Genomic DNA, 60,948 nt, shown 5'->3' with positions numbered 1-60,948 from the left:
ATAGTGGTCCCAAAACTCACCTCTGTGAAACTCCACTCGTCGCTCGTAAAAAGAAAACCCTTTATCCCCACTCTCTGCCTTCTGCCAATCCTTTGTCCATGCCAGTCCCTTGCTCCGAACACTATTGACTATTATTTTCTTTAGCAGTCTTCTATGTGGCACCTTGTCAAAGGCCTTCCCGAAATCCAAATACATCTCATCCGCTGGTTCTCCTTTGTCTAACTAATTCCTCAAAGAATTCTAACAGATTTGTCAAACATGATCTCCCCTTGAGGATATTGTGCTGACTCAGTCCTATTTTACCATGCATGTCCAAGTACTACAATTTCATCATCAATACTGTACTCTAAAATCTTACAAACAACTGATGTCAGGCTAACAAGCCTATAATTTCCTATCTTCTCAGAATTGATTAAACTAATTCACATACCATGAAGTCAGACTGACTGGTTTATAGGTATGTGGCCTATCTCTTGCATTTTTTATAAATAATGGTGTAAAATTCACAGACTTTCAATTCCCTGGTATTTTTCCTGTGTTCAATGAGGATTGAAAAATGAAGTGAGAAATGAGCAGGTTGAAGGGGCCAAGTGGCCTACTTCTGATCCTAAATCATGTATTTGTATGTAAATCAATCATCTATATAAATGAAAATCAATTAATCAATCAATTATCTGAGCTATTGCTGGGTATAACTAACATGGACTTTGTATCAATCTTTGGAGGCAGACACACTGAGTGGTCCTAGATGGAATTCATAGAAACTGAAGGGCTGAATTGGGTTGCTTTTCAGGTTTGCCTCCTCTCCCAGCCCGTATGTAGGTAGATGTTTGGGAAGGAGGAGAAGGAAAAGGGGAAGGGTGGTGTGTGTCTACACTCTCTCTTATAAACACAAACTCTCTCTCCATCCTGCCCACACTCTCGCTGCCTCCTCCACACATTTGTATTTTTTACTATTCTCCTTCTTTCACACTCACACACTCATATCCTCACTTATTCAGTCACATTCCATCATACACCCTTCAACTTTCATCCCATAATCTCATAGCTTCCCTCATGCTCACACTCCCTCACAAATACAATCACCCTTCCTTCCTTGCATTCCTTCCTTCCATTTCACGCTTCACACTTCATAGTCATAGCATCCCTAACGTGTGGAAGCAGGCTATTCAGCTTATTGAGTTCACACCACCTCTCCAATGAACAACCCATCCAGACGCACCCTCTACCCAATCCCTGTTTCCCTGCATGCCCATGGCTAATCCATCTAGTCTGCACATCCCTGGACACTATGGGCAATTTAGCACAGCCAATCCACCTAACCCACACACCTTTGGACTGTGGGAGAAAACCAGAGCACCCGGAGGAAATCCATGCATATGTGGGTAAAATTACACAGACAGTTGCCCAAGCCTGGAATTGAACTGGGTCCCTGGCATTGTGAGGCAGTAGAGCTAACCACTGAGTCACCATGCCACCCATATATCCACCCTTTACTCACACATCCTATTACAAATTTGTATAACCTCCCTCACTTTTCCACAAACAGACATTCATTCTCCCAGTATCTGACACACTCACACACACACTTTCTCTCCCTTCCACCCTCCTTCCCTTACATATACACAATCACAGAATCAGAAGTGTTCTGTTGCAGGAGAGGCCATTTGGCCCATTACATAGCACTAGTACTTAAAATGAGCATTATTACCCATAGCCAATTTCCTCCTGTATACACATACCTAAGACATTATTTCTTCTTAATATTCATTCAATGCCATATTGAATGTCTCACTTGAACCTGCTTCTATCACAGCTCCCTTCATGCCAAAACCTTCAGTATTCTGTGTGAAAAAGATTTTACTTGAATCACATTTTCACTTTTTGCAAATCAGTTTAAAGAACAGTTTCTCCCTATCTACTCTATCAAGCCCATTGTTTTCAGCGCACACACTCCCTCTCTTCCTCCTTCCCACAAAATCCCTCTCTGCCTCCCTTCCAAATTCTCACTCTGTCCACTTCTCCCACATGCTCATTCACTCACCCTACCTGACACATACACTCTCTCCCTCACATGTACACATGCTCTCGCTCCCTCACCCTCACTCACATGCACACTTGCTCCCTCCATCACTCTCTTACATGCACTCTCCCTCCCTCACTCTTTCACACTCATTCACACTCATACACACTTACCCACACAATCTCACATGTACATATATTTTCCATTCATCATGCTCATACATGTGCACACATTCTTTCTCCCTCACTCTTATGTACTGTCTTGGATTCTCAGTGCTTTCCATCAAACCATCCCTTTTAAATCTTTTCCCCTCACATTGACAGCCCCTTTACCTCATTTTCCCCAGCAAAAACAAAATACCTGTGGCATGTTAAGTAAAAATCTGTGGAAATATAAACTATGACCACGAATAAAATTATATAACAGACCAGCAGTCTAGCATTTAGAATTTTATAGCTGCATTACATACAGACTTTACTTCTGAGTGAAAATGGATATTAATTTGCTATAGAGCTGAGCTCAATGCCTCTTTCCATTAGATTACTGACTTATAGTGTGGAAACAGGCCCTGCGGCCCAACAAGTCCACCCTGACCCGCCGAAGCGCAACCCACCCAGACCCGTTCCCCTACATTTACCCCTTCACCTAACGCTACGGGCAATTTAGCATGGCCAATTCACTTAACCTGCACATTTTTGGACTGTGGGAGGAAACCGGAGCATCCAGAAGAAACCCACGCACATACAGGGAGAATGTGCAAACTCCACACAGTCAGTCGCCTGAGGCGGGAATTGAACCCGGATCTCTGGCGCTGTGAGGCAGCAGTGCTAACCACTGTGCCACCATGCCACCCAAATTAGAGTTGTTGGCCATTTCAACAAGGTTTTGTCTGAGAAGTTGCTAAAATATAAGCTGATGAAGATCTGCTAATGGTGTCAATCAGAACATGTGAAACCAAGGTTTGTTTGTTTGGTTCTTAACACACTTTTCTTATATTGATGAGGAACTTTTTGAATGGTTCACAGGAGGATTATCAACTTGTTGAACTACATTAGGAATGCTCCTCTGTGGCCAGTAAGTATGGAGAAGGTTTGAAAGTGAGCAAAGTGAGCAACTATGAACAGCATCTCCTTAAGCAATCAGATGTAAAAATTTGAAAATTAACAGTACAAGGAATGACTAATCAATGTAAATTAGAATGGGTGAATTCAATTTCAATTCAAACAGAAAAGTAAGTAAAGAGATGAAAAGAAAGGTTGATTAGCAAGAGAGGAGAAACAAAAAGGAGAAGTAAATATTTTAAAATCATCAAAGAATTGTTGAAACCCGAAGAAATTAAGCTTCACACTTACGAGAGTTAGTTTTCACGAGTTCATTGGTAGTAATTCACAATTAGCACAATGTTGAAAGAGTGCCCAATATTTTATCCAACATGCTTGAACACTTTCTGGCTCTAAAAGAAACTGTTTGGTGTCAGTTCATGCCAACTCTAATTTTCTGCTATGTGCTTAGTTTGACTTTCTCATAGAAATGCAGCAAATGCACCCTACTCAATACTTCATACTGATGAGCTATTGATAGTTAGCAATCCTCACCTGAGGTTACTGCACCATTACTGTATGATAGCAAATGTGATACCCTCATGGATATTTTGACAAATTCTGATTTTATTAATTGGTCTTCCTGTTACTATTTAAATTATTTTATGAAAAGAATAGCTAAACAAAAACAACAGGTTTAATTCAGGTAAAGTAGAAATACAGCATCATATTGGAAATACAAAAATGAGGTGAAAGATTCAAATTGAAAAGTAAATACATTCTAATTCAAATGAAAACCAGGGAATAGGACAAAACCAAAAGCAGAAAACTGCTAGAGAAAATAATAGATTAAATGAGAAAACTGAGGTTGAGAAAAAAAAACCTAAAATGCAACAAAATCTTTGCAGTGGTCTTGGAATTGATAGCAGGGCTTTTACAATGAAACATTTTATAAATATGTGTATATTAATTATTACTGATACTATATAACATATTTTTCACTTAGGAGTTAATAACGTAAGGCTATAATACCATTGAAAACTTAGCAAGCATTTAAGCAAACAGAGCTTTTCCTATTTGTCACAAGTGATTTTGCAAAGGGAAAATGTTTAAACACTAGTACAACTATCTATTTTTCTGTTATAAGCATTGAATTTACTTTTCCAATCTGACATATAAGAGTTCCATCGATGGAATTCCTGCTTCCACCGTTGGTCTGCTTCATCCATGTATGCTGAAAAACAAAATGCCATTTATGAATTTATCCTTTTAAATGGCAGTTCCTACTAAGGAAATTAAGTTAATATACTAAATTAATACTGAACTGGGATTTAAACATTTACACTCTGGAAAAATTATACACTCAAGTTTTAATAGAACAAGATATTTCAATCTAAGCAGCTTTATTGTCACAAATCACACTGTTTTAATTTTTAAGTCTGCAGTATTTCCCACTGGTGTTATCACATAGGCAAAAAGCTCCGTGTTCTAAATTTATTTCTGAACAGCAAAGGGATATGCCTCTCCAATATGGAATTTATCCTTTTTTGGTTGCATTAAATCACTTACATAAATATCACATTAACACACAAGATTCCTGGCACATTTCCAATCATTATTCTATAAAAAGGAAATAAAACAAAGCAAAACAAATATTAACTTTATCTGCTTCACTCTTTATCACAAGTTCATATCCCACTTCAAGTCAGCAAAAGATACAGAGCTAATCAGAGCTGTAGAAACTGATATTTGGGCTAACCATTAATGAATGATTTTTTCAGAATGTACAGCAACATTCAGCTTGTAATTACAGCAAAAGCTCAAACAGTGAAACACTACACAAAAAGCCAAATGTGGACAGCCTATTGTTGAGGTGATATGATTAGACAGTTTAAGTTGAGTTCCATTCATAATTTTTCCATAATCAAACAAAAAGAATGCTCAACAAATATCTTTCTTTATCCTACACTTAGGTACTAGGATCAGTTGCAGTGTGTGGTAATCAGCAACATTTCTTTTCATTCTGAAAATGAAATGATAGGGAATCTTATTTAATTTGCTCTGCAGTGGCAATGTCATGACATTGTATCATAAGTATTATTGATGTATTAAAACTTAAAAATATAAATTTTGTAGTTTAAAGAGAATTACGGAGAAAAAAAGCTGTAGATATAATATAATTATATCTGACAAATTCTCAAGTGGTACCCTGGAATTTCAGACCTGTAGAGTGTGAGGGAAACTTTAGACAGAGCGAGAGACAATGAAGCGAATGACTCTCTCTCACCTCTCAGCTGAAAGGGACCTCTTGCAGACATTTTTGTGTGTTTTGCCCTTCCAGAAATATACATAAAATGGGGTTCAAACCCAACTGCAACTCTGATCTCTGTGTACCCGTGGGAGAACATGTGCTGGTAGTGAACTGAGAAATCCATGTAACTGGCCTAGATTTGAATGCTAGAATGTTATGAAGGTCACAGCAATGAACTACTCACTAGTCAACAATTCATTGCAAGTAAAATGACTCTGTTGCTCCGAATGAGACAAGGAAGTTAGCTTGGCTGAGGGATGGGTAGGACAGGCAGCTTAATGTTCCAGGATACATATGCTACAGGAAGGATAGAAAGGGAGGCAAGAGACGAAGGAGAAGGGCATTTTTGATAAGGGATAGCATTACAGCTGTGCTGAGGGAGGATATTCCCAGAAATACATCCAAGGAAGTTAGGTTTGGGTAGAACTGAGAAATAAGAAAGGGATGATAACCTTATTGGGATTGTATTATAGATCCCCTAATAGTCAGAGAGAAATTGAGAAATCAACTTGTAAGGAGATCTCAGCTATCTGTAAGAATAATAGGGTGGTTAAAGTAGGGAATTTTAAATTTCCAAACATAGACTGGGATTGCCATAGTGTTAAAGGTTTAGATGGAGAGGAATTTGTTAAGTGCGTACAAGACAATTTTCTGATTCAGTATGTGGATGTACCTACGAGAGAAGGTGCAAAACTTGACCTACTCTTGGGAAATAAGGCAGGGCAGGTGACTGAGGTGTCAGTGGGGGAGCACTTTGGGGCCAGCAACCATAATTCTATTAGATTTAAAATAGTGATGGAAAACGATAGACCAGATCTAAAAGTTGAAGTTTAGAAAGGCCAATTTTGACGGTATTAGGCAAGAACATTTGAAAGCTGATTGAGGGCAGATGTTTGCAGGTAAAGGGACTGCTGGAAAATGGGAAGCCTTCAGAAATGAGATAACGAGAATCCAGAGAAAGTAGATTCCTGTTAGGGTGAAAGGAAAGGCTGGTAGGTATCGGGAGTGCTGGATGACTAAAGAAATTGAGCGTTTGGTGAAGAAAAAGAAGGAAGCATATGTAAGGTATAGAGAAGATACATTGAGTGAATCCTTAGAAGAGTATAAAGGAAGTAGGAGTATACTTAACAGGAAAATCAGGAGGACAAAAAGGGGACATGAGATATTTTTGGAAAATAGAATTAAGGAGAATCCAAAGGGCTTTTACAAATATATTAAGGACAAAAAGGTAACTCGGGAGAGAATAGGGCCCCTCAAAGATCAGCAAGGTGGCCGTTGTGTGAAGCCGCAGAAAATGGAGGAGATACTAAATGAGTATTTTGCATCAGTATTTACTGTGGACAAGGATATGGAAGATATAGAATGTAGAGAAATAGATGGTGACATCTTGCAAAATGTCCAGATTACAGAGGAGAAAGTGCTGGAGGTCTTGAAACGCATAAAAGTGGATAAATCCCCAGAACCTGAGCAGATGTACCCGAGAACTGTGTGGGAAGCTAGAGAAGTGATTGCAGGGCCTCTTGCTGAGATATTTGTATCATCAACAGTCACAGGTGAGGTGCCGGAAGACTGGAAGTTGGCAAACATAGTGCCACTGTTTAAGAAGGGTGGTAAGGACAAGCCAAGGAACTACAGACCAGTGAGCCTGACCTCGATGGTGGGCAAGTTGTTGGAGGGAATCCTGAGGGTCAGGATGTACATGTATTTGGAAAGGCAAGGACTGATTAGGGATAGTCAACATGGCTTTGTGTGTGGGAAGTCATGTCTCACTAATTTGGTTGAGTTTTTTGAAGAAGTAACAAAGAGGATTGATGAGGTCAGAGCAATAGATGTGATCTATATGGACTTCAGTAAGGCGTTCGACAAGGGTCCCCATGGGAGACTGATTAGCAAGGTTAGATGTCATAGAATACAGGGAGAACTAGCCATTTGGATACAGAACTGACTCAAAGGTAGAAGACAGAGGGTGGTGGTGGAGGGTTTTTTTTCAGACTGGAGGTCTGTGACCAGTGGAGTGCCACAAGGATCGGTGCTGGGTCCTCTACTTTTTATCATTTACATAAATGATTTGGATGCGAGCATAAGAGGTACAGTTAGTAAGTTTGCATATAACACCAAAATTGGAGGTGTAGCGGACAGCGAAGAGGGTTACCTCAGATTACAATAGGATCTTGACCAGATGGACTAATAGGCTGAGAAGTGGCAGATGGAGTTTAATTCAGATAAATGTGAGGTGCTGCATTTTGAGAAAGCAAATCTTAGCAGGACTTATACACTTAGGGAGTGTTGCTGAACAAAGAGACCTTGGAGTGCAGGTTCATAGCTCTTTGAAAGTGGAGTCGCAGGTAGATAGGATAGTTAAGAAGGCATTTGATATGCTTTCCTTTATTGGTCAGAGTATTGAGTACAGGAGTTGGGAGGTCATGTTGCGGCTGTACACTACATTGGTTAGGCCACTGTTGGAATATTGCAGTAAATTCTGGTCTCCTTCCTATTGGAAAGATGTTGTGAAACTTGAAAGGGTTCAGAAAAGATTTACAAGGATGTTGCCGGGGTGATGGATTTGAGCTATAGGGAGAGGCTGAACAGGCTGGGGCTGTTTTCCCTGGAGCGTTGGAGGCTGAGGGGTGACCTTATAGAGTTTTACAAAATTATGAGGGGCGTGGATAGGGTAAATAGGCAAAGTCTTTTCACTGGGGTCGGGGAGTCCAGAACTAGAGGGCATAGGTTTAGGGTGAGAGGGGAAAGACATAAAAGAGACCTAAGGGGCAACGTTTCCACACAGAGGGTGGTACGTGTATGGAATGAGCTGCCAGAGGAAGTGGTGGAGGCTAGTACAATTGCAACATTTAAGAGGCATTTGGATGGGTATACGAATAGAAAGGGTTTGGAGAGATATGGGCCGGGTGCTGGCAGGTGGGACTAGATTGGGTTGGGATATCTGGTTGGCATGGACGGGTGGGACCGAAGGGTCTGTTTCCATGCTGTACACCTCTATGACTCTAGTCAAGCCAGTCAAAAGGAATCAAGGCAACAGGAGGACGACTCTCTTTCTATGGCTACTGCCAGCCAACCACCATCAAAAGGAAACAAAACAAAAGGATCGAATGACAAAGCCAAACATTTTTAAATTGACTGTCCAACTACCTATATTCCACTACCTACTCTTCATGAACCACCCAGAGAAACTATGTTTATATCTTGTAACTTTTATTCTTTTTGGACTCACTTCTTCTACTTAATCTGTGTGTATGCTTGCAATGTTGTTAATTCATATCCTGTTTGCAAACTAATAAATTCACTCTTATATTTACTCAACAAAGCTCGGTTAAATTGGCTACTTTTAGAACATTAATTCATTCGATCTGGGAGAAAGACATCCACAGGTGAGGGATCCTTCTTTAAATTAACTTTGTTGCAACCAACCAAAGGGGTAGATGAACAAAGAAGGGGAGCTAACTCATACCTGATCATCAATAAGTTTAATCATTTGAGCTATCTATTTTGAACTGTATTAACTTGAGGAACCTCACTTGGGCTCTTGTCAAAATATGGTCATGGTCTGATACCATTAAAATTCTAGCCTTGGAAACTGAGTTATGAATCATCCTGAATGCATTACAGACTCAAAATTTGGCTCCTGCTATCAAGTTGAAGCCCACATTATGACAACCTTTAAATCATGTTGCTACAGGAGGTGATTACACCAAAGGGAATTAATGGTTCCAAAATTGGCATCTTAGTTGGCCTCAGTAAAATAGAAGCAAAGCCTACAACAAGGAATGCAAAGGCTGGAATAGAGGTTGAAGAAGCCCCTTTCAAAATTCACAAGTGGAATAGAAAAATTTACCTTTTCCCAATATAATGCAAATTTAGTAAAACTAATAATAACTTCAGCAATTCCCAATTAGCTAGCTTGCATTCATAACCTTGAAGTAGGTTTGTTCATTTTTGAAGTGATTAATCCTTAATTCTTGAAAATATGTTCAATTTTATGCAACATACTTATGAATTAACTTCTAATCTTAACAGGTACAACATTCTATGCTTTATTTCATTTTTGTTGATGGAAGTCTCAGACCTTGTATAAAACCCTTCCATTAAATTTTTAATTGTTTTCCTTAAGCATAGATTGGTTGAACAGTGTATTTGAAATTAATAGGCATTTTATCATTTAATTTACTGGTGTTCTATGGTACTGAGCTGATGGGAAAATAGTACCTACAATAGATGGATAATGTTGGTCTCAAGGAAACTTAAAGATAAGCAACAAATGCTGGTCTCATTGCTGACGCTCATTCTATGAATAAAAAAGTTTTGTTATGTATCATTTATACCTGTTCTTTGAAGTAGTTTAGGAAGAAATTGATTCCAAAAGGCACACTGCTGAGCACGGTGTTTCACATAAATACTTGGTGCTTCAGTGTTTAAAGTTATGTATTGTTGTCCTAACTGCGTATATTCAGGCCACTCCACTCCTTGCATTTTGGATTCGTTTGGGTTACTTTGAAATAATAATATAAAAATATTAATATTTAACTCTGTTACAAAAAAAAGCAATAGCTTGACAGTAGGAAGAACCTATTTCAGAATTCTTTAACCACAGCTAGTAATTGCCAAAACATTAGCAAAACAGCTAGTTGTGTCTAAAAACCGAAAGAACTGCGGATGCTGTAAATCAGAAACTAAAACAGAAGCTATTGGAAAAGCTTAGCAGGTGCAGCATGTGTGAAGAGAAATCAAAATTAACATTTTGGGTTCTGAGGAAGGGTCACCTGACCTGAAACGTTAATTTTGATTTCTCTGCACACATGCTGCCAGATCGGTTGAGCTTTTTCCAGCAACTTCGATCTTTGTGTAGTTATAGAGTCATAAACAGTGTTTGTTGATTTTTCAAAAAGCAGAAGTATTAAGTGCATTCACACTTTTAGGACTGTTAGTGAATTTACTTGTAAGCAGATCCCATCTGCATTTGATCCTCCTTTGTGTGCAAGGGATTTATCTGGCTATGTGTACAATTCAACAATGCCAATCTTTACATTTTGTACTTTTAAGTATCACATGCATTAACCCATGACATTATCATTACAGACTGAATTTACCAACATGCCTTGATAAGGAGTATCAACAAGCTAAGATGGTAAGGTCACAAGAAAATAAAAGGCAAAAGAAGTGAAATATAACGATGGTCATAGTGAATAGCACTGAGGGTCACTGCAGAATAAGTAAAATAAACTCTTACATTTAAATTTAGATAGCCCCTGTAACTGAGTTACCAATCATTTCTGGTGAAGAGCAACACAGCGTTCATTTGTGATTATTCGTTATTGGAAGTGTCAAAGACACACGTACAATATCTCAATCACAGAGTCGATATTAAAGGTTTAAGGTAACCACAATGTTCTTATTTAAAGCAACATTAACTAATATTTGACTGCTGAATTATTTCACAAAATAAGAAATTCTTATTTCAGAACAAAAGGTCAGTGCTGATCCTCAGTAAATACAACTTTAAAATCCCTTGGGCCTAAATCCTTTAAGGCTGCAAAAAGGATGTAAAAGAAAGGAAAGTTTGCACAGCCAACGTGAATATTTTTCTGTGAAGCCAGAACCAGAAATAATATTTTAGGTTGAACTTTTTCTCTTTCACAGATGCCACCAGTTCTGCTGAGCAATGCCAACATTTTTATTTTTGTTTCAAATTCTCGGCACCAGCAGTACTTTTAGTTTTGTACAAGTATTTTCCTGATACTTTCAGCAATAGTATCTTGCTGTTGCTAAGGAAAAAAAAATGCTACAATAAAGTATTAAGTATAGCGTTAATGTAGAGAAGGAGATGCGACATAGGCCTTCACAAATTATTAAAAGGACAGTATCCTGACATTTCCTTGTATAGATGACTATTAACCAAAAACATACGAATAGGATAGTGAAGAAGGCATTTGATATGCTTTCCTTTATTGGTCAGAGTATTGAGTACAGGAGTTGGGAGGTCATGTTGCGGCTATACAGGACATTGGTTAGGCCACTGTTGGAATATTGAGTGCAATTCTGGTCTCCTACCTATTGGAAAGATGTTGTGGAACTTGAAAGGGTTCAGAAAAGATTTACAAGGATGTTGCCAGGATTGGAGGATCTGAGCTACAGGGTGAGGCTAAACAGGCTGGGGCTGTTTTCCCTGGAGCGTTGGAGGCTGAGGAGTGACCTTATAGAAGTTTACAAAATTATGAAGGGCATGGATAGGATAAATGGACAAAGTCTTTTCCGTCAGGTCAGGGAGTCCAGAACTAGAGGGCATATGTTTAGGGTGAGAGGGGAAAGATATAAAAGAGACCTAAGGGACAACCTTTTCATGCAGAGGGTGAACATGTATGGAATGAGCTGCCAGAGGAAGTGGTGGAGGCTGATGCAATTGCAACATTTAAGAGGCATTTGGATGGGTATATGAATAGGAAGGGTTTGGAGGGATATGGGCTGGGTGCTGGCAGGTGGGACGAGATTGGGTTGGGATATCTGGTTGGCATGGACGGGTGGGACCGAAGGGTCTGTTTCCATGCTGTACATCTCTATGACTCTAAATAAGTTGGACAATAAATTAGTCGCAACAGTACTGTGTATTTGTTGTAGTGGCCCATGACTAAGTTGACAAAATGGCCGCTTGGGGTATTTAGCTAATACAAGATGGCTGAAAGGGTTTAATAGTTACATATAAATGCTTACAGCTAGACTTGTGGTCTCCATGTAGATATACTGAATGAGATTCTCCATAGGAAGAAACAATAGGGAAGTTAATCAGGTTCTGTAAATAGGCAATTCTAAACATATAAGCATTTTAGTAAGGGGCATTTTTGTAAGGCTTGATTTAGTGATTTAGCTTGATTGAGTAAAAAGTAGAAGGAAAAGTCTAATCCTATGGTATTTTGAACTGCTTAGGTAATTGTAGAATTAGAAAGGTGAACAACAAACTGGTGTGAAAAGATTAGTTGCATTCCTTGAGCAAATGTTTACAGGCAATAAAGAGGCATTATTAGGGAAGATACAGTAATAAATGGTAGAAACATGACCTCCAAAAACACCCATTACCACAGGATGAGGGCGGCAGGGTTCTGGGAAGGTCAAGACCGGTAGAGATAAACAATTGAAACTTCAGTACAGATGTAGATAATTCAAACAAATTGTTACATCCAAAGATTAAGCGAAGAGTGACAAAGACAGATTACAAAATACAGAACAAAGCTGTCGGGGGTCCTCTAGTTGTTTGTGGAATCCAAACAAGCTTCATTTAGTGGCTTGGTACTGAATTTCACCTGCATCAGTGGAGTTCAAACAGATGCTTTTCATTAAGAAAAGATAATTAGTAACGAAAGTGTTCAGAGTGGAAATAGTAAAGCTTTATTTAAAAGTGAAACTTTAGTTTAAAATCTACTTATAGCACGTAAGTAGCAGGGGTCATAAACTGTAGTTGGAAGTCATAGGGACTGTTATTTGATCTCTCCAGCTTAAGTGAGAGAGGAATTGTTCTTCATGTTCAGCTGTGTCACATTAACTTTATATAAGAGTTATTTCAAAGAATTTAAAACAATTGGTAGAAATTAATATCTTTTCTAATCTGCCGAAAATCAGTTAGTATGGAATTTGGAAGAGTTCTTAGAGAAAAGCAACTACTGGGTTATTGGTAAATAATGCAGTGTAGCTGGCAAATGTCTAGGAAGGGATAACACTGTCTGGTGCATTATAAGATCCTGAAGAGAGATGAAGAAGGTATCTGGTTAACATCATGAGAATATGGAGGACATAGTGCTATCCACAGAGTTTGGATTTAGTGGTGCTAGAAGAGCACAGCAGTTCAGGCAGCATCCGAGGAGCAAACCAAATCATCTGCCGACATTTCCGCCACCTCCAAAATGACCCCACCACCAGGGATATATTTCCCTCCCCACCCTTTTCCGCCTTCCGCGAAGACCGTTCCTTCTGTGACTACCTGTTCAGGACCACACCCCCCTACAACCCCCCCCCATCCTGGCACCTTCCCCTGCCACCGCAGGAATTGTAAAACCTGCACCCACACCACCTCCCTCACCTCCATCCAAGGCCCTAAAGGAGCCTTCCACATTCAAAGTTTTACCTGCACATCCACCAATATCATTTATTGTATCTGCTACTCCCGATGCGGTCTCCTCTACATTGGGGAGACAGGACGCCTCCTAGCAGAGCGCTTTAGGGAACATCTCCGGGACACCCGCACCAATCAACCACACCGCCCTGTGGCCCAACATTTCAACTCCCCCTCCCACTCTGCCGAGGACATGGAGGTCCTGGGCCTCCTTCACCGCCGCTCCCTCACCACCAGACGCCTGGAGGAAGAACACCTCATCTTCCGCCTCGGAACACTTCAACCCCAGGGCATCAATGTGGACTTCAACAGTTTCCTCATTTCCCCTTCCCCCACCTCACCCTAGTTCCAAACTTCCAGCTCAGCACTGTCCCCATGACTTGTCCTACCTGCCTATCTTCCTTTCCACCTATCCACTCCACCCTCCTCCCTGACCTATCACCTTCATCCCCTTCCCCACTCACCTATTGTACTCTATGCTACTTTCTCCCCACTCCCACCCTCCTCAAGCTTATCTCTTCACGTTTCAGGTTCTCTGCCTTTATTCCTGGTGAAGGGCTTTTGCCCAAAACGTTGATTTTGCTGCTCCTCGGATGCTGCCTGAACTGCTGTGCTCTTCTAGCACCACTAAATCCAAACTAAAGGGCTTTTGCTGCAGAAAAATTAAGGTGGGGCAGAGACACACAATGCTGCACAGATGGTGACTGCATGTATCATGAGTATCTCATTTCTGGGTCAAACATGATACTCAGGTTGTCAATATTCTGTCATGGCTCAGACAGTTGCCAGAAAAAGGGATGGTATTGATGGTAAAGGAGGGAGTTTGCATAAGGAAGGAAGACAATTGCTTCAGTCTTTCAAATAAATAATTGGAGATTTCTGCTTAGTCATTAACTCAGGCTGGATAAATAGTCTCACAATTTGGAAAAAGTAGAGGGGTTTAGTGAAGCAGTGGTGAGAGAGAATGAGTATCATCTGCATATACCCGGAAACAGGGAAGTTTTAGATGAAGTGGTGGAGGTTGGTACAATTACAACATTTAAAAGGCACCTGGATGTGTATATGAATAGGAAGGGTTTGGAGGGATATGGGCTGGGTGCTGGCAGGTGGGACTAGATTAGGTTGGGATATCTAGTCAGCATGGATGAGTTGGACCAAAGGGTCTGTTTCTGTGCTGTACATCTCTATGATTCTGTGTCATCAAGGGGCAGCCTATAGATAATGGGAGGTAACGTTGGGAAGAAAAAGGATTTAGGTGATTCTCTGCGAAGAATGGAATAAAGTCCATGTAATTTCACTTAGCTCTATGATTGTGTTCTGTTACAAATTAATACTAAAACAATCACAAAGACAAAAGGTCAATGCATAAGCTATGATGGAAAATGCAACAATTGAAACAACATTGTACTTATGAATGAAAAATATATTCACAGCTTACACAGGCTGATTGCTTACCCAGTTTTTGCAAAATTTGCCCAGTAGTGCATCATTTTCCTGCTGAGTGTCTGCTCTGCGGTTGTGTAATTGAGCCTTTCAGCAAGAGGAATTCCAAACACAAATTCAATCTCATAGCCATGCATAACTCCCATCCACCCAGGCCAATCTGCATTTGATGCACGATGGTCAAACAAATAAACGTAGGCAGTATTTCCACATTCAGCAAACTTATTAACAAAATCCATTAGTGGACATACAAAATTGTAGTCTCCAGCCAGATCAACTAAAGCATCACGATTTTTTGTTGCATTGTTTTCATCTGTCCAATCTGTATATTGAAAAACAACAGCCTCGAGTCCAATATCACCAGCTTCAGGAAAAGACATCCTTGCACCGTGCAGGAATTCTTCACGAGTAATGAGACTTTCTGCATCTTTCTTGAAACCAGGAACCTCGTACACCAAAAAGAAGCTCCCCTCATGTTTGTTCACACCTGTTAAGATTTGGATTTGTTTAAAGTTTCCCATTTGGATTAATTCTTCTGGCAGGCCAGTGAGAAAATCACCATCAACTACAGGTAAAAAAACATATCCAGGCAAAAGGCTATCTGTTAAGATTGCAATACTCTTTTCTATTATCTCTTGGGGATGTTTACCATGAAGACAACTCACTAACTCTGTTTCATTATTGTCAGGACATTCAAGGCGGCTGGCCAAAACTGTTGCCCTACGTTTTGCCTCAGCATCTTTTAAGACAGCCCAAGGAGCATTTGAAGAACCACTTTGCATTATGGCTCTCGTAAAGAGAGAATGGCTTTTTGGTGAAAGGATATGCAGATGTACTGAAGCTGCACCTGCACTCTCTCCAAACAAGGTCACACTTTTGGGGTTCCCTCCAAATGCTGCTATATTTTCTTGAATCCACTCAAGGGCTAAACGTTGATCAAATAATCCCATATTCCCAGGAACACTGTGGCTACCAGGTAAAGCTAGGAAACCCAAAGCACCTAACCTATAGTTCATAGAAACTACAATTACATTTTCAACGTAAGAAAGATATCTCCCATCATACACTGCCAGGGAAGAGGTGCCTGAAGCAAAGCCTCCACCAAAAATCCATACCATGACAGCTGCCTTATTTGGTCTTGGTGATGGAACCCATACATTAACATAGAGACAATCCTCACTAAGTTTTGTGTTAGGGTTCCACATTTCCTCCCAAGAGAAACCAGAGGAAGAGTTGTTTACATACTGGTAACATGTGTTTGGATATTTGTTTGCAATCCACAACCCAGACCAGGGATGTCGAGGTTCCGGTTTTGTAAATCGAAGTTCATTGATAGGAGGTTCTGCATATGGTATACCCAGAAAAGCAGTGACTGAACCAGAAAGGACATTTATTGGAATTCCTTTTACTTTTCCTTGACTAGTTGTGACCACCAACTCTTCTTCGCTTGGTGTACCACTGAGAAGCTCAAGTGTCAGAAGAACCCACAACACTAATGTGTGGCATGTTAAAAAGCTTGGTTTCCTTTTGAGTCTCATGATTGATTGTATGCAGGTCTAAAAACGAAATTAAAAAAGTGAAAACAACAAGATTACATTAATCTTATTCTTAAAAAGCATCCAAAATATAAATTTTGTTGCGATAAAATATACTTTTAAATTAACTGCATCCATTCATTATTACCTAATGTTAATAATTCAGCATTTGTAAATGTTAATTCTAGAGGAGGTTATTGTGCAGCATGTAACAGATCAATTTGACAACATTGTGATCATTGGTATATTTGTATTAAAATGTAGAAGTTTTAGAATATGTAACAGATAACAATACAGTGACGGAATCGGATAAATGCAACTGAGAGGGTGATAGTTCACATAAGCATACTTTTGGGTAACCCAATATGTTAAAAAAGTATAAAATTTCCCATGTTTTTGGCTAACGCCTTTTCAACAGCTTGAAAATCTCCCAATGAAGCTCCAGCACTCAGAGATCATACCTAATGTTGATTTTCCCTGTGCACTTTTCCTCTTCACATCAAAAGCTCCATTTAACTAATTTGATTGAATTTTGCCATAGATTAGCCAAGACTAAGGGTTAACAACTACCATCTCTCTTCAACCCACATACCCCCAAACCAAGTGCACACATGATATTTCTGGAGATTAACCAGCTGAAAAGTATGCAGCCTACAAGTTGCAAGAAGACTTAGCAATTTTTATGCTTTTCTACATTCTACAGTGCCCACTCATTAAGATATTCATTAGCAGAATTACCTAGAGTCTAGTGGAAAAAATCCAAAATTCCTAGGACAAATCTACTTGCTTTCATTAACAATACCAACAAAATCTTTCTTTAACTTGGAAAAGAAGATTATCACGACTGTTGAGACTTATTTCAAATTAGATGATTAGATGATTCAAATTAGATAATGAAGAAATTCAATATAACAAGGTGTCAAATTACAAAATATACAAATGCAAAGTCTATTGTTTCCCCAGCTACTTCAGTAAACCCCTAGAATTGATTCAATCTACTTGAAGACATGATCTAATTATTTATAGGAACCTATACAGCATGATTGAGTGCTCGTCAAATAGTAGAAATGCCATTTTACACATTTTTCCATTCTGAGCGATGATCATCCTAAACTCTGCCCAAAGACAAACCCATATGGTCTGTAACCAGAATTGATTAAAAAAAATCAACTGATAAATTTTCACACCTTAGCACAAAAAGGGCAAGCTGTTTTCATCCTGAACAAAGACACAGACTAGTGACCCAGCCAGAGAGAGATAGACAGACTGAAACAGTTGTTGTCATAAAAAACAGAGGATAAGACTTTAGCACAGATCGTCCCTACTGTTATTAAACTTACGAATGGACCTCTCAAGTGTTAATTTTGATCTCTCTCTTTGCAACTTCTCTGCGGCTGTCAAAAAGTATTCGGCGACCTTGATGCATTTTGAAAGGTATGGTCTGCCTGTATAACATGCAAGACAACACTTTTCACTGTATCTCAAGTCAACAATAAATCAATGAAGATTGTTTCTGTGTTAGCTACCAAACAGGATAATGGCTGAACTGGTTTTCTATTTAAGATATGAGAATCGTGGAGATTCAAGATAAAAAGAGTCACTGATGTGGACTTTGCTGCTAGATGTCAGTTGGAGTACACAGATGACAGGGTGGTACTTTGAAGCAACACTTGTACTTACATGACAGGGAAAAGGGAGCCTGTTATCAAGTCAGCAGGATGTTTGAACTGACCTTTCATGGTAACATATCTGCTGGGATGATGTTGTGCATATTTTGTTAGTTAATGGGAAAGTAGTTTTATACTTTATAATCATTTTAGTCCATTTCCTTTTCGTAAATATCTTAAAACTTGAAATGCAATTCTTGAACTGCCATGCAATTCTTTCCATCTGTCACTAGAAAATGCACTATTTAAAAAAAACTGACCTCTATCATAGAATTATAAATGGCGGAAGCAGACCATTCAGCCTATTAAGTCTGCACCAACCCTCCGACCAGCATCCCACCCAGACCCAGTCGCCTAACCCTGCATTTCCTATGGCTAATCCACCTCACCTAAACATCCCTGGACACGATGGTCAATTTAACATGATCAATCCACTTAATCTGTACATCTTTGGACTGTGGGAGGAAACCAAAGTACCTGTTTGAAACACATGCAGACACAGGAAGAACATGCAAACTCCCAAGGCAGTCACCCAAGGCTAGAATCCGACTTGGATCCCTGGCACTGTGAGGCAGCAGTGCTAACCACTGAACCACCATGCCACCCTTATGGTAGACATATGTAAAAACCACAAGATCACAAAGTTTACAATTCATACTAGTATGGTCACAATATCTTATTCTGAAAACATTTATGGAAATGTGTTTTATATTTTGTACCACCTGTCATTTATTTGTATGCTTTTGGAAGTGTAGGTTGGGTGTGGGATGACATGAGTCACTGGACTGGACGACTTTCCATGCTTTCAGTATTCCTTCACCCTTGTACTAATCTGTCCTGGGTTTACTATTTTTTTTAAAAAGATGATCACTTTGGTGATTTATACTGCTATTTCAGCCTTTCCAATTGACTTTGGATAATGTGGATATGAGCTTGTTGTCCTGCATTTCTTAATCATTGAAGTAATATTTGAACTCTTGTGAATTTATGGTCATTGACGCTCATTACAATATCTGGAATATGCTTTGCTTTCAGTCATTCTACAACCTACATGTGTTTGATGTCATCTAGTCTAACTTGCAATAAAGTAGTCAATGGTGACAAGAAAATCAGTTCCTGTGAGAATAATCTATTCCAGACTTCTCTATGATCTTTCTGGGATGTCATGCATCACAACACTTGTTTAGTTTGAAATTCATTGCATGTACTTCATTGGCTGAAATCCTTAACTCACTACTCATATTTGACAAATACAGGCACTTCTCTTGTCTTTCTTAAGATTAGACTCAAGTTCTTGATAGTTAATGGTAATATGCTCAACATCTTTGCTCACTTCCTTATGGATACGGACTCTTATTTTATAGTATCTTGTAAAAACTTGGACTATCACTCATAAGAAACTGAGACTATGATTTTTCTATGTTTTCTTTTTTGCAGAGGTAGACATTTTCAATAAATTTAGCTGAAACAGCTTTGAACCTCCCCATATATGTCTGAATATAATCAATCCTTAACAAAAAAAAGGGGAAAAGGCAAGTTAAAGATAAAAGTTACAAAGATTTCAAGTTACTGAGGCCCAATAATCAAAATTGTTTAGGAAAAGTAGAAAGGTCTGTTCTTACATAATGCAAGCTGATCTCCAGCTGGGCGTGGACAAGGAGTGATAGTTATTCTGACATTGTGGGTACTTGTCCCATGTTAGTTACTTGAAAAGACTCAAATAATTAATTTATACAGGTGAAATTACCAGAACCTTGAAATCAGTTATATCAACAAATGCTCAGAGTCAATAGGGTGATTTCTCATCTGGTGGTGGGTCTCGTCAGATGGCAGTGCTCACCAGGCATCACCAGCCCTGAATATGTCCATTCCCATCATCAGGATAGATCTAGCAGAGTTGGTGACACAGTAGTATATAGTCAGTTAGGAGTTGCCCTCGGAATCCTCAACATTGATTTCAGATCCCATGAAATCTCAAGGCATCAGGTGAAACCTGTGCAAGGAAACATCCTGCTGATCACCATGGTCACCAACTCACACCTTAATGAGTACGGATGAATCAGTACTCATCCAAATTGAACACCACTTAAAGGAAGCACCCAGGGTGGCAAGCACATCAAATGTACCCTGGACAAGAGCCTTCACTGGTCACCAGAGTGCCTCAGCACCAACACTACTCACCAAGCTACTCGAGTCCGAATGGACACAGCTACAAGATGGAGTCAGAGGCAAGTGTGCAGGAACCAACAAAAGGAAATTATATTTGATCTCTGAATAGGAAGAGTTTGGTGGGATATGGGCTGGGTGCTGGCAGGTGGGACTAGATTGGGTTGAGATATCTGGTCGGCATTAACGGGTTGGACTGAAGGGATTTTTTCCGTGCTGTACATCTCTCTGACTCTACCTCATCCTCATTGATCTGCTCATGACAATATCAGTAAGAGTGACTACTCCACGGATCTTGTGGAGACACCCCTCACATTGAGAATACCCTTTATAATGTTGTATCGCATAATAACCACACTAACTGAGATAGACTTTGAACAGATCTAGTAGTTAAAGACTGGACTTCACTAAGGCCATCATTAGCAGCTGAGTTATAATTGAACACAGTCTGCAACCTCATAGCCTCGCATATCCCTACTCTACCATTCCCATCAGGGGATCAACCCTAGTTCGATGAAGATTGCCAAAAGGCATGCCAGGAGCAGTATCTGGCATACAAAAAAAATGAGGTATCACTTGTTGAAACTAGAACATTAGTATACAAAAGAAGATGGTTGTGGTTGTTGAAGGTCAGTCAGCTCAGCTGTAGGACACCTCTGCAGGAATTCCGCAGGGTAGTGTCCTAGGCCCAACCATCTTCAACTACTTCATCAATGACCTTCCCTTCATCATAAAGTCAGAAGTGGGAATGATCATCCATGATTGCACAATATTCAGCACCATTCTCAACTTCTCAGATATCGAAGTAGCCTATATTTAAATGCAGCAGGACATGGAATATTCCCAATTTTGGGCTAACAAATGGCGAGTAACACTTGTGCCATACATGTGCTAGGCTAACACCATCTCTAACAAGAGATAATCTAATCATTGCCCCTTGACATTCAATGCGAGTACCATCACTGAATCCACCGCTATTAACATTCTCTGGTTACCAATGGCCAGAAATTCAAGAATTATCTATATGAATACTGTGACTACAAAAGTAGGTCAGTGCTAAACATTTTGGAATGAGTAACTCAGCTCCTGACTTCCCAAAGCCGAGACACAATCTTGCCCGGATTAATGCTGTTTAACAACAGAAGATTGATAGTATCCAGGATAAGGGATGGGCAATAAAATGCTAACCCAGCCAATGATGCCCACATCCTACGAATGTATTAAACAAACTTAGTTCATGAATCCAATAAATTATTGATCACTTTCCTATTGGCTGGTATCACTAATGCAACTCTCAGCTAGTCAGGATCTCTGCAAAATCCTTTCGCCTTCAGTATATAATCTACATATTTAACTTCAGTCATCCTCAATTATCTTTTCTTGTTCAGCTTCAGGTTCATTTGGCAAACTCTTTCCGGCAGGTGTTGACTTGGTTTGCGATTGCTTCTTCCAATGTATCTTCAGATCCACAGACTAGCAGGTTATTTGTGGTAGCTTATATTTAGTGAAGATCACAATATTCTTCTGGAGCAGTGGAAATACCAAATGGTATTCGGTACCATGATTCAAATCACCCGAACTGTGTCAAGAAGTCGTCAGTAAACTGCTGCTTTCATTCAGCTGCACTGCCCATTATCCATCTTTTGCATCCAGAGTAGTAAAGGCCTTTGCTTTGACAAATGTGGCAACATTTCTTCAATGGTTGACTTGGGGTAGTGAGATCTCTTTTGAGCTTTATTGAAATCCTTTGATTCTATGCATACTTTCAGCTTTCTGTTCTTTTCTTCCTACTTCTATGCTATGGCTAATCCAATCAGTAAGAGTGGTGATTTTATTTATTATTCCCTACTTGTTCAGCTCCTCTACTTTGTCTTTAAAGCTAGACTTGAGAGCATTTGGAACCCTTCTACAAATGCTGAATTGATCTCATACTCTCATTGACTTTGAAATTACATCCACCAGGAAGACTTGTAAGAACATCTGTGTAATCTTTGAGGGTATATTCAGCAATCTGTAGCTTAGTGGCATGCAAAATGCTGCAAATCTCTTCTGGTATACATAAAATAAGATTACCAGTCCAAAATGTAGGCTTGTTTTAACGGAGATGGATTATGTTTACCATCTATGATCTGGAACAGTTGATCTTTGGTCTTCCTGATGCACTGAGCTCTCAGTTTTGTTTATCCTTTTGGGATGAGTAATATTGTATCATATGGTTACCTTGCTATAGGAAGGATGTTATTCAACTGGAAAGGATGCAATAAAAGACTTACGAAGATGTTACTAAGACTGGAAGGTTTGAGTTATGAGGAGAGGCAGGATAGCCTTGAATTTCTTTCCCCTAGAGCGTCGGAGGCTGAGGAGTTACCTTAAAGAGGTTTATAAAATCATGAGGCGTATACATAAGGTGACTAGTGAAGGCCTTTTCCCCAGGATAGAGGACTCCAAAACTAGAGGGCAAAGGTTTAAGGCAACAGGGGTAAGATTTAAAAGGGGCCTGTGGGGCAACATTTTCACACAAAGCATGGTGTGTATTTGGAACGAGCTGCCAGAGGAAGTGGTAGAGGGAAGTACAATTAAGTTTAAAATACATTTATACAGGAAAAAGATTGAGGGAGTTATAGGCCAAACATAGGCAAATGGGGCTAGTTAAGTTTGGGAAACCTGGTCAGCATGGATTAGTTGGGCTGAAGGGCCTGTTTCCATGTTGTATGACTCTATTACCCAGCCTTACCTTCAAGGTGTTGATTTTTTGATCACCATTTTTAGCTAGTTCACACAGGTCTGTGAACCTTACCACATTGCACGAAGAATCAATGTTTATCTGATACTTCATATTCATTTGATGCTGTCCTTCCACAGTCATCATTCCAACAATCATAAACCATTTACCAAATTTAGACTTGACTGTATCAAACTGCAAATGTTGTGAAAAGATTCACCAGAATCATCATCTGAAATCTAACAGCCATCTTCATAGATTTGCTTTGCTTCTTTCTAGTGATGCAAATGTGTGCAATATCATTTGGCTTCTTATAGTTAGAACATTGCTTTCACCATGCTTGACATGTTTCTGTTTTTTTTTGTGTGGTACCCTCTGCAACATTTACATGTTACATATTGCAGTTTGGCCCTGATCATTCTACTGGCTCTTCTGCAAATATTTTTCCCTTTTATTTCCATTATGTTTTCTTGTTAGAGCTTAACTGTCTTTCTACATAATGTAAAGCCTCATCCATTCTCCCATTAATATTCTTTAGCTGATGACTGACAACCTCAGAGTTTCTACACATTGATCATTTTCTTGAAAGTAAGTTTCTCTTCTCACGGTGGGATCATTTACGCACAAGACAATACTGTCTCTGAGAAGATTATTTTACAGTTGTCCAAAATCACAGCGATCAAAGATATCTCAGATGTAATGTACAGTGTGTGGTATATCATCATTTATTTTAAGTTTATGTTTGAATTTTGAATTGATGATGTAAGGGCTCTTTTGTGTCTCAGTACGTGTTTCTTTTTAAGCTTCAGGGAGACACAAATAGCTGAAAATAAGTTTTTGTAGTTTCTGTTTTGGGACAGATCTTCAAATGGATGTATAAAGCAGTGTCCTGAATACAGAAAAAAAAAGATCTTTTTAGAAAAAGGAGTTTAATAATATTTTAGAAAGCAGTTTAGGTGTCTCAGTGGTTAGCACTGCTGCCTTACAGTGCCAGGGATCCGGGTTCGATTCCCGCCTCGGACGACTGTTTATGTGGAGTTTGCATTTTCCCCTTGTCTGCGTGGGTTTCCTCTGGGTGCTCCGGTTTCCTCCCACAATCCAAGGATGTGCAAGTTAGATGAATTGGCATTGCTAAGTTGCCCATAGTGTTACGTGCATTAGTCAGGAGTAGATTAGATTACTTACAGTGTGGAAACAGACCCTTCGGCCCAACAAATTCACACCGACCCGCCGAAGCGCAACCCACCCAGACCCATTCCCCTACATTTACCCCTTCACCTAACACTACGGGCAATTTAGCATGGCCAATTTACCTAACCTGCACATTTTCAGACTGTGGGAGAAAACCCACGCAGACAGGGGGAGAGTGTAAACCCCAGAAGTGTGGGGTTTGGATAAAAAGTTGAAAGAGAATATTTGAAGCTAAGTATGTTTAAACTCAGGCTAATGAAAGCTCCAGGAAAAAGGCCATCAGATTTGCTAGATTGGGAGTTGAAATCATCATTAAATTAAACGTGTCAAGATATAAGAGAAAATGATTATTCTCTTGTGTGAGCATGGTACAAAAGGTGTTTTGGGTACTATATACTTGCATAACTGCGAACTAAATTTTTGGGATTAATGGAATAATGTTTTATCATATATTTCAAAATCTCTACACTTGCATTATGCATGGACATTTGGGTGTCATCAAATAAATATAAACAGCAGGGGGAGGTCTATTAACATCAAAAGTCGTGTCTCATTGGCATCATCAGCACTACAAAGTGAAGTTAACAATAATGTGAGGGGGAGGCCCAAGCTATAGAAATCTTAGCAGCAAATCTCATGCAGTGTGTGCTGACTCACCAAATTGTGATGGAGATTGACTCCTTTTACTAATCTCAAGTTTTACTGGGAAATCTTCAGCCCACTCATTCTTTCTTGTTACATTGCTATATTATTTGTCGAGCTAGGAAAAAAATTGTGATACAAATATATACGTCAAGGTGCCACATTCACTGTTGCATTGCAGACATGTGTCAAGTAACAATATATCAATTTATCAGTCTGCCAGCTACATAGATCAGTGCATGATATACACTGAATGAAGCTCACTCATTTTGAATGTAAAGTTAGGGCTTCCCAAACTGTTGGTCACAATCCCCAATGTGGTTGTGAAGTGTGAGGCAGAGATAGCTGCTATGGAACTCCAACTGAGGGTTTACAGCTAACAAGCTTTTTCAAATCCTGTGTCCTTTAAAGAAAACAAGCATTACACATGTCCTAACTTGCCAATCTAACTGGCGTGTAGTAACACCTCTGAACATGTTGATTAGAAGAATAGGTTAAAAAAAATTAAAACCGCCTCAAGGAGGCCCTCTTGCAGATCAGTTGTAGTGTCCCCATCCCTGGAGTGAGAGGACCGGATTCATCCCACCTGCTCCAAAGGTGTGTAATAACATCTCTGAACAGTATGATTAGAAGAAGAGCTCTTAAGAAAGAGAAAAAAATGAAGTAGTGGTAATTTCCCGATCCCTGAACCAAGAGGGCCAGGTTCAGTCCCATTTGCTCAAGAGTTATTTAGTAACATCTTTGAATAGGTTGATTAGCAGAAAAAAAAGTTACAAGAAGAGGGAAAAAAATATAAAATAGTGATAAAAGCGAAGAGAGCTGGAGGTCTGGAGTGATTTGATGTTACATGTCAGGCTGAATCATTCCTGAAGAAGGGCTTATGCCCGAAACGTTGATTCTCCTGTTCCCTGGATGCTGCCTGACCTGCTGCGCTGTTCCAGCAACACATTTTCAGCTCGGATCTCCAGCATCTGCAGACCTCACTTTCTCCTCTAGGAATATTTAACCATTGTTCATCTATGCAATAATCTAAATTTATCTGCTAGTTTCTAATTTTCCATGCATAACTTAATCAAAATAATTTTGGAAAGTGAAACATTATAGATTATTCTAAAGACTACTCAAGTTAATAATTTATAATAACTTTTCTAGTTTTGAATTCAAAAAGTACCCTTGTAATCAGATTTCAATTGGATCCATATTGATGTGATATAAGATTGTCAAAATTACTGATACAGCAACCAAACTGCATAGTTTCTTTTACATACTGCAAACAAGGCAATGCAAGGGACAAAGGACAGAGATGTGAAGAAGAGACAACAGCAAAGGACACACTGCTTCTGGTTCCATTGTGGAGTTTTAGTGTAGTTCAGCTGCACAATCATGTCAATGATACCAACTTTCTGTTCAAGTGCATTGGCAGGACATAAAGTATCTAATCATGGTATAGACAAAACAGTGCTTCACAAATAATCACGCCAGTGTCTTAAGCACTTTGTGGCAAATATAATCAAGTACAGAATGAAAACTACATTTAATTACCCAAATTTTAGCTAATTAGAATTCCTGTTTCCATTTAATACGAGTTCTAAAAGGGTGACAAAATATAAACTAATAACCTGCTTTAACCTAATTACATAGAGGTAAATGATTTGCCAAGTACTGGCATGGATTGTATTAAACTACATGAAGTAAAATTCTATTTATCCAACACTTAGAACCAGAGAAAAACTGTAGTCATATAGTAGAATTATTTTAAGGTCTTTTGTTACCCCACCCACCACCGCCAAACAGTGCACACTGATAATATGATGAAGAAAAATCAACAAGTTTGAATACAATAAAGATACTATTCAACCTGAAAATGCTGCAGTCTTATTTTGTTATGAACTCAAAATCTGGTCATCCCTTTAATCAATTCAAAGGAGTTGGGCACTGTGCTTTCCATGTTTCAAAAGATTATAAAGCTGAACTCGTCTGAACAGCAAACTGGAACAGCTAAATGAAAAAGTACAAAAATGATACTGGGTGTCTGCTATTCTACATTTTGGAAGCTGTGATATCTAAAAATCTTGTGAAATATAGTCCTAAAAGTCATTTGAAGTTTGGAGCCAACAGAAATCATATCAATGATGACCTCATACTGTTCTCATATGGGAAAAACAATTGTGTGACTCAAACTGCTATTGACAGACAGTTGTTAAATAGATTTATTATATAGGCCATTTGTATGTTCTTTTGCTTTTTTTTGTTGTCATCATAAGGCATAATTTCACTGCCAGCTGCATCACCTGCTACAATTTATCTTTTAATCTATAAGAGCTTCAGAGTAGAAGTGTTCAGTTCAAAACAATTCCACCATATAAGGAATATGATTTAATATAGTATTTTGGAATACAGTAAGTAGGGAGTTATACCATTATATGAGGTATTGATATTGAAGCAATGCCATAATGCGAAATACTCAAGAAAAAACTTACATAGGCTTCTTCTAGTTATTATCCATAGTATCAGTTTTAAGAATTGTTGAGTGCTGATCGTAGAAAATGCATTTTTTTTAAAATTGGATTTATTGTTACATACTCACAATGCTCACAACTTATTATAAAGCTACATAACTTTTAAAAGACATTTTGAGCAAAGAGGTGTGATACTGCCTAAGTTGGGGGATAGCCACGTTCATTTCAATATCATCCTTATTGTACATTACATGAAAAAAAAGGACCTGAACTAATTTTACTCAAAATGATTAGGGAAGCATCCAAATTTTTTTTGCACTTAGACTAATTCCTACTTAGGTTGGGAAATATCCAGATGCAATTAGTTGAAGAACAGCCATGTGGAATTTCTGCAAACGCAACAGGTATTACACATAAATGCTAGAATTTCCAGCCCCACTTCACCTTTTGCAAATAAATAAATTGATTACTGTAATATGAAAAGAAAAATTAAATAGTGAATGTGTGTTTTGTTCTCTTAATTTAAAAGAGAAGGAAAGCATTTGCATCTCAATCTGGGTAAACAGAAAAGAATGTCAAGCCAGCACACAATTACAGCACTATTGAACTCCCTTGTTGACATCATTAGTGCAACACCACTAATACATGTAAACAGAGCAGAAAGATGGACGCATTAGAAGCAATTTGAAATCATATGTGATGAGAAGATTTTCCAAATCATTTTTATATGCAAATTAATTATATTACAGGTATGAATTTAATTGTAATATACAAAATAAAGTATGGCATTTAAACATCCTGATTTCGCTGTGCTGCATTTTGAAGTATTCATAAAACTTTTTGATTGATTAGTTGTTTTCAAAAATGTTGGTTGTAACAACCAACATAAGAAGAGTTATATCTCACATTGGTTTATCATCTTTGCCAGTAACGAGATCAAGTCGATCAACCAAGCTCATTAATGGAAGAAAATACATATAAGAGTTGATGGTAAATATTCTACAATGTTAGGTATTATTTCCTTATGACATCTCTTTTTGCACCCAACCCCTCATTGCTTTTATGCTGTGGGAACAGGTCAGTGCTACTGCCATTGGTCTTTGTCAGAGCATGTTATAATCCAGAAAAGACAAGACGTGATTGAAATGTGTATGAGTAACAGCATCTTCCAAACCATTGACTTCTATGACTTCAAAAGGAAAAGGGCAGCACATACATGGGGGCACCACAACTTCCAAGTCACAGACTGTTCTGATTTTGAACTACATGGCTGATTCTTCACTGCCATTCAGTCAAAAGCCTGGAACTTCCTAACTACATCAGAAAGACCACAGCTGTTCCAAGGTGGTCACACATCACCACCTTCTGAAGGGCCATTAGGGGTAGCCAACAATTGTGAACCTTGCTAGTAACACTCACATCCCATGAATGAATTAAGAAAAAACAAAATATGGGGTGATGATATAAGCAGGTTATTTATCTTAAACTGTGTTTGAACCGGAGAATACAAACACAAAACAACAGATACAACAAGAATCCAAGTTAGAATAATTTATTGCCTGACTCCAAGAGCTGTGGGTATGTTTAATATGCTCAGTAAAAAAGTAGATTATTGACTGAATCTTATAGACGTGGGCGCAGCATGATTATGGCCAAATTTGTGGAGCAACTGGACAAAAATATTGGCGACATTGAACGTGATGTCTTTTGTTTGTGACAAATATTACAGTAGGACTCTCACAAAGCAGTGAATTAGCAGTTAAGGAAGATTAATGCTAGTTAAAGCTTACTAATGGTAAAACTTGCCTCATAAATATTCAGCCTTTTATTATACCATTTCACCAAAAAAGCTAGGCATTGAGAAATATTGATGTGGAAACCACAGCAGCTACTTGCTGAATCCAACTTCCCACTAGTTTTGTATGAACTCCTGTTGATAATCAGGCATTATCAACTCAGGGCATGCTCCATTAGCACTGGCCAGACACGTCCTATGGCATTGCTCTTCTTCCAACACAGTTGCATATTACTCTACACTACCAAGACTACATTAACCCAAACAGCAATCTCAGACCAGAATAGCATAATGTGGTGTCATCACTTGTACTGCTGTTCCTCAGTAAGTGAAAGTCCCATGTCTATACCACCCTATCTAGCAGTACCTTCAGATGTCTGTCTGCAAAGCAGGGCACAAATTTCCCTTGTTTGTGATGTCTGGGACAAATGTCAGTAACCATGCAAGGCAGCTCCAAACTCACAGTTGGATGCACAGATTGTTAAAGATGGTGCTAGCGCAAGGGATGCCTGTGAATTCTGAGACATCTAGTGAGTGGTGAGTTATTCTAAAAATGGTTTGGGGTAAGGTTGAACCAGAATTGGACACGAGGGCTGCTATAAAAGCAGGGGTAAGTAATTAATGAGGTAGGTTTACTAAGAAAACCAGAAATTTCTCGAGGCCTCAAGGTAGGAACTGCACCAAAAACACTAGATGCAACACAGACATCACCAAAATAAGGTAAGATTCAGCCTTTTGTTTTATTCAATTAACTTCTGGGAAAAGTATATTTTATTTTTAAAACATGTTGAACCATTGTGGAATGTAACCTGTCAGAAACTTAAGTGTAACTTGTAAAGTCACTTTTATAATCTGTGGGCTTGCTTAATTACCCTGGTGAGTGCATGCTTGTTTGGGACAAGTGCCAAAGATTCAGAAATTTCACAGAGCATTGTGCTTCATTGGAATGCTGCCTAAAAAATCAAATACTCTTGAAAATATATTAAAAAAAAAAAATTTCATTAAAACAAAGGTGATTGTAAGTTTTAATTACAGTATATTTAATTATGTCCAGGCGATTCACTTATGCCCCAGTAAAAAAAAAAACAGAATGAAACTCTCGGATTATGAGTTGTGCATTTATCATGTGTTAAAACTACAAATAAATGCTTATTAAACTGGGTAAATATTATCTCTTTTTAACCTTCACAATTCAGCTTTTTGGATTATAAGAAGATTATTTGATGGATGAATTCAAAATTATTTCAGATTAGATAAGATTGATAGAAACATAATTTTGAGTGGTTGCTGGTTCCGGAATGAGTGAGCATTGAAGTAAGATCAAACATCTTGGTCAGAATATTTTTTTTTTGTCTTCCATCCTAATACCAAACCTCACAAGTGTCAATTTATAAATTTAAAACAAAATGTGCCAGTCACAAAATAACCAGTTCTACATGCATTCTATTTATATTGCTCTAAAAAAGTGTCCCACATCACAATTTAAAATTAATCCTACATAGAAGCCAATAGTCAAGTCACCTGACAAAATTCATGCTATCCAATACGATGTATCAATATCGATGGGTAGCATGAAGAAATATAAGGAGAAACCTTGTTAGATTAAAAGGCTTATTTAATAATTTTCAATCATTCCACATTATATAAATTACCAACATTAGAAACTTTACCAAATAAAACAAAGATTTATAATTTATTGCAACAATGACCCTTTTGAACTATCTATAATTGTAAAACCACGTTGTAATCAATAGAACATTGCATTTGCCAACATACCATTCATAATATTGTACAAAACTATCAAATAAAAACTACAGTCATCCTCCTCCAATGTCTCACTCAAGTAACTTCTTTGTGGGAGCACGACATTGTGTGTTTCAGTTGGCTATTTGATGCTAGAGTACTTCACCATTTATAAAGGTTCATCCAACTGACAAAATATATCATATAGTAATTAAGGGAAGGTACTATGACTGTTTTTTTCCCAATACTGCATTAGGATACTAAGATCAATTATATTATCATGTAATAGATTAATTTTTTTTAGGATAAGCTATTGACTTGTGGCAAACATGTCAGTATCTCATTATTGAAGAAATGCAATAGTTCAACTATTTTTATATGCACTCAACAGTTATTGCAGATTAGCAGTTCACAACTTTGTATGGACTCTTCAACTTGACAGTACAACTTCAAATATGAATTATTGATGTTTTCCTGAATTAAAGGTACTCATCATAACATCCTATTATATCTCATTGGAATTATAACATATAATTTTCTTTATTACATGTGGGATATAGGTAAAGTAATCATAATTCCTTTTGCAGGGTAAATGAACTCACACCAGTATACAATTGTTTCAACCAAGTGCTGAGTCAACAAGAATAAAAACTATGTGAAGGAAATATATAATTGTTTTTGTATTAGCTAAAATGTGCATACAAGAATGAAATGTGCCTGCAAACAATGGTAGATGTTACAGACAAATACATAAGGTGCTGTGAGGGTGTAGATTAAGCCAGATATGTTTGTACAAACAGTAGTTATAAGCATCTGTTTCCCACTTCTGCAAAAACAAAAACAAACCTCAATTCAAAGGTCATAAGGCTCAACATTGTTGAGGAATGGGAGGAAATGTCACAAGTAAGGGAAACAGATGGCAGTGAAGGAGGATATACCTAACAATGGACCACAGCAGGATGTGGCGAAATGGCCAAGTAAAACTTGTACTTTGTTATGCACAAGGCTGGATAAGGCAAGAGATAAACAATAGTAATGGGCACTGGGTTTAGAGTAGTGGGAAGAGGGAAGGAGAAACGAATCCTATATATGTACTTGCTAAACTCTGCGTGTCTATTTTAGGCACCGCGCTTGTAAGCGTATAATAAACGATACTGATTGCTTCAAATCTTGTCTCGGACTGAAATTATTGAAGTGAGTAAGCTTTGTTTCTCACATTACGTTATTACAAAATCAATTTTTTTTCAGTTTCCAGTGACCATTAACAGTCAACAGATGAATCACACATCTGCTTCCATTACAAGTTTTCATGGAAGAGGTCTCAGAGGTTATACAAAGCTTGAGGGGATTCCACTCCGCATCAAGTACGGTTGACTAAGGTACACTCCTGCTCTTACCACCTGCCATAACATTTGAAGGATTTGCAGGAGATTATTCAATTCTTTTGGCCGCTTTACACATGCAATGTTTTTTTGACTCGTTCATGGGACATAGGTGTTGCTAGCTAGGCTAGCATTTATTTTGCATTTTATAGCATTTAAGTAGACCAAAACTATTTACAGTTTGCAAGACTTGCCTAGTTTCTTTTTTTTCATTCACAGGATATCAACTTTTCTCGTTAGGCCTGCATTAATTCCCATCTCTAATCGCCCAGAGAGCAGTTAAGAGTCAACCACATTGTGAATCTGGAGTCACAGTAGGGCAGACCAGGTAAGGATGGCAGTTTCCTTCTCCAAAGGACATTAATGAACCAGATGGGGTTTTCCAACTGTCAACAGCTCTTAATTCCAGATTTTTAAAAATTTTACTTGAATCTGGGTCCCCAAAATATTAGATTAGAGTGGTTCTGGAAAAGCACAGCAGTTCAGGCAGCATCCGAGGAGCAGTAAAATCGGCATTTCGGGCAAAAGCCCTTCGTCGATTTCACTGCTTCTCGGATGGTGCCTGAACTGCTGTGCTTTTCCAGCACCACTCTAATCTAGACCCTGGTTTCCAGCATCTGCAGTCATTGCTTTTATCTCCCCAAAATATTAGCTACCTCTCAGGATTAACAGTGGCAATACTACTAGGCCATCACATCCCCTCCAATGGTCATTAAATCTGGAGTGGGACTTGAACACCAAACTGCTCACAATGGCACACAACTTCCTCCAAATATTTATACCAGTGTAAAAATCAATACACTGTAATTTACTGCATTTGTTGACATTAATACTACAGTGTGGTAAAAATAACTATAAACGTTTGCAAACATTATAAACTGCACCATAAATATTTTATTATAAATTCACTTCTGCAATATTTTGACCTGACATGTAAATATTTAAATAGAAAATGGAGATCAACAACTTCTATTATTGCTAGAAAACAAAAGTTCTTTATATGCGACAAAACTTGTGCAAATTGACAAATATAGCCTGTTGCTGTTTCTATAGTTCGCATTGTTCAATCACATTAGTTTTAGTTTTGTTTGCAAGTACAGAAACGTAACACTTGTGCAAATACACAAACGTATTTTGTGTAAATACCTAAATTTGTTGCGTCTCACTGCATCCTCACAGAAAGATGCTTGAACGGTTTACACACTCTGGACTGTGCCAATCTGTTCACACCACAGTACATAGACCGAGCTCACACATTTCTCATTTTAGGTTTAATTTCACGGCTGTTGAAATCAACGCAATAACTTCGAGTGGAAGGCTGAACTCTTGTGCAGTACTAAACCAAGAGCTGAAATCGTTCCAATCAGCCTTTCGCTCGTTTCCCAGGGTGTAACTATTGCTAGACAACGTATTAAGGCACAGGAAGATCCCACAGTGACCCTGAGGGATGACAGTAATCCGCTCGGCGCCTCTTCATCAGCAGCCATTAAGTAAACGAGCAATTCTAAATCCTTCTAAACTAAAGAGAAGGAAGACTGAAATTTGTCCATACACAACTGTCACAAGTGACCGGCCAAAGTTGACGGTGAGCGCAGCGGCAGAAATAAATACCCGATGAGTCCATCACCAATCCAACGCCCCCCCACCGAAAATCCCGACACCTACCTCCCTGTAGTGCGCCCTCACCGCCCAGCCTCTCGCGGCTGCTGTCTCCGTCTCTGCGCGCCCCTCGGCCCAGTTTTCGCGCCGCGCGCACCACCGCCACCACCAACCGCCGCGCCGCGCCGCGCGCACCACCAACCGCCGGCGACATCGCGGAGTTGGTGGCCGGCTGGGAGGCTTCGGGTCGAGTTGGATGAGACAGCGCAACATTCCGAAGAGAAAGCGCAGACAAACAACATCGCGTTTTAGGCTTTCGCAACCTCCGACTTCACTCTGGGTCCTTGTGGGAATTTAAAAAAATAACTTTGATTGTTCTTGACCAGAATGCTGTTACACTCAAATGCCAGCTGTCACTGAAGACGTGTACCAGGAATACTGATGTGATTTAGGTACATGCATTCTGGCAAAGAAAACTGCTTTTCAGAATGGCATAACTAAACAGGTTCTCAGTCTGTTGGGATGGACAAGGTGCATACGCTGGTTTGGGATAGCTGCACTTCTTTCTCTGGAGAAATATCAGCAATGTGTCTGAAAGATCAGACAATTCAATGTATAGTTAAAGTGTTGATTTAGTGCCCCAGAATAGCATTTTTCTGCCAACAGTTCTGCTATGCCAAAGAACTATACAACCACTGAAGGACACTTGCATGTAGATTAAGTATCAAGATCTAAATCCATGACTTCCACCTGCTTCCAATTATTTTGAGTTGTACATGTGTCATATGCATTTTTCATGCCTACACAGCCCCACTTCAAAGCACAGGCAAAATTTGTGTTGATATACTTCCAGATAAGGATTGTTTGAATTCCTGATGCACCAAGAGTAACTCCAGTATTTGTCCAGTACTTACTTTGGATCTGACATGTCTCTCAAAGAATCCAGCTGTGCTAAATTCAAGTGAACTTCACAGTAGCAGACTGCAAGATACCAGCAATGTGTTCAGACAAGCATTGCAGAAGTGTACAGATAATAGCCAATACATTTGGCAAAACAGCACATGACATATAGATGCCAATGGATTTAAATCAAAGCAATAAACGTTGACTTGAAGCCAAGGAGATTGGTGAGGTTCATTCCCCAACCAGAATCTTAGCATGCCATGGAGATCATGTGAATGGTGAGGAAGAACATTTCAGTACTTCCTTTCAATGGCTTCCAGGTTAAATATGAAGTGCTACATGCCCTGTTTCTACTTTGAGGTAATTTGCCTTTATCTTTTTGGCTCCAATATCAACATCAGTCACTCTCACCACCCCACCTTCTGGCCAATGTTCAGTGGATCCACAAGGGAGAGTGCCAAAAAACAAATAAATCAAGTAACTCAAGAAGAATATCAGGTTCAATTGCACTCAACGTATTTAGTTTCTGAACTACCTGGGACTGTTATACATGAGGTAAGGTAGTATTATTTCCCAAGAGTGTCTTTGGTTATGTTCATTCATTACAGCATGTCGTCTGAGGAAATTTTGCAATGTCTTGTCAAATTGATAGTAATACCTGACCAAGAATCTCTTCCAAACTTGCCTTCACATGATGGAAAGATTCACAGATTGGTAAACAATGTGCATCATGAATGGCTAACTTCCATGGCTAACTAGTGCCCGAATGGGATTTGAGCCTGAAGCATCTGACTCAGACAGCTGTCCTACGCCCTCAGCCGCAAGACCTCCTCTACAAAACTACACTATAAATTAAATTTATGGTAAAGTAATAGTACGATGAATTCATTATTGAATATTTATAATCTATATATATTACAAAATGTGCTGTCGATCATATTGTAATGAGGTACAGCTGTAGATCATATTGCAATGGCTCTGCTATAACATGTATTACTTTAACACGGTTAAAGAATTTAGACCGTTATTTGTTGAATGCGAACTTTCCTTACCTGTATTGGCTATAACGTGATTCCAACCCCATCAGTTTAAATTGACGGTCACTATTGCATGGTTTTCGTGTAACGCAAGATCGCATGAGACTGGAGCTATCGTGTTCTATCTGAACCAATTTATATGTCATGATCACACCTAGGTGTCTGCAGGGTGTCTGTGAACTACAAATTTGTGTGGATTGTTTAGCTCCATTTTAATTTTTTGAGTGATCCAATTTAAAATAACTGCAGCAGAGCTTTAGTCGTAAATAAGATCATGTTTATTTTATTGCATGACTATTTTTGAAAATTACTAAATTAAAAAAGATATAGTTATGAGAAAATAATCTTTTGGGGAGGTTTGCTGGTTCTGCTAGGGAGGATTTAAACTCGTGTGGCACAGGGTTGGGAACTGAAGCACAAGGTCAGCATGTGAGGAGAAGTTAGAGGTAAATACAGTGAACAAGTAGAGCCATTTTAAGGAACAAGGTAGGACTATGAAAAGTGTTTTGAGCAAGACCGGAGGGAGAATTAATGAAAAGCTCAAAGCTGGCATAGATACAAAAAGGCCTTAGTTTACATTGGTTGAGTGGTGGTGTTCCTAAAAATCAGAGTCATCAGTGAGAGACAACTGAAGATGAGACAAGTGAAGTATTGATTCCGATGAGGTTAGGCAATTGTGTAGCAAAACAAAAATTTAAACAGTAAACCTGTCCTCTCTAAGCAGAAAACAGTACTTTAAGATAGCTAAATTCCTAAACTGGCAGCTTAAATAACTGTTAATATAAAATATGTTTTAAAATATAAAAGTGGAACATTCTACATAGAGAATCTCCTTCATTGAGCCCTCCAAGAGTGATTTTGCTGATAGAACTCCAGGCTGTCAGCTGAGGCCGTCGCTCGATTCAGGCTTTTTCGTGGCCACTATCTAGCACTGTGTATTTTGTCTACCTGGTGCCAGGGTCTCCGAGAGGGCACAGGACATTCTGAAAGGGGAGGGTGAACTGCCAGAGGCCATGGACATATTGGGACGAATAACATATGTAGGACGGGTGATAAGGTCTCGTAAAAATAATTTAGTAAGTTAAAAGGCAAGATCTCTAAGGCTGTAATCTCAGGATTACTCCCCATGCCACATGCTGGTGATGCCAGAAATAAGCAGTGGTATAGTTGAATATTAGGCTAAAGTGCTGGTGCAGGAGGAAGGGCTTCAGATACTTGAATCTTTGGATCTTTTGCAAGGTAGATAAGACCTAAACTGGAAGGGTACCAATATCCTTGTGGGGAGGTTTGCTAGGACCACTCAGGAGGATTTAAACTAGTGTGGCAGGGGGATGGGAACTAGACCAGCAGGTCAGTATATGAGGAGAAGGTAGAAGTTAATACAGTGAACAAGGAAAGCTATTTTAAAGATCAAGGTGGGACTATAAAAAGTGTTTTGAGCAAGACAGGAGGGAGAAATAATAAAAAGATGCTGAAGGACACGATAGAGTGTACAGCCAAAATTAGAGTTCTTTATACAAAAACACAGAGGGTGTAAGGGGCAAATTAAATAAACTGGAAGCCCAGATTCAAATTGGAAACTATGATATAGTAGCCATTATGGAGACTTGGCTGCAGGATGGTCAGGACTTAGAACTGAAAATACCAGATGATAGGGTTTACGGGAAGTGTAGAGGAAATGGCAGAGGGTTGGAGTAGCATTACTGATTAGAAACAGCATCAATTCTATGGTGAGGGAGAATGCAATGAGGGGAACTGAGGAACTATAAAGGAACAAGAACCACAATAGATGTCATATAGGCCACCTGGTAGCAGCTCAGACATGCTCGATTGTATTAATGCTGAAATTGGGCAACTATATAGCAAAGGGAATGGAGGATTTTATTCTTAACATTCTTAATATTCTTATCAGATACACAAGCATCTGCCGGAAAGGTTGTGAATTTCTAGAGTGTACCTCGGATTGTTTTGTACTGCAATATTTCTTGAATGCAACAAGATAACAAGCAATATCAAATCTAGTAATGAGCAATAAGCCTGATTTAATTAGTGACCTGGTTGTTCATGAACTTTTGTCAAATAGTGATCTTGAATCTTAGAGTCATACAGCATGGAAACAGACCCTTCAGTCCAACCAGTTCATGCCAACCATAATCCCAAACTGAATTAGTCTCACCTGCCTGCACTTGGCCCATCTCCCTCCCACCTCCCTCCAAACATTACTTATTTATGTACTTACCTAAATGTCTTTTAAATGTTGTAACTGTACCCACATCCAATACTTCCTCTGGAAGCTCATTCCACACATGAACCGCTTTGTGTGTAAAAAAGAAAATGTCCTTATGTCTTTTTAAAATCTTTTCCCCCTCACTCTAAAAATATGCCCCCAGTCTTGAAATCCCCCACCTTAGGGAAATGACACCTGCCATTATCTGTACCTCTCATGATTTTATAAACCTCTATAAGGCTACCCCTCAACCTCCTATGCTCCACTGAAAAAAAGGTAGCAGCCTATCCAGTTTCTCCTTGTAACTCAACCCTCCATTCCTGGTAACATCCTTGTAAATCTTTTCTGAACCCTCTTCAGCTTAGTACTATCTCTGCTATAACAGGATGGCTAGAACTGGACACAATACTCCAGAAGAGGTCTCACCAGCGCCCTGTACAATCTCAACATGATGTCGGTTAAAGTATCTATTTGAGATGGCTCAGAGAATCCCTAATAGCCTCGACCTGTAGCCTCTCTTGGTTCGTGCTGGAGATTGTACTCTCTGGTAGTCTGGAATATAAAACTCTTATAGACAGTTTAGTTTAAATTATTACCTTTATTTACCAATGGCATCAATGTTACACTATAACCTATATACCAACAAGCCAGGCTTGAGCTAAGGTTCTAAAGCCATTAACTGAGTAGCCGCGCCAGCTCTTACTCTAAGCTCTCCCTGGCTACTCCCCTTATTACTGCAAACAAGCTGTCTTTATACAGAATTTGGGATTAAAATCACAAAAACACCACATGTCCTTAATCAGATAAGTAGCAATAAAATGGCAAAAGTTTGCAGTGGAAGTGAAACTCATTGGCAGGTCTTTGTATGCTTGACTAATTAAGCTACATGCACATCACAGTGGGACTCCCTTGAGCCAACCAGGCCAGATGGTTCAATTACTTTGGCTAGTACATCATAACAAGAGGCTAGTCTAAATTATGTGGAAAAAGTCATCAGGTAATCTTGCTCAGCTAACATATCCAGTATCATTGTCCTACAAAATGGCTTTTTCTTTTAAAATTATCTTAGATTCCCAAAATGCAAATTAAATTCATAACATTCCTGATTCTCGAGCTCCAGGGAAGAACACACAAACATTCAATCTATGACAAGCAAGTGGACACTCAAATCAGACCATAAAGAGTTAAACTTTCTGAGCTTTGTCATCTCTCTCTCTGTCTGTCTGTCTGTCTCTCTCTCTCTCTCTCTGTGTTCCTTAAACCCTTCAGTCAGTGAATGTAATTTACGGAAGAAAGTTTTCTCTCTCTCAGTCACGCAACTTCCTTACAATGCTACTTGCAGTCTTTATGTGTTTTCCTAGCCTGTAAGGGTAATGAGACTTTCCCATTGCAGGGCAGTCAAGATGAGGGAACTGCGCTTCATAAATTCAAATCTGCTCAGTGTGGTATACATGAAAATGTATCAGGATTATTCTATTACATGCATATTTCACTCAGTTTATTAAATTACAAGTTTTTTTTCCTATTGAATATGAGTTTTGTTAAGAGCCTTTGATATAATCCAGCAATTTAGTTCTTCTACATCCTATTGTGAAATATGCACCCTTGGCATGAGAAGGAAATACTGCCACACATTCCACAAGTGAGCAAATGTTATCACCTTATTTACGCTGATCCATTGACACGAAGAACAGATGATCCCAATTCCTTTGAACAAGCACTTTCCTGCATTCTCTGCAGCAAATGTGTCACATTTAAGGCTACACGCTTTGTCATTCCCTCCTTTTATCATTTCATAATAACAATACAACAATTCAGTCCATTTATATTTTCAACAAGTCGAGTGCCTCTTCCGGCGAGTCATTGTCCGGAGGAGCAGATTTGGAAAGATACCTGATTTCGGCATAAAAGTTCGGACATGGAGGTATAGGAGTGAACAAAGGTCGATTCACAAGATTCTTCTTTGGCTTAGGAAAAACAATGCATGGTCAATTTCATGCATAAGCAGACGGCAATGTGTATTCCTAGAATGAGACCAAGGATTACCAGTGCGTCCCACACAAACCATCTGCGCAGTGACCATAGCCAGCAGCATCCACATGAGTCCAATGGTGGGGCAGGTATCTTCCCTGCGACTTAACCTGTTTTGTTGATAACATCTGTGTCATTATACAATGTCTTTCAAGAAGTCGACTACGTAGGCAACATTGTGGGCCAATGACAGAACAAGCGCCTCCTTTAGCAAGAAGGAAATCTCACACTAACTGATTCTGAAGCGTCTTCATCCAGGTCTCCTGTAGTCCTCTGTTCATTAGTTTCAATACGTGGGCAATTGAGTTGGCCAGTTTTTCAATATCATATGCAAGGTCACCTATCTGATCATTTCAACACCCCAGCCAGGAATAAGGCCTCCCATCAACCTAGACCACCGGGTTTATTAATGGAAGAAGTCATGCAAGCCTCATTTTGTTTTTCCTCTAATTTTTGTTCCATAGTGATTCATAAAGAGTCATAGAGTCTTAGAGGGCTTTCCATTCATCATCTAACTTAGGTATTTGATGGTGGAGAGTAAAAAGCGGTAAGGCGTGCACTGAAGCACAACATCCATACCTGTCATTGGTTAAATATGGGTAGGCCTTGTTTTTGCATAGCCGGTGAAGGCTAAACGGAGTTCAGAGGGCACACTTCTGTGAGTGAATGACATATCCACTCAGAACGAGGGCTGAATCTTGTAAACAGTGGGTGTTATCAAAGTTTGGTTATTGAAGCGTGTTAGCAGATGGAGAGTAGGAGTACAACCAATGTCTTTTATAACATTTTTACACAGTACTTTCTTCACTTGCCCCATGTTGTGGGTACCAGAAGTTCGTTTAATACACCACTCTAAAAGTGGAACAATGTTAACGTTGAATCCTTTAAGTTGGCGAGTGCATTTCATACAGCGATGTGCTTATTCTACTGAATGGGTTTTGTCATCGCAGTGAGAGGTTGCATAATTGGTTGAGTCTTATTCATACATTATATATCAGAATGATGGCAGAGTGAGCAGACAACACATGGATCAGGGTGTTTAGCTTGAATAAAGAAACCATTGGCAACAGAAGGGTGTTAGGGGTGCATAGTATTTTTGGTCTTTCTTCACCTTTCCAGCTTCTCTTGTTAACTATGGTAGCTACTGATTCCAGAAGCTCTATAAAGCTATTCCTACCAGTAGTGGTAGGTCAGATGGGAGAACGTTCTGTCGCAAAGGTATAGGTTGACAGTCTCAGAACAAAAGATGCCTTAGGGTTCCGTGATTTCGGTACAAAGTGTTCAATACTGCAATTCTAATGGTTCCTTTTGGGAGGGAAACAGACAAACATTCAAAGTAACAGTTTTTGACTGATGGAGTGGATGAAGTTATGAAATCATGTCATCTCATGACAACTGGCATTGATGTGTTGTGAGGGTGACAATAATGTCAGAAGTGATGTTCAGAGGTGAATAACTTAAATGTGTTTCAGCTGGGCAGCTGCATTCATAGCTTCCAACAGTATTGGTACAAGTTTCATGGAGCTGACAAACTCGATCTTCAGGGGGAGCAATGGGAAAAAATAATACATTCATCATCTTCGGAGCATTCTGAAGCACTAGTACCATTGCCAGTGTAGCTGTGATTATATTGGAATTCTACAGCTAAATTGTTGGTTTTGTTTCTGCAAGTGTCATTGGGGTGAAAGTTAGTGTTCTCACAGTATCAATGTAGTGTTCAGAATCGCAATAGGAGTAGCAAAACTGGTAGTGGTTAGCAGAGTGAGCGTTGTTCAATTCTGCTGTTTCATGGCCATCAGGATTGTCTTGTCATGAGTGGTAGTAATGATGTCAGTAATAGTGATGTTGGTAGTTGATGATATAGTCGTCAGTGTAGGGGGAAGAGTCATTGATGGGCATCTCATTATTTTGGTATGTGGCATCTTCCGAAGTATGGTTTAGATTGATAAAAGTAATTCCTGTGACATTGTTCACACCAATAAATGTACATACTACCTTCGTCAGTTCTCCATTTGATTCATTAGTATTGACACAAATTCTGTTCATACAGTCACATTAGAGGTTTAGCCAGTCAGAGATATTACAGATGGACAGATTCCATCTGGGCGCATGTACTTGGCTTGGGTTTTCATCGGATGATTGCACTCGTACTAGGATTACTTCGCAGAAGGGTTGCCATGATGTGGAGGTGCCAGTGTTTGACTGGGGTAGACAAAGTCAGAAATCACATGACACCAGGTTATAGCCCCACAGGTTTATTTGAAATCACAAGCTTTCAAAGTGTAACCCCTTCATCAGCTGAAGTGGGAGAGAAGTACAAAGGCACAGAATTTATGGACAAAGAGATCAAAAGATCATACAAATCCAAATATCATACAAATGGTGTGAGTGAAGTGTCTAATAATAAGTCTTTACAGGTGATCAAAAGTGTCAGACAGTGTGAGTAAAGTGTCAACAGCTGAATAACAAGTGAAGGGATTGTTAGAAATGGGGTAAAGTGTTGTTTTTGCAGATATAGAAAGAACACACACAAAAGGGGTACAGCAAGAGAACTATTAACCCTGCAGGTATTTAGGGACTTTTCAGTGTATAATTGTGGTTAATTAAATACTAACTTTGGTGTGTAATTACTATAACAAAAAGTTCTTTTTGTAAAATTATGCTTTCAGCAAAAAGCTGAGATAACCAAAATGCTTGAGCTATACAAAATGATACAAGTTAATGAAATGTCCGAGGATGGAATGTACCAGCAGAATTGATACAAAATGTTAAACCAGATCTAGATGTACTCTCGACAAAATAAATGTATGTGTCAGCACTTAAAGAAAGGAAGGTTGCCAACCTGGGGAAGGGGGAAATAATAAGGGTGGAGCACAGCTGGGCAGTGGTCTGGTACAGTAAGAGAGATTGGGTAATAAGGAGTCTGGAGAGATGACCTCACTCTGCTCAAAGGGTATAACTATACACTAACCGAAGTTGTAATTTGCTCAATTGCTCTGTGCAGTTGCAGCCCATACTTGCAAGTCCGTAATAAATTGTCTTGTTTCCAGATTTGTTGGTCTCGTCTAAAATTTTATTGAGTTTGTTTCTAACAGGATGACCTATAATCAGATTAAATGAGGCAGGGTGATAATTACAAAAAAGTTAAAATGAGGTGATGCTGGAGATAAACCGTATGACTGGAATAACATGATCGGTATGGGAGTCACGTGGTGAAGGTTGAACCAAAATAATAAATAATCCCAAATTATAAGAATTACTTAAGGTGGAAAAATCATAACAATTTATCAAGGTGATGGTGTCAAAACAAAACAGTATAGAAGATTCTACAGATATAGATCAGTATGGTGGAGTCATATGTAATGCAACATCAACCCAGGGTCACAGCTGAGACCATCTACATGCATACAAAACTTGACTATCAGTTTCTGCTTGGTGAATCTGCATTTTTGTATATCTTGAAGGCCGCCTTGGAGGATGCTTGCCTGAAAATTGGAGACTAAATATCCTTGATTGCTGAGGTGTTCCCCGACTGAGAGGGAACATTCCTGCATGGTAATTGTTGTGTGGTGCCCATTCATCCATTGTTGTAACATCTGCACGGTCTTGCCACTATACCATACCTCGGGGCATTTTTGCCTTAGTGTATGAGAAAAACAGCATCGACCGAGTCACATCAATATCTGCCTGCACTTGGTGGGTGGTGTACCCCCATGTGATGGTAGTATCCATGTTGATAATCTGACATTTCTTGCAGAGGTTGACGTGGCAGGGTTGTGTGGTGTTGTCCTGAAGGCTGGTTAGTTTCCTGCCAACGGTAATCTTTTTAAGGTTTGTTGGTTATTTGTAGGTGAAAGTAGAAATGCTTGTTGTCATCATTGACATGTTGAAGCCCGTGAAAATGTGACGGTCGTTTCCCTGCTCTAGGACAGTACTGGATGATGAAGAGTATTCTATTGGTCTTTTCCTGTGCCTGTCCTCTGTGGAGGTTTCTTTCTTTGGCATGTCGGAACTGGCAATCGATGATTGAGCAATGTATCCTGTTCCTATGTGGGTGAACTTCAAAATCTTTAGGTGTATGTTGTGATCCTCCTCATCTGAGCATAACCTGTGTATCCATACGGCTTGTCCGTCGGGGATGGCTTCTTTAACGTGTTTAGTTTGGAATCTAGAGAAGTACCAAATGGTGAGGTTATCAATGGGCTTGTGGTACAGTGAGGTATTGAGATGTTCATTCTTGATGGAGATGCTTGTGTCCAAGAATGAAACTAATTCTGAGAGTAATCCATGGTAAGTCTCGTGGCATGAAGCCTGTTGATATTGTTATATCGTTGTTTCAGTGATTTCCCGCCATGAGTCCCAAGGAAGAAAATGTCGTTGATGTATCTGGTGTATAGAATTGGTCGGATGTCCTGCACAGCATAGAGGTCTTGCTCAAACTCACGCATGAAAATGTTGGCATACTGTGGTGCAAATGTGGTCCCCATGGCTGTTCTGTGTGTCTGGATAAAGAAATGGTTGTCGAAAGTGAAGACGTGTGGTCAAGGATTAAATGGATGAGTTGTAGGTTGGCGTCTGGAAATTGGCAGTTGTTGATATCGAGCACTGAGGCTGTTGCAGCGATGCCATCATCATGGGGGATGCTGTTGTAGAATGCTGAAACATCCACTGTGACAAGGAATGTACCTGGTTCGACTGGTCAGTGGATGCTGAGTTTCTGTAAGAAGTCTGTAGTGTCAGGACAGAAGCTGGGGTTTCCTCATACAATGGGTTTCAAGATGCCCTTGACATAACCAGAGAGGCTCTCACATAGAGTCCCATTGCCTGATAGAATGGGTTGTCCAGGTTTTGGCTTTGTGTATCTTCAATAGGCAGTGGAAGTCTCCTATGTAAGATGTGCACAAGATGAGCATGCATAGGATTCTCTGAAGGTCTGGATCAAAGCTCTTCATCAGTCTGCCGAGTTGACAGGTATGTTCTTTGGTCAGATCAGCAGGTAGTTGTTTGTCATGTTCCTTGTTGTTAAATTGTTGTTATGTTTCTTTGCAGTTCTCCATTCTATTCTGTACGACAATGGCTCCTCCTTTGTCTGCTGGTTTGATGACAATGTTGCAATTAGTCTTCAGAGCATGGATGGCGTTACATTATGTTGGTTGATATTTTCTGCTGTCTTGTGTGCACATCTGATGAATCTGACTTTAATGCATCTCCTGACGCCCTGAAAATACATGTTTAGCCGAGGGCAGCAGCCTTCTGAGGTGAGCACTTCAACTCTTTCTTCTTTGGTCGCTGCACCACGGATCTCTCTGTTGACTGTTCCAGTTCATTGTTTCATTGGGCTCGCTGCCGACATAGAGTCATAGAGATGTACAGCATGGAAACAGACCCTTTGGTCCAACCTGTCCATGCCGACCATATATCCCAACCCAATCTAGTCCCACCTGCCAGCACCCTGCCCATATCCCTCCAAACCCTTCCTATTCATATACCCATCCAAATGCCTCTTAAATGTTGCAATTGTACCAGCCTCTACCACATCCTCCGGCAGCTCATTCCATACACGTACCACCCTCTGCATGAAAAAGTTGTCCCTTAGGTCTCTTTTATATCTTTCCCCTCTCAACCTAAACCTATGCCCTCTAGTTCTGGACTCCCTGACCCCAGGGAAAAGACTTTGTTTATTTATCCTATCCATGCCCGTCATAATTTTGTAAACCTCTATAAGGTCACCCCTCAGCCTCCGACGCTCCAGGGAAAACAGCCCTAGCCTGTTCAGCTCTCCCTGTAGCTCAAATCCTCCAACCCTGACAACATCCTTATAAATCTTTTCTAAACCCTTTGGAAGAATTGTAGGGATTCTATGAATTCTACGAATTCTACTTCCATCCATGGGTGTGAAAAGAGGTAAGAGACCAAATTGCCGATGCCCTCATGATAATGTATCAGTGTTTCCTGGATTCAGGAGTTATACCTTTGGATTCAAAATTTGCTGCTCCACTCTTTAAGAAGGATGACTGAGGGAAACCAGGAAGTTTAACGTTGGAGCCTATAATCGAGGATACGGTAAGTGATCACCTCAAAAAAGTTCAGTTAATCAGGGAAAGTCAGCATGGCTTCCTGAAGGGTAAGTCATGTCTGACAGGCCTCATGAAGTTTTTTGAAAAGATGACAAAGATGTTGGATGGAGGTAAATTAATGAATGTTCTTTATATGGACTTCCAGAAGGCTTTTCATCTGATCCTACACAAGGGACTGTCAGCTAAGATGGAGGCCCATACAAGTGAGGTGAAATTACTGACATGGATAGGAAATTCGTTGAAGCAGAAAGTTCAAATAATTCGTATGTACTCAAACAGGCAGGATATGATGAGTACTGTCTGCAGGCATCTGTATTGGGGTCTTTATTATTGACAATATTCATTGACGACTTGGAAAGTGGCATTAAAAGACAAATATCCAAATTTGCTTATGACACAAAATTGGACAGCATTGTAGACACTGTTGATAACAGCATAAATATTTGAACAGAAAATTGAAGGGTTAAGTGAATGGGCAAAGCTGTGGTAGGTGGATTTTAATTTAAACAAGTTTGAAGTTATCCATTTCAGACTGTATAAGTATAAATCCTGCCCTGATTTGCCTTACCAAATGCAACATCTCACTTTTATATAAATTAAATTCCATCTGCTACCCTTGAGCCGATTGACCTATCTGATCAAGGTCCTGTTATACTCTGAGATAATCTTTTTCACTGTCCACTACACTACCTATTGGGTGATATCTGCAAACTTACCATGCCGCCTATATTCACATATAAATCATTTATATAAAATGACGAAAGCAGTGAACCCAGCACCAATTCTTGTGGCACACTGCTGATCATCGGTCTCCAGTCCAAAGAAAATCCTCTACCACCACCCTCTGTCTCCTACCTTAAAGCCAATTTTGCATCCAATTGGCTAGCTACCTCTGAATTACAGTGTGATGGAGGCCAAATGGAATATAGGCCAAATGCTGGAGAATGGGACTAGGTCATATTGGGAGTTTGGTCAGCTTGAGTGAGTTGGACCATAAGATCTGTTTCTGTGCTGATCTAAAGGGCTGGAGTATTGAGATGCAGACATTGTGCTGCAGTTATACAAAACCTTGGTTAGACCGCAGAGTGTACTGTGAGCAGATCTCGGCATCACACTTTTAAGAAGGATGTTTTGGTCCTGGAGGGTGTTCAATACAGATTCATGGATTGAAAAATGTGGTGCTGGAAAAATACAGCAGGCTGGGCAGCATCCAAGGAGCAGGAGAATTGACGTTTCGGGCATAAGCCCTTCTTCAGGAATGAGGCTGGTGTGCCAAGCGGGCTGAGGTAAAAGGTAGGGGGGAGGGAATTTGGGGGAGGGGCACTGGGAATACGATAGGTGGAAGGAGGTGAGGGTGAGGGTGAGGGTGATAGGCCGGAGAGGGGGTGGGGGCGGAGAGGTCAGGAGGAAGATTGCAGGTCAAGAGGGCGGTTGGGATTGAATCCGGGGGTTGGGACTGAGATAAGGTGGGGACAGGGGAAATGAGGAAGTTGGAGAAATCTACATTCATCCCCGTGTGGTTGGAGGGTTCCTAGGCGGAAGATGAGGCGCTCTTCCTCCAGGCGTTGTGTGGTCAGGGTCTGGTGATGGAGGAGGCCAAGGACCTGCATGTTCTTGGCAGAGTGGGAGGGGGAGTTAAAGTGTTCAGCCACGGGACAGTTGGGTTGGTTGGTGCGGGTGTCCCAGAGGTGTTCCCTGAAACGTTCTGTAAGTAGGCGGCCTGTCTCCCCAATGTAGAGGAGACCACATCGGGTGCAATGGATACAGTAAATGATGTGTGTGGAGGTGCAGGTGAATTTGAGACGGATATGGAAGGATCCATTGGGGCCTTGGAGGGGATAAAAGGTAGGGGGGAGGGAATTTGGGGGAGGGGCACTGGGAATACAATAGGTGGAAGGAGGTGAGGGTGAGGGTGATAGGCTGGAGAGGGGGTGGAGCACCACATTTTTCAACTCTGGTCTCCAGTATCTGCAGTCCTCACTTTCTCCTAACAGATTCATGGATACCTAGCTTCAGTGGTTACGATATGAGCAGAGATTAGACAAATTGATGCATTTATTCTCTAGAATTTAGAAGGTTGTAGGGGTGATCTAATCAAGGTCTTCAGGGAAAGACAAAGATAAAAATAAACTGTTTTCACAAGTTGAAGATTCTAGATCTGGGGAGGGCGCATATTCTTAAGAATTAAGGCAGGTCATTCAAGCAAGATGCTAGAAAGCACTTCTACAAGCAAATAACCATTATTGCTAATCCAATGGTTACAAATAAATCTTAGACAAATTTTTATTTAGCGAGGGTATTGTGGATTTGCTCCAAGGTAGGCCTATGAAGTTAGGCCACAGATCAGCCATGATCTTATTGAATAGAGGGAGAGGCTCGAGGGGCTGAATGGCCAACTTCATTCCTATGTTCCCATGTCCTGTGGTATCTCTTTGGGGCTCTATGGCTTTCCACCTTGCTAGCAGCTGCCATCTCCAAATACAATTTGGCCATCACTCAGCAGGGATTCTCCCCTTAGCTTGTTGCAAAGTCTTGGCTGTCTTCCCCCTCCTCCTTTTTGGTAATGTGTCCATTGTTACTGGTTTGGTATTTTTACTTGACCTCTCTTACTCTGAGGTGATCGTTGAGGTTGTGAGTTGGCTGTAGAGGATCATGGCTTTGGGACTGTTGGAACGTTGCTGGGTAGCTGCTGATACTTTTTGGTTGGGAGATGGGGGTGTGAGGATGACCATGGTCCAGTGACGTTTGGCGATGCCACGGTGTTATTCTGCTGCCATTGGTTGCACACTGCGAAGAGTGTTCCATAGTTCTGATTGCTGCCTTGTGGGAGGAAGGGGGTGCTGCCACAGGCAGTTAGGATCTGCACTCAAGGTCAAGGAGGGTGAGAACTGTTGACCTGTCATTGCCAGCTCTGCGTTTGTGTTGTGCCATTCCCAGTTGTGCAGTGCCAGTTATTATGTGTGGGAATGGAGAATAACCGGATCTCTGTGGTCAATTGGGAGATGTGGGTCAGTTGTGTGTAGGTTGGTCCAGGGGTCAGTGGTAATATTATTGGGGTGATTCTGACTGGCAGAAGCTATAGTATGGCTGGCGGTAGGCAGTGGCCCTGCTGGTTAGTTAGGGGGCCTGATGGATGAGGGGTCCTTTGTGTCGAGCTTGGCAGCAGTGCAGCATGGGGAGATACTGCAAGTCAGAAAGCTGGGCTTAGGGAGCAACCTCAAGTCTAAGAGAGGGAAAGGTATTGCCAAAATGGTATCAATCAGATTATTTACTGTACTACAAAGTTTTTGGTTCCAATAATCTACAGATATTAAAGTGAATCATCTCTGAATGGAGAAGTGTTAAACATGGACTGGCTGTAAATTGTAAACATGAGAATAAAATCAGTCTGTTTTTGTTGCAGGCTTGTTGATCAAAGATTCTGTCTCTGAGGTGAAGCAGTTGAAAATCTTAAGTAGAAATCACCAGCTATAATAACATCAGTGGTTGAATAGTTGAATGTTGCTTCCACAAGTAGACTGAGCAGAACACGTTCTGAAAGGGAATTAAGGTTCCTTGATTTCATTATGTGGCAGGTTGTGGCCCTCAGTAGCCTGTTTCATTATAGCAATTCTCAGTTGATTTGCCATTTTTTCCATTTATTTTTCTTTTCCTTTTCCCTTTTTAGGCACTTTACCTCTCCCCCTTGAAGGACGGAGATAACTAGGAGTGGTAATTTGATGATGGTTGCAGCTTTGCAGAAGATCTCAGCCTGTTGATGTGCGTAAAGCTGGATTTGAATCTACATTAATATTTTGAATATATTTACAATTTGATGTCCACTTTAATGTGAATTTTTTAATAGCAAGTTAGCTGTGTTATAGACTAGGCCAGACAACTCAAAACATTCTTAAGCAGGCAGCTTAATGGTAAATGTACAGTGAAAATTATCCAGAGTAAGTTAACTAGGTTGCCTACCAGGTTTTAAAACAGACAAAAAAAATTCACAAAATTATGGAGTGAGACACAAAGAACAGAATACAGAATGCCTACTGAACTGAATGGAGAATAGAAACTGGTGTTGTGAAGAACACGCTTCAAGCTTGTTTCACAGTAGCAAAGGCAATTTCACCCTCTGAGTGTACAGTTAGTTCCCTTTATAATATTTGAAAATGAGGTACAGATGTGATGTTTATTACCAAGTCATAGATTGTTCTTCCTTCTTCTATGATGCATGCTTGTTTTTCAGTGCCTTGCCATTCCCCATGTTTCCCCTCATCTGCTGTACCTCAAGCAATGCCGTAACTTTGTCCCTGAGGTTTCCTTGCTCCCTTCCTCCCTCAATCTCTGCATTAAGTGACTGCCAATTGCTGATTCCAGCTTCAATTGGCTCCTCTTTGTCTTTATCCTCTCAACTCACTGCCCTTCTATTATCACAAAACTTGTTTCACAGTATAAACTCTGTTACCTATATTTACAGTCATCCTACAACTTTAACATCCCCTGTGGACTGTGCACGCCCACGATCTTAGTCTGAAGTTGTGGAATCAGTGGCACCTGCAGAACTGACAGTGGCTATTCAGCCCATTGTATTTGTGCTGACTTTTCAATAGGGTGGCACGGTGGCACAGTGGTTAGCACTGTTGCCTCACAGCGCCAGAGACCCGAGTTCAATTCCCGCCTCAGGTGACTGACTGTGTGGGGTTTGCACGTTCTCCCCGTGTCTGCGTGGGTTTCTTCCGGGTGCTCCGGTTTCCTCCCACAGTCCAAAGATGTGCAGGTTAGGTGAATTGGCCATGCTAAATTGCCCGTAGTGTTAGGTAAGAGGTAAATGTAGCGGTATGGGTGGGTTGCGCTTTGGCGGGTCGGTGTGGACTTGTTGGGCCGAAGGGCCTGTTTCCACATTGTAATGTAATGTAATCTAATCTAATCTAATCTAATCTAATCTAAAAAAAGCTGTCCAATCAGTTCAGTCTGCTCTGTCCTGATAGCTCTGCAGACAGCATCTTCAAATATTGATCCAATCCTGCTTAGAATGTGGTGATTGAATCTGTGAGCAGGCAAGAATTGATCATAGCGACTCACTGCAGGCTGAGTTTTACAAACTCTGGAGCAGTGAAGGGTGGCGCTGGAAAAGTACAGCAGATCAGACAGCAAATGAGGAGCAGGAGAGTCGACGTTTTGGACATAAGCCCTTCATCAGGAATCTCCAGCATCTGCAGTCCTCACTTTCTCCTAAACTCTGCTGCTGGGCTATCAGATGGGAAAGTCAGAGCAATAGTGGCAGGAGATGACAGAGGAATTGTGCTGTTCCTAGATATTCCCAGAGTGACAGTAGCTCAGCACTTTTCTGCCCAGAGACGTGAGGCCATGTTTCTAATTAAATGGACAATTAACAGGCATTTTACAGTTGCTCAGGGATATTACTGACAGTGTCCCAGCTCCCTACTGTGTGGAGAGTCTCCCATGGACTGGGGAGATGTGAGGGCCTTCTGTGTTGTTTCTCTGGGCTGTCGGTGCTGTGATTAGATCAGATGCTCAGAAAGGTAGATTCCTGTTTGATGGTGTTGTGGTAATGTCACTGCCCAAGGCCCAAGCTAATGTTGTGGGGACATCGGTTCAAATGCCACCATGGCAGATGATGAAATGTGAATTCGGTTAATGTTTGGAATAGAGGCAAAGGAAAGCAGGCTCAAGGGTGACTAGTCATTGTCAATTGTTGTAAAAACAACCCATCTGGTTCATTAATGCCCTTCAGGGAAGGAAACCTGCCATCCTTACCCAGTCTGGTCTACATGTGACTCCAGATCCACAGTGAGATTTTAACACTTACCTATCTTACCCAGATAATAATGGATAATAAATACTGACCTAGCCAGCAATACCTTCAACTCACCAACAACTAAAAACATGTTTTTGCCACTGAGAAAAGGGTTACCATGGTGAAGGACCCACTTTTCATCTGTCCAATGAGATAGCCCACCCTGAGGTAAACCCTAGCTTTGTGTGGCCTCTGGTCCTTTGTCAATCACTTCAAATTTATTTCTCAAAACTATTGATAGCATTTCTGTCTTTATTTCTATTAGTACTCCTTTAATATTGTCACCTGCAAACTGTATCTTGATGGTCTCATGAATTTGTTGATATTGTGTCCTATGTATTATGACATATCATTAAATCCCCTTTTGTAGTATGAATAAGGCTGGAAAAGAATACTTACTAAGAATTTTTATTAGCGCTTCTGATGTATGATCTATGTTTATCCATAAATTTAATTCCCAAGAGTCAAAATTAGAAACCTGCCAAGTTTTGAGCAGCTTTCGAGCATCTCTATGCTGCCTGTAGATGATTTTTGTGGGATAAGAATAGTGAATTTGAAATCATTGTCATAAATGTGCTTAGAGCAGAATTCAAAATTGGAAGACAGCCTTTTGAGTAATTTTGAACATTAGATTGGAAATCAGCAGAGTGGGTCACGTGTCACTTTACATCAGCAATTTGATTTGGAAATGTAAACTCTGTTGCTGTTAGTCAAAGTAGAACCTCAAAACATTGCAGAGGCCTCAAAAACTGAAATGGAGGAATTGCAAAATCTAACTGTACAACTGAATTGGCTGAGACTCAAAGGAGGCCAGATGCCAGTATTGAAGTATTAGAGTCGAGTGTAACTATGAATAATTCCAAGTTGGAAATTTTTTAGGCAATGACAATACTGAGAATGTTAAAAATGGAGCATTGTGCTTTGATACTTGCATAACTGGGAGATCCCAAGAATGTGAAAGTTGTTTTTACTGATGCTTATCTCTGTGATGTGTTCTTGAGAGTAGGAAGGCTTATATTTTTTCTTGTGGGAAAGAGGGGCAAGTATTGCCCTTTGTTTTAGGAATGCAAAAATATCAGAATAGTGATAAAAAGTGTTTGAGTTGCAGAAACCCTCAAGCTTGATGAGGCAGTAGGTATGATGTTTTTCTTGGCAAAAATATTGGAAGAAATTCTTAAAAGCAACTCACCAGCAGAATCCATTGTTTCCATTATTACATATATTGATTTATTTAAAATATATTAAAGAGGAATTTGATATCATTTAATATGGTCTAAAGAAATGCCTGAGACCTATTGGAACAGGAAACAAACGATGGATTGTTCCATCAAGTAATTAAAGTCTAGATGGGTATAAATTTATTATGTAAATATAGGGAGCTAGCAATCAGTGGGATATCATTTTTTTGGAATGTTGTTAGTTTAAATAAAGCTTCCACAATGGACTTGGACTCTGTTTAAATGTAGTTATCATTTAGTGTATTAAACCGAATACAGTATGAGAAATTCCAATAGCAATGCTTCCACAGCATCCTTTGCATTTAATAGGCAGATTAAGAAATGTTAATGTCTTTTTTTTCATTCATTCATGGGTTGAGGGTATTGTTGGTTAGGCCAGGATTTATTACCCATCCATAATTGCCCAGAGAGCAGTTACGAGTCAAGCACATTGCTGTGCATCTGGAGTCACATGTAAGCCAGACCAGATAAGGCTGGCTGTCTACTTCCTTCACATTAGTTGAGTTTAAATTTTACTATCTGCCATGGTGGAATTCGAACATTACCTGGGTCTCTGAATTAACAGGAAAATCAATGTTTCGGGCATCAGTCGGCATAATCAGCTTTCCTGATGAAGGGCTTATGCCCGAAACATTGATTTTCTTGCTCCTCGGATGCTGCCTGACCGGCTGTGCTTTTCCAGCACCACACTCTTGTTTCTGAATTAACAGTTCAACTATAATGCCACTAGGCTAGCACGTTGCTATGAAGTCTGTTCCACAAGCATTAAGACAAAAGGCTAGCAAAATCAACTTTGAATTGGACACAGTTCAATTTTGCTTAAAAGTGACTTCTCATCAGTTCTCATTTATGCATCTCTGAACTGGTGAGTGTTCTAAGGTGGACAAAGAAAACACTGCAGAGATGTTCTTAAGCTCTCCTTTGAGTGAGGCAGTATTGTAATTAATAATTGTTAGAAGTTTGCATCTGGTCATTCACAACAGTGACAACTTGTCCATTAAACTGTAATATACCTCTGATCATACTGAATTAATCATGAGGCGCAGCAGCAGCAATGGAGTATGAAATAAAAGCATTCAAAGCCTTAAATCTGGATTCTTATGGGACATCCTTCTTCATATGCTCAACAGTCTGTGAGTTGTGAATAGACCGGTTCAGTCACAGGATAATCCATGGCAGAAACAACCATGCATAATAGATATTATCCTCAAATGGAGGGAAGGCCACTGAAAAACTTTGAGCTTTTTAAAAGAAAGTTGAATTCCCAACATCAAAAGGAATTACACAGAATAAGTTCAATCTTTAAACTTGTGCTGTAACAAACAAATTTAAACAATATTAGCTAAGCAGTAGTTTTGAGACAATTTATTCTATAAACTGGAGAAAACATCTGTTCTTAATGCTTCAATCTAATCAACAATAACTTTTCGTTGTATCGTCCCTTCCTTCCTTTCATTACAACACAAAATAAAGAGACTGTCTCGAAACATAACAACCTTATAAAATTTTGCATTTGAAACAATGCTCCTTGTATATACTACTTCCATTCTCATTTTGTGACTTTCAAGTTCTCATCCTTCTTCACTTTATAAAGTGAAAGTAAAAGGGTTAAGTTGATCTATGTCTAAAATGATAATTTATATGCAGGGATCAGTTAGCTCAGTTGGCTGGATGCTGCTCTTTGATGCAGAATTATGCCAACAGCATAAATTCCATTCTGACATCAACCTAGATTACTGTGAATTACTCTCCTTCTCAATATCTCCCCTTGAGGTTTGGTGACCCTCAGGTTAAACTATGACCAGTCGACTCTCTTTAAAGAGACAGCAGTTTTTTGGTCTGCTTGGATTATGGTGACTTTACCTTTAGTTTATATGTAGCTAGTAAAAATAGCAGCAAAAGCAACTGAAGTCTCCATTTACTTTAGAAATGCTCTGTTGGCAAACAAACATGATCATTCAAGATGAGCTTGAAAAATTGACTCCTTTAAGTAAATGAAAAGAACTATCAACTTGTTCAAACATGTTACAACACAACTCTTAGCAGATGGCACTTGCATGTAAAACTTCTGGCATTGATGTAGGAACACTATCATCGAGCCACAAGAGCCCTTCCATTCAAGTTATATTCACTGCAGGGATACCTGTTGCTGCCTGAACTGGCATTTATGGTGGCACTAACTGTCTTGGCTGCATTTCAGACAGATATAGAGGGTAATATTGGATCTTGAAAGCTGCAGTAAAGAGAAATGTAGGGGTCCATGTGCTGGTTCACAAAAAAACTAGCATCCAAAAATAAATGAGCAACTGTCCTTTAGTTTGAAAGGGAAGGGATATTAAAAATAGGAATATCTTACTGAAACTATGCAAGGCACTATGCAGAACACATCTGGGATAGTGTTAACAGTTTTGATCCTCTTTTCGAAAGAATGATGTAATGGCATTGGAGCAATTCAGTGAAGGTTCTGGAGGTTGATTCCAGGTAAAGAGGGATTTTCTTATGAGAAGAGGTTGATGAGGTTAGGCTTCTCCTCAGTTTAAAAGACTAAAAAGAGACCTTATTGAAAAACACACATTTCTATGGAACTTGAGAGGGTGTTTCTCCTTGTTTATCCTGGGAGAGTCCAGGATAAGGGGTCACCTATTTAAGTCAAGAGTGAGGAGGCTTTTTTTTTGGTCAGAAGTTGATGAATCTATGGAATTGTTTACCACAAAGGGCTTTAGTGGCTTGGTCATTAAGTATGTTCAAGATTCGGAGATGCCGGTGTTGGATTGGGGTGTACAAAGTTAAAAATCACACAACACCAGGTTATAGTCCAACAGGTTTAATTGGAAGCACACTAGCTTTCGGAGCGACGCTCCTTCATCAGGTGATTGTGGAGGGCTCGATCGTAACACAGAATTTATAGCAAAAATTTGCAGTGTGATGTAACTGAAATTATACATTGAAGAATTGATTGTCTGTTAAGCCTTTCATCTGTTTGAATACAAAGATAGTTTCACTTCTTTCATGTGTAAATCACAAAACCCTTTTATTTAAAGTTGCATTCTCGGGTTAGCTCTTAACAATGGTGATAGTTAGACAATATGTTGAAGGTGTTAGCCCCCTGTGTTCTCTGTCTATGACCTGATGTTTAGACTGATTCTAATCTAAAAAGTGAGATAACAGAGTTTTACATAAATTCATGCAGTTTTTGAGCTCAGAGTTCTACATGAATGTATACAGTTTTTGAGCAAAGTGCAATGTACCTCTGCAAGTACAAAAAATTTCACCACACAAAATATATGTGTGCATGTGGGTCTTTGTCTGTCTGTGTATGTCTGTCTGGGGTGGGGGTTGTGAGTGTAAGAAAGTGTGTGTGTGTGTAGTGAGTGCAGAGTGTCTTAAGTCTGTGAGGGGGTGCATGTGTGGGAGTGTGTGTGTCTATAAGGGTGTGTGTGGGTGTCTGTGTGCGCGTCTGTGTGTACCTATGTCCGTGTGTATGTGAGAGTGTGTGTGTGTGTAGGAATATCTGTGTGTGTGTGTAGTGCAATGGTGATTACCTGTAATGTGACATGAACCCAAGGTCCGGGTTGAGGCCCTCCCTATGGGTACCGAACTTAGTTATCAGCCTCTGCTCGGCCACTTTCCTCTGCTGCCTGTCCCGAAGTCCACCTTGGAGGATGGTCACCCGAAGGTCCGAGGCTGAATGTCCTGGACCACTGAAGTGTTCCCCAACTGTGAGGGAACCCTCCTGTCTGTTGATTGTTGTGCGGTGCCCATTCATCCGTTGTCGTAGCCTTTGCTCGGTTTCCCCAATGTACCATTCCTCCGGGCATCCTTGCCTGCAATGTATAAGATAGACAACGTTGGCTGAGCCACATGAGTACCTGCCATGTACAAGGTGGGAGGTGTTCCCATGCGTAATAGTGGTATCTATGTCCACAATCTGACACGTCTTGCAGCGTCCACCGTGACAGGGTTGTATGGAGTTGTCCTGAGAGCCGGGCAGTTTGCTACGAACAATGATCTATTTGAGGTTTGGCGGTTGTTTAAAGGCAAGTAGTGGAGGTGTGGGGGAGGTCTTGGTGAGGTGCTCATCCACATTGATAATGTGTTGCAGGTCACGAAGAACATGGCGTAATTTTTCAGCCCCTGGGAAGTACTGAACAACGAAGGGTACCCTGTCAATTGCAGCCTGTGTCTGTATCCTGAGGAGGTCATTACGGTTCCTTGCTGTGGCACGTTGGTACTGGCGGTCGATGAATTGAGCATCGTACCCCGTTCTTGTGAGGGCATCCTTGAGTACTTCCAGGTGTCCGTCACGTTCCTCCTCATCTGAGCAGATCCGGTGTATGCGTAGAGAATGGCTGTTTTAATATGTTTTGGGTGGAAGCTGGAGAAATGTAGCATTGTGAGGTTGTCTGTGGGTTTGCAGTAGAGTGTGGTGCTGAGGTGTCCGTCCTTGATGGAGACGCACGTGTCCATGAATGAGACAGACAGTCGAGAGTAGTCCATGGTGAGTTTGATGGTGGGATGAAACTTGTTGATGTCACTGTGTAGTTTTATCAGTGACTCCTCGCCATGGGTCCAGAGGAAGAAAATGTCATCAATGTACCTGGTTACAATGTCGGTTGGAGATCCTGCATAGAGAAGAAATCTTGTTCGAACCTGTGCATAAAAATGTTGGCATATTGGGGTGCAAATTTAGTCCCCATGGCTGTTCCGTGTGTCTGGATGAAGAATAGGTTGTCAAAGGTGAAGACGTTATTATCGAGGATAAAGCGGATGAGTTGTAGGATGGTGTTTGGAGATTGGCAGTTGTTGGTGTTGAGTACTGATGCTGTTGCTGCGATGTCATCCTTGTGGGGGATGCTGGTGTAGAGTGCGGAAACATCCATTGTGACGAGGAATGTTCCCGGTTCGACTGGTCCATGGGTGCTGAGTTTCTGTAAGAAATCCGTAGTGTCGTGACAGAAGCTGGAGATCCCCTGTACAATAGTTTTCAAGATGCCTTCCATATAGCCAGAGAGATTCTCACATAGGGTCCCATTTCCTGACATGATGGGACGTCCCGGTGTGTTGGCTTTGTGTACCTTTGGAAGGCAGTAGAAGTCGCCTACACGAGAAGTACGTGGGATGAGGGCGTGTAGAGAGCTCTGAAGGACTGGATCCAAAGTTTTGATCAGTGTGTTTAATTCATGGGTATGTTCTTTGGTCGGATTAGCTTGTAGTTGCCTGTAGTGTTCCTGGTTGTTCAGTTGTCGGTACAGTTCCTTGCAGTAATCTGTTCTATTCTGAATGACAACGGCTCCTCCTTTATCTGCTGGTTTAATGACAATGTTGTGATTGGTTTTGCGTTGGGAATTGGCATTGCGTTGGGAATGACACAGAGGAGTTCATCAGACGAATGAGACTCCGGGAATTCTATCAAGATGCCGGCAGTGATCTCACTGAGCCCACTGATGAACTAGAACAGTCATCACAGGGATCTGTAGAGGAGCAACCAAAGAAGGTGTCAACATGGACCCCACTGGAGGGCCGCTGCCCTGGGCTTGACATGTATGCTCAAACTGTCAGAAAATATATAAATGCCAGATTCATCAGCCGTACCCATAAGGTAGAGCAAAACATCACCCGTTCCCAACGCAATGCCATCCAGTCTCTCAAAACCAATCACAACATTGTCATCAAACCAGCAGATAAAGGTGGAGCTGTTGTCATTCAGAATATAACAGATTACTGCAAGGAAGTGTACCGACAACTGAACAACCAGGAACACTACAGGCAACTACAAGCTGATCCGACTAAAGAACATACCCATGAATTAAACACACTGATCAGAACTTTGGATCCAGTCCTTTGGAGCTCTCTACGTGCCCTCATCCCACGTACTTCTCGTGTAGGCGACTTCTACTGCCTTCCAAAGGTACACAAAGCCAACACACCGGGACGTCCCATCGTGTCAGGAAATGGGACCCTATGTGAGAATCTCTCTGGCTATGTGGAAGGCATCTTGAAACCTATTGTACAGGGGATCTCCAGCTTCTGTCGCGACACTACGGATTTCTTACAGAAACTCAGCACCCATGGACCAATCGAACCGGGAACATTCCTCGTCACAATGGACGTTTCCGCACTCTACACCAGCATCCCCCACAAGGATGGCATCGCAGCAACAGCCTCAGTACTTAACACCAACAACTGCCAGTCTCCAAACACCATCCTACAACTCATCCGCTTTATCCTCGATCATATCGTCTTCACCTTTGACAACCTATTCTTCATCCAGACACACGGAACAGCCATGGGGACCAAATTTGCACCCCAATATGCCAACATTTTTATGCACAGGTTCGAACAAGATTTCTTCTCTATGTTGGATCTCCAACTGACGTTGTACACCAGGTACTTTGATGACATTTTCTTCCTCTGGACCCATGGCGAGGAGTCACTGATAAAACTACACAGTGACATCAACAAGTTTCATCCCACCATCAAACTCACCATGGACTACTCTCGACTGTCTGTCTCATTCTTGGACACGTGCGTCTCCATCAAGGACGGACACCTCAGCACCACACTCTACCGCAAACCCACAGACAACCTCACAATGCTACACTTCTCCAGCTTCCACCCAAAACATATTAAAACAGCCATTCTCTACGCATACACCGGATCTGCTCAGATGAGGAGGAACGTGACGGCACCTGGAAGTACTCAAGGATGCCCTCACAAGAACGGGGTACGATGCTCAACTCATTGACCGCCAGTTCCGACGTGCCACAGCAAGGCACCGTAATGACCACCTCAGGAGACAGACACAGGCTGCAACTGACAGGGTACCCTTCGTTGTTCAATACTTCCCAGGGGCTGAAAAATTACGTCATGTTCTTCGTGACCTGCAACACATTATCAATGAGGATGAGCACCTCACCAAGACCTTCCCCACACCTCCACTACTTGCCTTTAAACAACCGCTAAACCTCAAACAGATCATTGTTCGTAGCAAACTGCCCGGCTCTCAGGACAGCTCCATACAACCCTGTCACGGTGGACGCTGCAAGACGTGTCAGATTGTGGACATAGATACCACTATTACGTGTGGGAACACCTCCCACCTTATACATGGCAGGTACTCATGTAACTCAGCCAACGTTGTCTATCTTATACGTTGCAGGCAAGGATGCCCGGAGGTATGGTACATTGGGGAAACCGAGCAAAGGCTACGACAACGGATGAATGGGCACTGCACAACAATCAACAGACAGGAGGGTTCCCTCCCAGTTGGGGAACACTTCAGTGGTCCAGGACATTCAGCCTCGGACCTTCGGGTGACCATCCTCCAAGGTGGACTTCGGGACAGGCAGCAGAGGAAAGTGGCCGAGCAGAGGCTGATAGCTAAATTCGGTACCCATAGGGAGGGCCTCAACCGGGACCTTGGGTTCATGTCACATTACAGGTGATCACCATTGCACTACACACATACACACAGATATTCCTACACACACACACTCTCACATACACCCGGACACAGGTAAACACAGACGCGCACACAGACACCCACACACACCCTTATAGACACACACACTCCCACACTCACACATGCACCCCCTCACAGACTTAAGACACTCTGCACTCACCACACACACACACTTTCTTACACTCACAATCCCCACCCCAGACAGACACACACACAGACAGACAAGGACCCACATGCATACACATATTTTGTGTGGTGAATGTTTTTGTACTTGCAGAGGTATATTGCACTTTGCTCAAAAACTGTATACATTCATGTAGAACTCTGAGCTCAAAAACTGCA

General features: G+C 40.4%; 1 protein-coding gene across 3 annotated transcripts; it reads right to left on the bottom strand.

The window, feature by feature from the left end:
- Nucleotides 1-3,402: 3,402 nt before the first annotated feature.
- LOC122555895 (cholinesterase-like) lies at nucleotides 3,403-34,137 on the bottom strand. Of its 3 annotated transcripts, none has more exons than XM_043702148.2 (4): nucleotides 33,898-34,137; nucleotides 14,943-16,486; nucleotides 9,712-9,878; nucleotides 3,403-4,297 (listed from the first exon to the last, which is right to left on the bottom strand). In XM_043702148.2, exons 1-4 carry the CDS (start codon nucleotides 34,102-34,104, stop codon nucleotides 4,173-4,175), a joined length of 2,043 nt encoding a protein of 680 aa, XP_043558083.2. In that variant the 5' UTR covers nucleotides 34,105-34,137; the 3' UTR covers nucleotides 3,403-4,172. The 3 variants fall into 3 exon arrangements, with proteins under 3 accessions (XP_043558083.2, XP_043558084.1, XP_087849750.1); XM_043702149.2 differs by lacking the exon at nucleotides 33,898-34,137 and adding an exon at nucleotides 33,379-33,801; XM_087993624.1 differs by lacking the exon at nucleotides 33,898-34,137 and adding an exon at nucleotides 24,869-24,971.
- Nucleotides 34,138-60,948: the final 26,811 nt, after the last annotated feature.

The sequence above is a fragment of the Chiloscyllium plagiosum genome, unplaced genomic scaffold (genome assembly GCF_037043375.1).
Source record: "Chiloscyllium plagiosum isolate Xiang-an unplaced genomic scaffold, Cpla_swu_hap1 HiC_scaffold_13, whole genome shotgun sequence".
NCBI lineage: Eukaryota > Metazoa > Chordata > Chondrichthyes > Orectolobiformes > Hemiscylliidae > Chiloscyllium > Chiloscyllium plagiosum.
The sequence above is the reverse complement of the archived record's forward strand: the minus strand, read 5'-3'. Positions and strand labels throughout refer to the sequence as shown.

Bases quoted from the DNA above. Each gene is read 5' to 3' on its own strand.
- LOC122555895 (XM_043702148.2), bottom strand. From the start codon at position 34,104: ATGTTGCGCTGTCTCATCCAACTCGACCCGAAGCCTCCCAGCCGGCCA. The intron at 16,487-33,897 runs GTAGGTGTCGGG...TTTCGTTTTTAG, and splicing joins TGAGGGCGCACTACAGGGAG to ACCTGCATACAATCAATCAT. The intron at 9,879-14,942 runs GTAAGCAATCAG...ATTATTTCAAAG, and splicing joins GCAAATTTTGCAAAAACTGG to TAACCCAAACGAATCCAAAA.